This window comes from Ammodytes marinus (assembly GCF_949987685.1).
Source record: "Ammodytes marinus genome assembly, chromosome: 4".
Lineage (NCBI taxonomy): Eukaryota > Metazoa > Chordata > Actinopteri > Uranoscopiformes > Ammodytidae > Ammodytes > Ammodytes marinus.
The window spans coordinates 30262302-30329655 of NC_137233.1; the positions used below are offsets into that span (position 1 = coordinate 30262302).

Sequence of the window (67354 nt, forward strand, 5' to 3'; positions counted from 1 at the left end):
TAGATCAGAAGTTTCTGAAATACTCATACCAGCCCTCCTGGCACCCTCAACATTGCCATGTTCAAAGTCACTTAAAACCCCTTTCTTCCCCATTCTGGTGCTCGGTTTCAACCTCAATAAGTTGTCCCATGCAGGTTTACATGCCTAAATGCATAAAGTTGCTGCCATGTGATTGGCTGATTAGTTAGGCTATATGTGTTAAAAAATAAAATGAACCGCTGTACCTAATAAAGTGGCCGGTGAGTGTATGTATATATTTTTAAAATATATTTAGTTTATACTGTATATAAAATGGTGGCCAAAATTATTAGAACACTTGGCATTTCAGTTGTTTTTGTTGAATTGGCCATTTAAATACCTTTACAACTAATGAAATATCAACAAAGTCATCATTATGCTCCATAAAACATAGAATAGAGCCATGATAAAGAGATTTAGGTCATCTTCCTTACAAAAAACAAGTTAGGCTTGTTAACAAGCACTGTACACAAGTACACTTTAGACCATCATGATGTCACCAATTCACACCAGAACCGAAAGGGGAGAAGCGACAAGATCAACACCACAGTGACAATGGTGCAACAGTGTCTTTAAGAACTGTGTCGGGAACTGGTAGAAGAAGGACTAGTAGAATAGCAGCAAAGAAACCATTATTCAAAGAGTAAAATAGAGTGAAATGCCTGAATGTAGGGGAGAACACACAAAATGGACAAAGGAAGATTGTACATTTTGGCAACAGAGGAAAAAGTGTATGTTCGACGAAGGGAGGGGCATGGATATAAAAATGAGTGTGTCTTGCCAACAGTTAAACATGGAGGGGTAGTATTATGGTGTGGGGTGCCATCTCAGCCTCAGGAACAGGTGACTTAAGGCCAGGACATACCGGTCCGACTACCCGAAAATGGAGTCTGCCGTTTCAGGCAGCTCCAGTCTGCCTGTCGCGGCCAAAAAAGTGCCAAGAACACACCGAGCCGACTACTGACTTTCCGTACGCTATGCGCTTGCGTGGGACGTAATGTCTCCATAACAGCAGGCGGCGCTAATCTGTATTGTGGCCCAAACAAATACGGAAGCCGGAAATGATGGGACAGCTCTCTAGACCAGTGCTTCTCAAATGGTGGGGCGGTATAGACAAACTGCCAACTACTTTCACTAAAGGCCAGGACACACCGGCCCGATAACCGCCGTCGGAGAGTCTGGAAGGGGCGGGGATCTTTTGAGCCGATTTAACATGTTCAATCGGCTCAAAAGAAGCCCGATGACATCTACGACGACCGACGTCACAGCACACACCAAACAGATTAGTGTCCCCGCCCCTTCCAGACTCTCCGACGGCGGTTATCGGGCCGGTGTGTCCTGGCCTTTAGTGAAAATAGTTGGCAGTTTGTCTATAGTCCAAAACGTATGAGTGACTGGTCCCTCTTTGAGCCAGATAACAACACAATGTTTCTATTGATGAATGACCAAATCATTACGCATACTTGAACACAACCCCTGGTCTAATGACTCTTAATAAATATGCACACACAGACAGTGTTTCTCACAGGAATTTGGGAGACTGTGTCGTGGACCCTGGACCTTCTAGGGGGGTCTGGAATTTATTTAAAATGTTAAAGTAAAATTCATCAATCTGGTGCACTTTGAGGAGAAAACTAAGGCTAAATCAACTGTTTCCTATGTAAGCTATTTAGTACTATTTTCTGGAATAATGTATAGACACAGAATGACCAAAAAGCAGAAAGAAGTAATGTACATGTTTAAAAAATCCAGTCAGCTTCGGGAATTTTTTCCCTTCGTTTGTATTTTTTAATGGCCCAATATAGTCCCCTGATCTTCGTAGCCCGAACAATGTTATTTAAAAAATAACAAAAATGTACTGACGAATGAAAGGCCCCTGATATCTGTTTTTTTCCCCTAAATAACATTTTTCTGGGCCTTCAAAGATCAGGGGCCTATATTGAGCCAGTAAAAAAAATTAAATAAATACGTTTTTATTTTTTTGGGTGCAGCCCCCCTCTGTCTTGGGCCCCCCCTAACCTGTCCGCAGTCCGACGGCCCTGAACGTAACTGACCATCGTCAGATGCTCATAATTACCGAGTAGAAGTTGAATGTGTGATAATACAATTCAATGCAGCCTCTGAATGGGCGGCCCTCTGCTGTGTGTGTGATTGGGCCAGGCCCAGCCTAGAACCAATCACAATGAGTAATGGTCTGGGACAAAGTTGTATTTAACTTTCAGGTGAAGTTGACATTTATATGTCCATGGCACTCCAGAGAGGGAAGGGACCTCGGCCCTCGGCTGTATGACTAGGCCGGGCCGGGCCGGGTCACACAGCCGAGGGTCAATAAATAAAATAAATAAAAATAAATAATAATAATAATTTCCGAGTTCCCTGTACAACTGGAACGCACCGTCAGAAGCCGACCGAATGTTATGCGATTGGTTGGCTAATCCAGAGTGGCACTGAGCAGATCCAATAGTTTTAAACTTCAACAGACACCCGCCTCCAAGTGATTGAACGTTTGTTAATTACAGCAGTTCCAGACCTTCTGTACAAATGAAATGAAGTACGATGGTCTGGTAGCACCAGGCTATTCCTTTTTACTCGGAACTCGGAAATTTCCGACTTGGTAGTTCCCAGTTCCGACCCGTCTCTGTTCTGCATCTGCTCGGGAAAGTATGGACGCCTACAACCTTTCTCATCCAAATAACTAAACGTTAGGCTCTAGCAAGTTACCGTTGCCAGGTACCGGTAGATCCATAGACTACAATTTGTAGTGAAGTCGGAAATGTCAGAGTTCCCTGTACAACTGGAACGCACCGTCAGAAGCCGACCAAACGTTATGCGATTGGTTGGCTAATCCAGAGTGGCACTGGACAGATCCAATAGTTTTAAACTTCAACAGACACCCACCTCCAAGTGAGTGAACGTTTGCCAATTACAGCAGTTCCAGACCTTCTGTACAAATGAAATGAAGTACGATGGTCTGGTAGCACCAGGCTAGGTACTGCCTTGGACAGAAGAAATCTGTTGGAACATTGAAAATAATGGACTGGCCCCTTCAAAGTCCAGACCTCAACCCCATTGAGCAAATTTGGGGCGAGTTGGAAAATAAACTGCACAGATCTATTGTACATTCAAAGGAAAGCCTTTGCTTTGAGTTGTAGAAGGAATGTGATAAGTGTTGGAAGTTCTCAGGAAATATATTGACTTTATACCAGGGAGATGTGCTGCTGTAATTGCTGCAAAAGGTGGATAAAAACAGTAGGATTGACTTAATTTGATATGTGTTGTGCTCAGAACAACCATCTGCATAGTTCATGAACATTTTTTAAATTAAATTATGTTTTGGAGGCAAAAAAAAGTGGGTCAATCATTTTGGCCACCACTGAGATCGGCCACAATGCTAGCTATATATATATATATATATATATATATATATATATATATATATATATATATATATAGTGTACAGGCAGAGGAAGTAACTCGTCAGAGGAATTGCTTTCTGTTTACTGCAACACAGTATTAACATTACACCTTGATCATCAACACAGGCAGAAGGTCACTAACTGCGTAACTATTGACAGTGTTAGACATGACATCAACTGTCATTTATCATCAGTAACACTTGCAGTAAACATTATTATTATGCAGTGGATAACAGGGAACATTTAGAAGACTAACAACATAATACACGTTTAGTCCCAATACACCGTGTCTCAAGGCTGGGTAAAAAATCAATACACATTCCCCAAACGCCCTACAGTATTAATGGCAAATGACATTTTAAAAATAGAAATAATAAAACTGCTATGAATAATGTATTACACCTAAATGTGGTCTATTGGTTGTGTTTCATTTAAACAAAAATAAATACATGTTTTCTTTCTTAATATCATTACTACATTAAAATGTGTGTTCTATACTCTGTTTGACAGGGAGGAAAATTGATGATTGAATAAGTTAGAGAGCGGCACGCTATGACCTCAATGAGAGTGCGTCACAAGAAACCTGCAGGTCTGTTGTATAACTGTTAGTGGACTACATATAATGCCAAATTCTTATGCAAGAGATAGATGGTTCAGCTTGTAGCCTATAAAAATACTTATATAAAACAATATCTGTCATTTTAGTGATTTTAGAGTGTTACCAAGTTTTAAAAGCAAAGGTATTCATTATGCAGAATGACCCATTTACTGGTAGTGCACAGTATCACTATTATTGATGTAGGCTGTTAATATGCAAGTGTTGCTTTAGTGTTATAATTACCTTACTTGCATTAAAATGTAAATGCTCAAGTAAAGTACAAGTTCCTCAAAACAGTAGGCCTATTAATTTACAGTAGGCTCCTTAGAGGTCAATGCACTTTCCACCACTGCTGAGTGTCACATGTTTCCAGGCTTGAGTTGGCTCAGTCAGCGGATGGTATCATGTCCAGGATAAATGGTATTTTCCTTCTTTGTTGCTTGGAAAATATGTTGTAATTTTTTTTTTACAATGCATCACGGGAAAATGTAGAGGAATGTTTGTAAGGAAATGGAAAAAAATAAAAGAAAAACTTTTTTTTTGAGATCCATTACAAGAACATGTTCTATCATTAGATCCTCAGCAGCCTACGTGCATTTGAAACTGATAGCCACTGAGGGGAGATGACATTTAACAATCCAGAGCAGGTGATATATTTCGTATCACGAAGCCTGACGCACACAGTGACCCCATAGCCTCATTCCCCACAAGTTGAATAAGTCTGCAGTGAAGATTTCTCCACCCCTCACTTTTTAGTTCACCTATTCAAAATAAGAAAAAGGATTGTGAATAAAAACATCCCGCCCCAACTCCCAAAGGGGGAGCAACGTGACCTATATTTAATTCCTTATTTCCCTGACAACAACAGGCGGTCTATTGAGTGTTTTCTGAAAGAACACTGCGGTTTTAGGCACATTCGGGCTATTTTGACGACGCTCATGTTTGCACAAGCACTCCTGACCTACATTCACTCCGCCCCAGCCAATCCCCGGCGATATTCTGGCACATATAACATATAATCGGCGGAGAGAAAAGGAAACGTGATGGAGAGGAGGAGGTGCTGCGGGAGTCACGGTGAGCACCGCCCTGTCCGCATGTGCTCATGTGCTAGCTCTTCCAGGGAAAGGATCGTCAATTTTTAAAAGGACAGGCCACTTGTTAATGAAAAGTGCGTACGTTTCCGGTTTGAATGGGAAGGCTTTTGCATTTGCGCATGCGCTCTCATGCAGTTTTGTCCCGAGCAGAGAAGGCACGTGTACAGAGCTTTGACCGGCTTTGACACAGTCACCCTTTTATAACAGTTCCATGCAGTCACGTCACATTGCAGGATATTGTTTTGTTCGCTACTTTCTCTGTCTTGGAATGCCTTCATTTCAAGGATAAATCATTAATATAATTTTAAACACAATGTAGCTTATTAAAAAAAATAAAAAAAAGCACACAAAGTAGCAAACTAAACATATAGGCCAACTGCAATGTGAGGTGACCGTGTCAAAGGCTGCCCACGTGCCTTCCCTACTTGGAAAAGTGGATAAGACTTTACAATAAGACTGACACAATTGTAGTAGCCTAACTACTACATAGTTATGCAGTAACCACTATGTGCCAACATAGTAACTACTACATCGTTTTTTTAGAAATGACTACATTGTTTTTTTAATTATTATTTTAAAATATCTACTACCTATGTATGCAGTAACTACTAAATGCTAATATATAACTACATTTAAGTTAAAAAAAACTATGTAGCCTATAGTTACTAAACAAAAAACTTTAAAAACAATGTTGTAGCAACTATATTGACACATAGTTACTGCTTCCCTATGTAGTAACTACTACAATTTTGTGTACCTTATTGTAAAGTTTTGGCGAAAATTGTATTATTGAGTATGCACTTAGGTCTACATTTGATTAATGTAAACTGGCATATACAATATATTTTGAATAGTTTTCTTACTTTGACGTGGGCTATTTAAAATTATTTTCATGATATATATGGAATTTGTTACATAAGATCATGGTTCTGATCAGTGTATGGGCTATTGTAAAGCTTCATTTGTCTCCTATACATCTGACTTTATTCACCACAATTACTTGTGATTTTTTTTTTTTTTTTTTTTGGGCTATACAAAATAAAACTGATTTGATTTGATTTGATTTGATTTGATTACTCGCACGGAGGTCTGCGTTATAGCCGATTATATCCTATAGCCTACATATGGTGGTTAAAGAAAAAACAAAACAAAAATGGCTTGATAATAAAACATAGGCTATAAAACAAAACTACTGATGAGACTCCCATCATTCATTCACTTTTAACCATCATGAGAAACGATTTGATTAGCTGAAAAAAACAAGAACAACCACAGGCTGTAAATATGTCATTACCACGAACATTGTATAACATGATTCAGTGCTTGCGCATCCTGCCTTATACGTAGCTAAATTGGTATTGCTCTTCCCTCAGTGGCGTAATTATTAAATTGTTATATATTTTTTTCTGTCCGCGTCATAGATAGGCCAAGTAGGCTATGTAACCGTAACCGCATGACCTGGCCTAGCACAAATGTAAAGAGGAAACGGGACAGGAGTGAGACCTCCACATCGTCCACCCATCTCCGCCTCGTTTCCTCGTTTTCCTCTTATCGCACGGCCCCGGCGACTCATTAACATAAAATGTGTGTCAGTAGGGCAGCGTCGGCTCACATGCCTTGCGCACATGCTGCAGAGGTTTAACCAGCATTCCAATGTCGAATGAGACCAATGTGCCGCGTCCCACGCGGAACTCTCAGCCAATGAGAGAGCGAGAAAGGGTCAAAAGGAGTGGGGGCACGAGGAGTGGAGGCGGGTGAAATGTTTTCAGAGAGCGTGACAGAGAAAGAGAGAGAGGGAGGGTGGGGGCGAGAGACATCCCCGATAAATATCTACAAACAGGCGGTTGATGGGACACACAGAAAGAGAGCAGAAAAAAACCGGTCACATTTCTCAGGCACCTGAAAACGTGCTGGTTATTTTAGGACCCGTGTTGCTTATTGATGAGTGAGGGTTGTATAAACTACTTCCACTCTGGTCATCTTCTAACAGTGACTGTACATGGCAAGCAGCTAAATACTTGTGGACCTCTGTAATACTATTCAGTGATATCTTAGCACCGCTTGGCATCACACGGCGCGTAGACGGAGGCGATCTGAAGGCATTTACTCACCTTGGAACTTATTTTGGATCCCAAATAGATCTGCTCTACTTGTCCTTTTAAACGCGTTTCATTCAAATAATTTTTCTTTATTTGATCTTTTTTTCTCTCGATACCTGGGGTTCCCTTTGAACGCCAATGCCCTGTGCACACTGTTGGTCCGAGCTTTTGGATACACTCTTCATGCCTTGGCATTTACTGACTCTTTCACCGATATCAACCAAACTCCTCGGCATCAATCAGAGCCAATCAGTCCAGCATTAAACGTCCATCGGTACACAGTACGGAACGACAGAACATCGATCAACTAGGAACCATGGAGAATAGTGGCGGTAAGTGTCTTTATACTGTACTTTATGCATGTAGCTAGAACCCACTAGATGAATAATTGCTGTGCAGTGGATAACAAAAGCCGGCAGTAAGTCATTATGAGAGCAGATACCTCCACTCCACATCGGATATTATATTTAGATAGCAAATGCATTGGTTCATTCTAAGGATGATGTATTAAAGAAAGGATGACTAATGCCTTTCAGTTTTTGTCATGTCATTTACAGTGTTGTGGATTTCGAAGTAGACAGAACATTTATTTTTCTGTGCAAGTTCTCATTTATGCAGAGCTTATGATTTAAAAACATATATGTGCATATTGTTTCTGTGATTGATTGTCGCTGCCCCACACACACACACACACACACACACACACACACACACACACACACACACACACACACACACAGGAATGATGTCTATATCTTCAATATATCATAGATGTTTTTGGGTTTGACATGGAAGGCTGTCATTTAACTGTATGTCAGCTATGTAGAGCATTGGGCAAGTTGCCAGGTGCTGCTAGGTTTGCGGACAGCGGGGAGTGTTAAGAGAGAGAGAGAGGGAGTTGAGCACGAGATGGGAAGTCCTCCCTCACCAATCTCTGCGGTGGACTTCCGATTATTCTGCGTGTAAACAAAACTCACGTGAATCGCGACTCTAAACGCCCACTGACCTGCCACGTTTTCTTCCCAAATGATCATGTCTCATTGACTTGAACATTACTGCCTCTGTAGGTCACCTGTTATTGGTCGCTCCTCAGGGCGTGCTTTGTTTGAACTTCTAGGTCCCAAAATAACAATATGGACCATAACACATTGACTCATGTAAACTATGGGAAGTTGAAGAGTGCCATAGGTTATTTTGTCGCAGTGTGTGTTTGTCAATATAACTGGGCTATTTATAATAACTTTATATTACGTTTTTTTCCTCACTCACAACAAATGTGAGTCGGCCTAAAGCATCAGTTACATCCGATGAATGAGCGTCATGCAAAAAAAAGGACCAGACCAATTCTTACACCATTTCCCAGGACTCTGTTACGCACAGATTACGCATAGACCTGTATTTATTTATACACCAATCCAATTATCATCTTATAGGCTATATCCAACTACACACTTCACCTATTTAAAACCAAACAGTAGACGTCCATTAGGCTACAATGTCCTTCAACAGCAGGTCAGCAGTATGCCTATCATGTATTCTCATCTCCTCTGCGCCCAGTGCACCCTGGGTAGGAAAAAGTCGTGATAACGTTGAGGATCATGCGCATGATTTTTTAATACGCAGTCACCCCGCCTCGAGCACACTGCACGTGTATTACAGCCTCGTATCCACGTGCTGCGCTTGATTCACCCTTCCCTACCTCCCTACGCAGTACGCACCCCGCCCCTCCCTGCCTCTCCTCTCTCTACCTTGTTCTCAGCCCGCACGGGGATTCCTCTCTATTCGCGGATACCTTGGTCAGTGGGTCACACAGGTTTAGCGGCCCTTTCTCTTGCCCTGGCTGCTGTCACTGGTTTGACATGCTTATTACAATGGGTAACATTAAAAGAGGTAGTGTAGAAGTACAATGACCTATGTTTGGCTCCATTAAACTTGGATTTTGGGTGACATCGTCACTAAACAGTGTGCCCGTTCACACTGTTCAATCACACACCACCATGTTTTCCCCTGGTATCTTGAAGATTATGGTTTGAACAGTATTCAGAGACCTTGTGAACTAAAAACACCATAATGGTCTGAGCATTGTCATTAATGAATATAATGCCAGGTCATCCCAATACTGTGTTTTCATGCTAAGCCAACAATTGAACGGCCTTCTAAGAGACATACATACCAACATGAACAAACATTGAGCTCTGATGCGGTAAACACAAGTTCAAACTGGAACAACATCCCATGGACCCATCAGTCTCTTTATATGGGAATGAAAGGTCGTTGGGGGATCATGTGGCATAAAGTAACTTTGCCCTCATTTAACCATCTTCCTTGAAAGCGCTATATAAATAAACCCATGACCCAGGGCCAGCTGTTTCATGTGTAGCAGGGCTTAGTGGCCATGCACAGTTATACATGTTCACATGAAAGGGGGGCAGACTTGTTGGAGTCCCAGATATGATAGGAGCATGATGTGTATACAGTTTGCCTGCCATGCACGCATACCCAGGGGGGTGGGAAACACATGAGAGAGGAGGGGCTGGGGAGTGTTTTGTTAATTCTGTAGTTGTTATGGCTCTGTGTGTTTCCACAGGTCACGTGTTGTATAACCTGTGCATGTGTGTACAGCATAGATGATAGTCCCAGAGCTGGTTCTGGCTACAAGTCAAAACAGATTCCAGGAAAGGGCACACGGACAAAGAGTATGTTTTTCTTCGAAAACGGATGCACATTGTGAATGGAGGGCCTGGGTGTGGTGCTTATCTGGCAGTAGGGCGTGACCTTTGCCTCTGCAGGTGACAAACGTCAATAACACTTTATCTTTCTTAAATAAACACACAGGGTTACTACGCAGGCACATGTTTGATTTGTGTGTTGAGGGGACCCAAAGTCTGCCGGAAGCTGGAGTAGCTGGCACTCAGTGTTGACACGTGCGAGCAATGGAATTAAGGAGGCACTTAGAGCTTAACAGAAACCCGGCACGTGCTATCTCAAACAGAGAAAGCACGAGAGACAAGAGAGGGAGGCTCTTTCTCAGGTGATTCAAGGTCCTTGACGCGAGATGTGTGCAGAATGACAATCCAAGGGTATTGTCTGCACTTGAGATAACCCTGCCACTACATTTTCACCAGTCATGTACTTGAATTGACTGTGGCCCAGTTTTTTAAAATGAAAATCTCCATCTCTCTGATAGTGACGCACAAAGTGCATTAATGATCATCACGATATGAGCCAAGTGACGCAGTTTCTGAATGAAGAAGGTGCAGCATGCTATATCTGAATGTCTGGAACATTTTGGATGCTAAAGTATTTAGTCCACCGAAACAATCATCTAATAGCAAAATGAAAAGGAGGGCAAACCCAATTGAAGTTGAGGAGCATCGTAAGGGTACCACCGCAATGAGCAGAAATATAAAATAATCCTAAAATCTTAAATGTAGAATAACTAAGTTTTGGGGGCCCTCACTTTCCCATGATGAAACATCAGTGGTGAAGGCATAATAAAATGCTCAACTTAATTTACCTTGAGCAAATCATTTTTATTTGTCAAAAAAAAGTGGGCGGCAACAACGTGACTGTTACCCTCAGCACAGTTTCTGGTGATGCTGTGGAATGCAGGGACTTAAGGCACCTCGCCTCCCTCTCTGTCTGTAGTCACAGCATTAAAGCCCTCTCTCTCTCTCAAACGTGATCAGCCCTGGCGCTTGTTTTGTACTGCTGCTGTTGTCTACACGGGACTGCGCAAAGAGCCTTGTGAGCCGGGCGGGAACTGTGTCAAGAGTCCATGTGAGCTCTCGGTCAGGTGGCTGGCGGATAGATGGGTCTGCCAAAGAGTGGAAGGAGGGAGGGAGGATAAAGCAGAAGGGAGGGGGCGGTGAGAGGAGTAAAGTCTCTATGCAGCAGGCTGGCTCAGGCTGCACGTGAGGGGCAGTCTCTGTACTGCAGGCAAGAACACTCTACAAAACAAGGGGAAGGGAGGGGGCCAACGGGTGGTGGTGCGTTTAGGCATAATAGGGCATTTCCGACTTGACGTGACATCTCTAAACAAAGCCCTGTTCATCTATGGCAGTCACTGTGAAAACACAGCAACTCAATGTTATATTATAAAGAAGCAATTAATGGTGATTCTTTTTTTTCTTAATTATTTAGTTGATTTCTCTTGTTGTCCTAACACGACCAAGGTTTTGTGTGTGTGTTTGTTTAAGTCTGCCAAGGAAACTTACTGAAACAAAAAAGTAGGACATTGCTCAACACTTGCCCTCCCACACATGTTGTGCAAGCGCTGACCCAGATGAAGATCACGTAACTAAGTTGTTGTCCCTCTCTGTTCCTCCAGGTGGTGTTATCTTATACGCTGGCTCGTCCGGCAGTGCCAGCCCGAGTCCTGGCAGTCCTTCAAGTGGATACCAGAGCCAGTCACCCTCCTCACACTCTCAGCCCTCATCCCCAGAGGGTGTCTCCTTTCAGGAGACCTTTCAGGACATGGGCACACTGAAGCAGAAAGAGGAACGAGGGACAGGAACTCCTTCCCCGAGAATGGTCTTCCAGTTTCCTGAAGTAAATAATGCTCCCGTTGCCCAAATGACCACAGTATCGTCGGCAGCCTACAGCCATCCCACAATGGCCAAAAGACCTTGTGGTTTCACCGGCACCTTCACCAGTAAGCTTCCCTTTCTACCCTTCCTTCCATCTTCTCTTCTATATTTAACTGCCAGGACTCTGTTACCATATTTCTCTCTCTGATGATTTGTTTGTTCCTCTTTCACAGAAACTGGAGGTATGGTGCTTCTGTGTAAGGTGTGTGGGGACATCGCATCTGGTTTCCATTATGGTGTGCACGCCTGTGAAGGATGCAAGGTAAGACCCAACAAAGATAGATCCTATCTAATGTCCCTTTTTTTTAATATTGCTTTGTTGAGTACAAAGACAGACATATTGTCACAAACGACACTCTTTAAAGTCTCTATTCCTTCCTTGTGCCTTATCCAGGGTTTCTTCAGACGCAGCATTCAGCAGAATATCCACTACAAGATGTGTGTGAAGAATGAGAAGTGTCTCATCATGCGCATGAACAGGAATCGCTGCCAGCACTGCCGCTTCAAGAAGTGTCTCTCCGTGGGCATGTCCAGAGATGGTGAGAAACAGTGTTAATGTCATTAAGGCAGATATGTAGACATAGGGCAACTAAAACCAGAAATACATTTCCTCAGTGGAGGGTATGTCATTGGTCCAACATCTGATTTATGGAAACAGGAGCTCAGGAGTCTCTGTAGTCAATAGTCATCAGTCACAGAGAAACTGTGACAAATGCACTTTATTTTGGGAAACTGAGGCACAAAGTTGCTGATCACCCATAGGTTCCTACAATTATTTACTGACATTTACAGTCTATCGTTTGAGGCATTATGTTATTATTATGTCCTGATTGTCATTATAAAACCTACCGTCTCTTGACTCAAAATTTAAATATCGTTGGAACCATTAATCTGCTCTACTGCATTATTTCACCGCAGGAGTCTGATCTCCCGGGATGTGGCTTAACTAGGTGATCATAAATCATGGTTTTTCTGGAGCAAACATTTTTAGCTGACCCAAAAAAAAGCCAAAACGCAGGAGTGAAACATCGCCTGCTAATGTATCTGATCACAGCAGGGAACACTTTCTTATTAAAAACCTTATTTTGCCTGTTTTCCTTTTTCAAATATGCATTTTCCTTTCAAATGTAATTCCCCACAAAGCCCTACTTATTATTCCCACGTCGTGTCTTGGACTTGACAGCATAATAGCAAATGGCAAATGAATTTTTTGAACGCCCCCATTTTTTTTCACCTTCACCTCTCCCCCCTACCTGTCGTGCATTTTTGAGCTTCTCACATGTCAACCACCCTGGAACTTTTCTAACAATATCATGTTCAATGCTGTCGGCCCAATGACCTACTTCCACGGGAAAAAAAGAGAGAGCGAGTGCTCCACTTGAAGACAGAAAGGGAATAGGAGAATGGGGGAGGTGGTGTAGCATACAGCGTGCTATAAATAGGACTGTCAGTGGAGGTAGGGGGATTGTAAAGGCCGTGGAAGAGGATAAGGCAGTGGGATGAGATGAAGGCTTAGGTGTCTGAATTGTGGTTGAATGGACAGAGAATAGTCAGAGGCAGAATAGTGGTGTAGGGATCAGAGATCACGTCTTGAGCACTATTGGTACTAGAATGTGAAGTATATGTTTTCTCTCTTTGTTGTTTGAATGTGAAAATTAAGTTTTAGTTTTTTTGCTGCATCACTTCCACAAAATAGCTAGCAGCAATGTCAATGCTTTGTGTCAGTCAATGCTAACAGAGGACTCTCTCTCTTCTGTTTTTTTCTCAGCTGTGCGTTTTGGGCGTATTCCTAAACGGGAGAAGCAGAGGCTATTGGACGAGATGCAGAGCTACATGAACAGTCTCAACGAATCAGCTTCCATGGAAATGGAGGTGTCACCTCCCCACGATGGGGCCTGCAGTCCACAGAACCAGGCCAACGAAGGAGCGGGCTCCCTATCGCAGTCTTACTGCAGCAGCAACTTCATGAACGCTGACCAGAAACCACCCAAGATGGCCACCGGCAACAGAAACGTCGGCTCTTCCTCTTTCCAGAACAATTCCATGCAGGAACCCTCGTTGTCGCACTCAGCCACCCAGACACAGTACATGGTCCAGGGGGAGCAGACCAACATGACCTACCACGTTCCAACAGGCTGCCCTGTCTCCGCCAACAAGAACGAAAACTCCATTAACGCTAACGTGGACAACGCCAAGTACAACTTCTCCTCCAATCAGAACCGGTGTCCGGTTAGCGGTCAAACAGCTCAGTCCTATTCAGCCAATCAGAACGCTTACACAGCCAGAGACTCCCAGAACCAGAGCCCCTGTCCCTGGAAGCTAAATGGAGGAGCCAAAGTGCTGGTAAGAGTTTTTAAATTATAATTGTGAAAGTGATTATCGACCTTTGTAATCTATGTAATGATGTTATCTACTGATGTCAATAAAAAGTCTCTAACGCTTCCTTCCCCTCTCTGTCTCCCCCTCAGGCATGTCCACTCAATTCCTGTCCCGTGGCCCCGGCCAGTCGCTCCAGTCAGGAGGTGTGGGAGTCTTTCTCCCAGTGCTTCACACCTGCTGTCAAAGAAGTAGTGGAGTTCGCAAAAAGCATCCCAGGCTTCCAGTCCCTCAGCCAGCACGATCAAGTCATGCTGCTCAAATCTGGCACTTTCCAGGTACGTTCAGTAACATCTATTTGGCTTTGACTGTGGGAGATTTCCTTTAGACTTGTTCATTGGAGCCTTTTTTCTGATGCTGACTGACCTGGTGTGGTTCTTTTTCTTCAGGTGCTGATGGTGAGGTTCTGCTCACTGTTTGATCCCAAGGAGAGGACGGTCACTTTCCTCAACGGACAGACATACTCTCTGGCGTCCCTGAGGGCTCTAGGCATGGGCTGCTTACTGGACAACATGTTTGATTTCAGCGAGAAGCTTGGATCTCTGGGTCTGGAGCCCGACGAGATGGCCCTCTTCATGGCTGTCGTGCTGGTTTCTGGAGGTAAGACCGATTAATAATCATCATCATCATTATAATAATTATCATACATGCACGTGAGCACATCATTTGTACGTATGCAGCTTTTGTCTAAACCCCAATTTTCTCCTCTATTTCCTCAGATCGCTCCGGCATAGTAGAGGTGGGAGCCGTGGAGCAGCTGCAGGAGAACCTAATAAAGGCTCTGCGCTCTCTCATCAGCAGCCGCCGGCCAGACGACACCACCCTCTTCCCCAAGCTGCTGCTGCGTCTGCCAGACCTGCGCACCCTCAACAACCAGCACTCCGACAAGCTCCTAGCCTTCCGCATAGATCCTTGAGTGACTTTTTCACCCGGAAAAGAGCTCAAGCTGATTGAGGTATCGGCTTCGGGGAGCCTCCCTGCTCCCCAACACGCGAGCCCAGGCCTGCCACATACAGTACAGTACACTGGCCTACTATGCATGAAGGACAGCTGTTGTGGGAGCCGTGCCAAGTCCGACGCTGTGTGTGTGAGAGAGAACCTGGCAAAGGTAGCAGCGAAACGATGCAGGCACAGCAGGAGGTCGGGACTCCTGAACTCAAAAACTGATTCCTCCTCCAGTTGTTTCCAGGATTGCTAAAAAAAAAAAAAAAAAAAAAACATAGTCTGCTGTCTTCCTTGGGTTGTTGGAGTCAACATCAGACCACTAAGTCATCACCTCAAAGACAGTTTTTTCTTCTGAAGACCAAAAAGAAAAAGAAAAAAAAGAGCCTGATGTTCCTCAACAGACATTGTCCTCCTATCCCGGCTCACAGAGCTGAGGGGAAACACACACTCCTGCCCAGAGGAGAAAAAAAAGGATCAAGTACAAACATTTTCTGATTCTTTTACAGTACATTCATGCTACAATGTGTTAAGGGCACTTTCCACAAACTGAGAAGACCTCTTACATCACTAGATACCATAGCAATAGAAATGTCTGACACACAGGGGGGGGGGGGGGTATGGTGTGGGGGTACGGGTAGGATTGTGTTCGCCCTGTTGTATTGACATAAGCTATTTTCACAACATGTCATGGAGTGGGGAAATCTTTATGAAAATCACCCATTTGTGATTGAGAAAATGTATAACATTTTTAAGAAATGAGAATAAGTTTGCATTGTATTTGTATGCGGTAATCAGGGAGAAATGATCGGTCATTTTAGACTGTGTCTGATGGGTTGTATGTTGAAGTGTTTTGCTTGTAAATTTTGTACATAACTTTTATTCCTGGTTCTTGTTTAGTCTTCAGATTATGTACATGAAGTTAGTACTGAATTATTGTATGATGTCACAAATGATTGCAAAGAGCAAGCAGCATTTGAACCATGTGCTCTTGAGTATAAACTTTTTATTTGAAGATATATAATTGAAAATAATGTATTGTACACTGACTGCATCATCTTGTGAATATTTTGTAAATGTTTTGTGCTCACACCATAGAGTACCATTATTAAATAATGTTATAAAGCATCTTGCTTCCTTCTCATCTTTTCACCCATGCTCTTCCTTAATGCGATGCCTTCACCGAGCCATGCCAAGGAGCCGTAGCCTAGCAACAGAAGCAATCAGTGAATCATGGTCTGAGAGTCACAAGGTTGTTTTTTCAATACACTACCAATAAACACCACTTGAGTGTATGATAACAGGTAAATGTGATTTCAAGGAGCACCTCAATAGATACAAGGTGATGTTCTGCGCCAACAGCATGTCAATACATTCCACTAAGCAAAGACAATAAGCCATTAAGAGGGAGGGAGCTATCAACTGAGATGAATTCTGTTCAGGGATATAGGCAAATAGAACACTGAAAAACCAATTACACTGCAGGGTCAATTTGAGACATGAGTGTATACAAATGCTCTGGATGGAAAAACGTACAATACAATGTTTGTTAACAGCTAAAAACACAGCAACTCTGGCCTCCAAAAATCTCCAGACCGTCTGAACATTTTTCTGTAATGTGTAGCTAGGCTACCTGAAATGACTTTGATTCATGTTGAAATTAACATGATCTCTTATCTCTCTCTCTCTCTCTCTCTCTCTCTCTCTCTCTCTCTCTCTCTCTCTCACACACACACACACACACACACACACACACACTATATCATTATATATATAGGCCTTTATATTTATACCGTATACTTCAATCATTCAGGAGAAACAATGACTCCTCATATGAAAATCGGTAAACACATATCCACCATTATATTTGTTTTACTTCAGCAACTGGATAACATTAAAATAAATAACTAAAAACTTGCCTCCACATTGGACAGTAAAACTGCCTTTGACCAATAGCGTGGATCTCCCTTGGTGCAGAGGAATACAATAAATAGCATCAGCAAAATGCTACGCTCTGCCCTCCTTTCATACAAACCCAACCTAACTCATATTCTCAATGCTGCATCAGGAACTCACTGAAAGTCTTCCAAAGCAAGTCTCACTACAGTACAGCCTCTGCAGCGAGCTGTGGCACCACTAGTGTTCCAGTTATTTCTATGACTCCTGTTAAGGTCTTCACATGCCACCTGCTGGACAGGACGATAACAGCAAGAACACATTTTTTTTCGGCCATGGTTTATGATTAGACGTCACGTAACTGAAACCCTTACTGAAACTAAGTGTACATTCTGTCACAACATAATGATAATGACATTATATTTATTATTATTATTATTATTATTACATTACAGTGACATATATACATGTAATGAGAGCACTATGCAGGCCTATGCATCATTACTCAACAACAGAGTCAGTACTTCTGTGTTGCATCCCACAAGACTAGACCTGCACCTATACACCTGATGTCCAAAGAGCATTCTTGAATAGAAACAACAGTTGAGAAGACAATCCCAACACCAGGTCTTTGGGACATAGCTTGTCTGGAGCATATGTGTTGACCCAAAATATCCATAAAAGCCATGAGACCCACTGCATGTTGTTGAACAAAAAAACCCTCTGGTGCAAAGGTCTGCTCACATCCTTGGGCAACACAGCAAAAGGCAAAGGTATTTCAGTAACAGCATCACTACCTAGCCTACTGTAGATTTGGCAGAGGTCCCTTTTTGAGCAATACCCTTAAGGGCCATTCCGCCAAATGGGTGACATTTCTGTCCACAAGCCTTCAAAGGTATACATTTGCATGAACATGTATTATAACATACATTAGTGTATTAAGCAATGTCTCTTCCACATTGACCTGATTGTGAATTTAAAATATGTATTTTTATAACACTGATAAAAACTACAGTTTACACTGAAAAATAGCATTTTTAACCTTTCCCCACTCTCTAACACAACACTTTAGTATGAAATATAATGAAAAGAATCCTTCAGAAATCTTAATATTTTTGCGCTGTGTGTGATACTATGTTCAATATATGCTTCAATGCAAATGTTATCATCATAAATCCATAACATTTTAGTTAAAATACACATGTTAGTCATGTCCCCAGGTTTACACTGAATCCTGTTACCCTAACAACACATTTAACGCTATAAAATCCTTGCAACATTACTAAAAGCCCTTGCTAAACTGGAATATGAGCACTGTAGCTCTTCTGATAGGTCATGGGAAGACCAAAAGTAGGTTCCCCTCTTTTATTTTCAGTATAATGGATGATACTGTAACAATAGTTGATGGGGTACATCTTAACGTTCAGTCCTGTTACCTAAATTATTTATTTAATTGTATTTGTTTATTTCTAAAATAATACTTTTTAATAAATCACCAGAATATGCTGAGTGTACTCATGCTACTAGAATGGACCCTATTAATCTATATTTGCATGAAATACCAATGCTATGTTAAAAAACTCAGTCCTGTTACTTTCAGTCGTGTTACTTTAATACATTTATATATATTATAAACCTAATTAAAAATTCAATACAATTTCCTGAGATTGACCAATATATGTTTTGAATGGTAAATGTATGTGTTATGAGATTCAGCTTTGAAAAAATAAGAGTCGCAACATGCAAATGTCACCCATTTGGTGGAATGGCCTTTAAGCAATATGTTCAGGTCTGCTGGTGTCATCTAGTGGCTTCAGTAGGGAAGCATGAATAGAGGTTTATTTAGAATAGACAACAGAAAATAGTTGGACATTTACAGAGGTATCTGCATTACTATACAGGTGAAACTCGAAAAATTTGAATATCGTGCAAAAGTTCATTTATTTCAGTAATTCAACCTAAATGGTGAAACTAATATATTATATAGACTCATTATATTCAAAGTGAGATATTTCAAGTCTTTATTTGTTATAATTGTGATTATTATGGCTTACAGCTTATGAAAACCCCAAATTCAAAATCTCAGAAAATTAGAATATTACATAAAATCTATAAAAAAAGGATTTTAAATACAGAAATGTCGGCCCTCTAGAAAGTATAATCATGCATATGTACTAAGTACTTGGTTTGGGCCCCTTTTGCACAAATTATTGCCTTAATGCGGTGTGGCATGGATGCTATCAGTCTGTGGCACTGCTGAGGTGTTATGGAAGCCCAGGTTGCTTTGATAGTGGCCTTCAGCTCGTCTGTATTGTTGGGTCTGGTGTGTATCATCTTCCTCTTGACAATAGTCCATAGTTTCTCTATTGGGTTCAGTTCAGGAGAGTTGTTCCAAAAACAATATCGTAATATTGGATCCTGACATAAACAGGCTAACCTGTGAAAATATCTAAAGCCTATATCATTTAACATGACGATATAGTAATACAAAATAAAAAAAATACAAGTTCCAGACACAATATTATAAAAGTACCATATTACCAGCATTCATAATTCTTAATTTTGTTGTATATTTCATACAATGACAATATTTAATTGTATCTTAGCTTATCTATAATAGGTTAATGTACAGCAATAGGGTATATAAAAACCCATGGTGAGAGACCAAAAATACATTATATCAAATAGTTTCAATTGATTTCATCCTCCCTCATTGTTAACGTATGGCCTGGAGTACATCCTGTATGACTTAACACAGACGTATGTGTCAAAGTTGGAAAACCAAATTGATGTGATGCTCAATCCTAGAGATGTTTTACAGTGACCGATTACCGCCTGACTGAATGAATGAATTGTGTCCTTTTCTATGTGATCTACATTGAGACAAAATTCATTATAAAATATCCCATTTCATAAGGACCATTTATCATGGTTTCTAATTGTGTTCTCTGGTAAAGCAGAGGACTTTAAAAATAAACACTAGTAGAAATGGGTCAAAGGTGGGCGCTTGCTGGTAAATCTCATCATTACTATTTGTAAAGGTGCTCCAGAATGTTCTTAACTTAAATCTCATTACCTGGTTTGCAGATTACTTAACCAGTCTCTTACACAAAAGCATGATGTCATTCACTAGATTACTAAAAATACCTCACTGTCTACAATGGCATTGTTTACTTGTTTCATTTTCACACATTAAAATAATTTTTTTTTTTTTTTGGATGACGGTGGATGTTAAGTGGATGTAATACGTTTTCTTTTTTCCGCAATATGTTTTTTGAGCATTGGAAGTTACTCAAAATAATACACAAACAAGTGAAGGTACAATGCTCACATTTTCTCCTCAGCCTTGGGTAACACGCAAAGGGGAAAAAAGCACATTGTGAAAACGACGAAGTAATATAATTTGATAATCAGACATAATAAGTTGTCATGATAATTATTGTGTATATAAATAATATAATATGAAGTGTAGGGGGTTGTTGGTCTTGTTTAATGATATATTCATAAATAGTAGCGTATTCATTTTATGCCGATGATCGAATATCCCTTATATTTCCCCTGAAGTGGCGCTTTTAGGAATCTTGCTGTGTTTGTTATTTACGAATCTGTGAATATGTTTGTATTGAATGTTATGTATGTCTGTCTCCTTTATGGCTGCAGCATGGGTTTTAGCCCAAGACATATTATCTCTTATGTGTTTGCCCTCCCCTTAATTGGAGTAAATAGCTAGGTAATGCACATGTAATTCACACACATAAGTACTTTGAGTCATTCTGGAGAACACTGGGATGAGACGGTTTGTGCAAGCGGAGAGAGACACATGAATGACACCCCTGTTTAGTAGCAGCAGTGGTACATTCTGGCTTCATCTCAGTGTTTTGGGACGACCTAGTAATCCAAGAACCATCTCATCAGGACGAGGATAGGGGTGGCTTGGGATCAGGGTTAGAGAGAGATTAAGCAGCATGGAGGCCTATAAAGCTCCAGTGTAATCCGCACACTGGAGACTAACACAGAGCAACAACAACTCTTCTACCAGCAACATTTTATGTCCGCTGTATTTTGGACCACACAGACAAGAGGACAGGAGCTGATTTATTTCTTTCTATTTTTGGATTGAAATAGACAATTATTTAAAAAGGCCACCTACAATATTGTACCTGTAACATCAGAATAGTCTTCTTCATCATCAGCAACACAGAGGTGCAACAAAAGGGGGACATCATGAAAAAGGGAAAGGTATGTTTTTAACTTCTATAAATGATTTAGTAGGCTACTGTACTCTGTACTGCTTTGTAACACATTGTGATTTATAAAGACCCGTGATATTTCAATGTCATTCATAAAGTTTGTGTGTGTGTGTGTGTGTGTGTGTGTGTGTGTGTGTGCGCGTGTATGGGTGTGTTTTACTATAATAGATAGATTACTCATAGATACTAGGAGGAAATTATGAAGTCATGGCTTTGAGTTAGGATTGTAGAGACAGAACTTTTCTTTTTCAGATCTCTTTTAATGACAAAAGGCTCGGAAAAATAAATAATGATGATAATGACAATAATGACACTTTTGTGATTTCATAATGTGTATACAAGAGATCATCTAATGATCATTGGTGCCTCTGGGCTACAACCACAGTGTATTCACCATGAAAACATGGAGGCACATCCTAATCCTTTGAACTAATTGAACACGAAGGCTGTTTTTCTATACAAGACTCCCATGTCAAATAGTCGGCAACCAGCTTTACCAACAACAAAAGAAAGAGCAGCCATTACTCTTAATGTGTACAGAGTAAACGCATTTTTTTTTAACTGTACAGAGACAGTTATGATTTGTATGCATCTGATTCACAATTGTGACCACCCCTACTAACTGGCATTCCATCTAAGCAGGTCACTGACGACAATGAGCCCCCCACTTATCACGAGGCAACTGCAGGTAAAAACTTATCTTTTTGTGCTTGGACATTTTCCATCACTTATAAATGAACAAAAACTAGCTATTATGTCCTCAAGCTCTATAAATACACTCACTATATAAAGTGTATGGTTGTTTATAGTCAAAGTATCAGGTGAAAATAGACATATGTCTTCTTATATTATAAGTAATAATCTCATGATCATTATTTATAATATTCTTGTCCTTATCTTTATTCAAGTTTGACAGTTGTTATTTAGAACCACATATATTTGTTGAAAAGTATACATCATGTCAGTACAAATCTTATGGAGATGGCCATGAGCGCGGTCACTATAAGGAGTTTGGGGGAAACGTGTCTGTGGCAGAAGTCAGCAGAATGTTTTTTTTGTCACACACATAAATGCTTACCTAAAATAAATAAATTGCCATGCAGCATATCAGTCAGCAAATCAGCAGTGAAAATATCCTACATGTAGTGTACACTTGAACAGATATTTATTTTTTCGGTAAGCATTTACATATGTGGCAAAAAAATTACTTTTCTACTATCCCCCTCTGCAACTGTTCAATGTTGATTTCTGCTACAGTGATGTCTCCCCCCAAACTCCTTAAAATGACTGACTGGCCATCTCCATAAGGTAACAGACTAACTATGCATAAGTACCTCATACAACCCCACCTCAAAAATACTGAACTATCCCTTTAAAGACACACTATCCCTGCGTTGCAAATCACATACTTTTTCTTTTTAATACACTACACTACAGAAGAGCTTTAGGGCCAACAGAGAGAAAATAAAATCAGATAAGGAAGATTTTTTTCATTATGTCGAGAAATGTCAAGAATAAAGACGAATACTCCAAAATGCTATTGGAGTTAGTGGGGCATTTATGTATTTTCAGCATACTACAATTGACGTGCATGTATTGGGACATCCTAAATATTTTTCTGGCATACTAAATAGTAGGGAAGTATGGGTATTGGAATGCAGAGTATGTGTGATTGCTCCTCACATGTCTCCTCCTTTGCCTCTTTTTTCAGGCTATGGGGAGATGGAGGCCCAGTTCGCCTTTGATGACAAGACTATCAGGAGGACCTTCATACGGAAGGTGAACACGCGCTATGTGAAACATGTGACCCCGGCAAACAAAAACCAAAACATTGCAGTGAGACTTGTATTCCTCTGACACCATGCATGTCTTCCTCTGTAGGTCTACGCCATTCTCCTGACGCAGCTGCTTGTGACGGTGGCGATTGTTGGCCTCTTCTCGTTTTGGTAACTAGCCTACATTTTGTTTTTCATTGATATCGCTCGACTATTTACACTTTGATTAAAACGATGAATGAGTTGTGAATTTTTTTCTTCCTCTACAGCGAACCCGTGAGGTTTTACATCCAGACTCATCATGGCTTGTATATGGCTTCTTAGTAAGTGTCATCACGGCTCACATTTTTCTGTCACTTTGTTTGAAGCAAAAACGTAATCACTTTTTTCTTTCCTCTCACAGTCTCACATTCTTTGCCACCTACATTGCACTGTCCTGCTGTGGAGAGCTGAGGTGACCTATTCTTTTTTGTTTTGTTGTTGCAATATATCAACAACACATTACAACACATACACAATTCTGTGTAAATACGAATTTGTGAATTTAAGTTGAAATGTTGTTTTTATCACCTTAACAGGAGGCAGTTCCCTTGGAATATCATTTTGTTGGTTCTTTTTGTGAGTATTCCCCGCCATGAAAACAGCACATTCTATTAGAATAGGCTCTGTACACTCAGCTAACTGTTTTACTATTTATTTAATGTCCCCCTCAGACCTTGAGCTTGGCCTTTATGATGGGATTTATGTCAAGGTAAATGCATATACATTTAGATGCCGGCATGTGTTCATGTTGGTGCGTGAGAGAAATAGATTTCAATCAGGCCTTTTCACAAAGACCCCTCCATGAATGTTCTTCTGAATTCTCTTCCTCCAGCTTTTACAACACCAAATCCGTATTTCTGTGTCTGGCCATCACGTCCGTCGTCTGTCTTTCAGTCACCCTCTTCAGCTTCCAGAGCAAGGTGAGCAAGAAGCAGATTGAACTAACACTCCGAACCATAGCCTTTTGGTCATGAATGAAGTACACCTATCATGTCTTTAATCTCTCTCTCTCTCTCTCTCTCTCTCTTGTTGCAGATTGATGTCACATCCTGTCAAGGTGTCCTGTTTTCTTTGTGCATGGTCATGCTCCTGTGTGCCATCACCATGTCCATCGTGGTCCCTTTCGGATACGTGAGTTAATCACCCTTTCACCCGCCATAGCACCATCCGTTCAGCCTGTCCACACCCTTTTTATAGAAGAAGTCTAAAATAGCTGTGAATAATCCCAAGTAAAACACCAGACAAAGGTCATCGCCTCAGACATTGTGGGGCGTGAGAAGGGATTAGCCTTCGCAGATAATCTCGCTCTTGACTTCACTGTCTTTATTAGCATCCCACTATCCTTCTTAACAGCTCTGTTGTGTCATGCTATTTACAGGTTCCCTGGTTACATGCCATTTATGCTGTTGTAGGAGCCATCCTCTTTACTCTGGTGAGAATCACATACATCTTAAAAAAAAAACTTAAATACTGTCCAAGTTTTTTTCTTTAACTCATTTTGTTGTCTTGTTTTTTTTATTTTATTTCTGCTGTACAGTTCCTGGCATTTGACACTCAGTTGCTGCTAGGAAACAAGCGCTACACCATCAGTCCAGAGGAATATATTTTCGCCACCCTCAGCCTCTACCTGGACATCATCTACCTGTTCAGCTTCCTGCTACAGATCATGGGCGGGGGCCGCGGCGACTAGAAGGCATACTCTAAAAGCTGCACCTAAACTCAGCAAGCCACTTGGATTTATGAACAAGATGACATGAGGGCTAAACATATTCCCCTTCCATTTTGTTTGTGCAATCATCCAACCCCATTTGAGCAAAGTGAGAGCAATCTGCTTTTTCACTATACTTTTTGTTATGTAATCTTGTCTCTACAGTCCTGCTGGTGGTTTGGTCACTATGTCCTGACCATAGATAGTCTATATAAAAGCTCCTGACATATCCTACACTTGCCTAATACCTCACTGTAACTCTTCATTGTACTCTGGTTCAGTTGTATTTATCTGTTGAAGCTGTTGGGATCTCAGTAGGCCAGTAGATCAGAGTTGAGTTTTGCTCAGTTCCGTGTGGCTGCATTACTATGGTGTATCCGCCATTGAGGCAAGAAGGGAAAGATTGACTGCACTTTGTTCTGCAGGGAATGTTTCACAAACAGTGTACAGGAGACACAGTTTGTGTTTTATACTTGCTTTTTAATGCACATTAGCATAGATGACAAGTACGTTATTTATTTATTTGAGTGTAACGATATGTTCATGCTAACAGCTCAGATTGAGCATGGGTGATGAAATACTGTTTGGGCAAAGGGAAAATGTGCGCTTGTGTGGCAGCATATAGGCCACATACTTTACCAACGTACATGAGTTATATTAGAGATCATTGCAGTTTCTATTGTAACTTTAATGTGGCCTTTGGGATGTGATAGAAACCTATTATTTGAATTAGAAAATGTTTTGAGTGTAGAGTAAACAAAATACATGGCATGTTATTATTATATATTATTTTTCTAAAGACAATAAGCTGTGTGTATTTGATTCTGACATTTAAATAAAACTGACACATGAAATGTTCTGGCGTGTGTGTATAAGTTTATAAATGGTGATTATCATGATAGAGTATTGGCATTTAGTAATTTCTTTGTTGCAGTTTTCTATCCATCTATAATGTGCAGTATTCTTCTAATAGTAGTGTGCGTCTATCAGATCTGTTACTATGGTTTGGAGCCTGTTTGAAATGATAGTGGTGTACACCTTCTAATCTAAATTCAGAATTGACTTTGGTCTATAATTTTGTCTGTATTCTTTATTCTTTAGTGCTTTGGGCATTACCGTAATTATTACTTCCTTCCATGGGGGAGGAGTTTTTTCTTTAGTCATTAAAGGCATTGAGTTATAGTGGAGACAGTTCTTTTTCAAGCTGTTTCTTCCACTCATGGAAATCTGTCACTTTGTGTTGAGTTTGCGTTCATTACGCACTTTACCTATGAGCTCAGAACACAGTCGCTTGGTGAGAAACACAAGAGCAACATTGGCTTATACCATAAGAATTCAAACTCATCTGTTTCTTTTCCATCAGGTGGTGAAGACGGAAACGAAAGAGGAGAATAGAGAGGCGGGCCACTCTATGTTACAATCTGTTATAACATTGTTGATATGTTAAATTAAAACTAAAACTTAAGATCTCAGAGGGTTAATGTGAACAAGTGGATTCATAAAATGGACGGTTGATGATAAGGTGTTCGGTTAGCAATAACAGGAGATCAATGCTATCACTAGTTCAAAACACAGTTCACCCGATCATTGAAACAAGGCTTTTATTTTTAAAAAAAGAGAAAGAGAAATTGACATATTCAAATTCAAAGAGAAAAAAAAACAAGAAAGAAGGAAAATCTCAATCAATAAAAAAAAGGTACAGACAATTTAGGAACTCTGGCACAGGAAGACAAAAGTAGCCAAGTTGCTTCTGCAAAATAACCAAATATCAAAACCTCTTTCCTCTAACAAAACTGTACAAAATGAGTTCTTGTATAAATAAGAAAACTGTTCACAAGCAAGGGGTGAGATGAGCCCATTGGATTTTCAGAATGTCTGGGATTTGCACAAACTTGGTTCATACAGTGTGGAGCAGCGAGGCATGTTTTTAATATTTCACGTTCAGAAAAGAGTTGTTATCATGTAAAATATTTTTTTTTAATTTCCTATTAGCAAAATAATAATAGTTATACTATAATAGTAAATTGCTTTCTGTATATTAGTATCAAGAGGTTATTATTGACAATCAAAAAAAAAATTAAGGATACTCTATAAACCAAATTAGAATAAAATAGCACACTTTAAAAAATCCAGACTAGGACACATCTTACCCCCTGTTTGAAAAATCCTGTTTTAGCAGCAAAACATTTTGAAGCTATGAAATAAGCCGTCAAATCTACATAAGGATGGACCAAAAGAGCATTTTTTCAAATTGGTGTGGACTAAAAAAATAAGTGCATGGAGATTTTTTTTTTTTCTTAAATTTTCAAATATTGTGCAAATGATTTTAGTATTCCTAAAATTAAAAATGTGACTTCAGTTTTCTATAATTTCCACGATGCCAATTCACTGTATGAGCAAAAAACAAAACAAAATAAAATAAATAAACACTGCATTGTAACAAGTGGTCATTTCATAGTTCCAAAATCCTGTTTTTTTGTATTAAAAGTGATGGCTAATACATGGAGTATCATTTCTCTGAACATAAAAACAATATCCATGACATTTTCCTTCATGGTGTGCACTGAATCTGAAAACCTGCTAGTCACTGTGATATCTGGACTGGTTATTCATCATAAAAAAAACACACAAGAAAACAAACAAACTGATGTGAAGAGGAAGGGGGAAAAAAATACTATTTACAAAATTAGCAATCATATCTGAAAACCCCTCACACCCATAACAGCACTGTATTCCTCTTGAGTGTCTACAAAGGCCAATAAAGTTCACAATGAGCCTGTTTACTCAAATGCTGCATTACGTGTACTCAGAAAACTCAGTTCAATCCAAACGTTATCAAAACCAGATCATGTCTTGAGTTGAAATATATCAATGCATGACAGATACATATATAGTGCCCAAAAAGGTTTTTAGGGCTACTCATTTCCGTGGCATATTGTGTGCATATTAACACCTTTATCAGAATCTTATATCTTTCTGAATCAATCAGAATCAGGAAAAAAAAGAAGGCCTTTCATCCAACTACACGTAACAGATGACAGGTTAGAGCTAAACAGATGGGGAATGGGTGGCTACAACATCTTTGGTTGCGCGCGGGGAGGGTGGGGGGAGTCACCTTGTGGAAAAAAAGATGCGAAGACGAGAACAAAAAACAGATTTATCTAAAACTGCAAGCCTGGAGAAAAGACTGTATCGGGCCGTCCACTCAACCAACATGACCACTAACTCGATGGCATTCAATGCAGCCTGTTGCCATTTTGTCACGGTGTATAACTGAAGTGTCAATCCTATGAGAGATCAGGCAGTTTATCCAGAGTGAGAAAACATTAAGGCTTAGCTAAAAAAAAAAAAAAAGTTTTTGCAGTATTTTGGATCACTCACAAATTCGTTCAGATTTGCCGTCTGACTAAAGGCTGTAAGAGTCGTCTTTAATGGCACTTCCACGGTCTAATGAGCAGTCCTTTGTAAAACCATGATTTCTATTATCTACATAATAGTCTACAGGCTTTGATGTCAGTATAAATGAGAGTTTTACACATTTGGATGTACTGTACGGATGTGGTGACGACTGGATATGCTGCTGAACGAAAGACACAGAAACACAGCTAGGCTTTTTTACGTATACGAAAGTCGACGTAACACCGACGCAGAATCAGTTTGACTATTCCGCTCTGGAAGGGTCTCTATAAAACAAACGGACTGGACACAATGTGAGGGACAGACGACACAAGGTAAGCAATGGGAAAACTGTGTGAAAACAGCAAGAGAGAGAGAAAAAAACACCTCGATGTGCACACGAAAACAGCATCAATCCCAACGCAGAGAGGGGGGAAAAAAACTAACGTCTACTCTCTATAAAAAGCTAAAAATCTACTGCTAAAAATGTCATCTACTTCAAAGATAAATTCATCAAAAATAAGGCAAATTAGCTCAAAGGTTTTCAAGTGACAGACACAAGGGAAAACAACAACAACAGCAACAACAACAGAGAACATTTAACTTTCTACAAACTAAAAAAATCACAGACAGAAGAATGAAACTCAGGTGACAACAGCAGCATCGAAAAAGAAGAAGAAAAAAGACCTGCAGCTCCCTTTTCTTTCAAACAAATTATTCTCAGGGATTGCGTAGGCCAACACGTTTCTTTTGTTTTTTTATTTCCCTCATTGCTTTTGCTAAACTATGTCTTAATTTAGTGACTGCATTGCTCTTTGTACACATAATCGTTCAGTAATCTAAACCTGCTCGCAGACGTGAAGCATGTTTGCTTCTTCCCTGTGACGGTGGACGAATTGAATGATACCTGAAGGTTTGCCACAACCAAAACCGCTTAAAACCACTTCTCATGAGGTGAAACATAACGAAAACAAAGGGGTGACTTTTAGAATGAACAAGTGTCACTTTGACTTTTAATGGTGCATAAGGGACTTTATTCAACACTGGAATTGTAAAAGTCCTCTAATCCTCAAAACTACTACAGTATAACTTTATTGAGCCATATCGTTACGGGTTAACGATGCACTGAAGTCAATTTCATCACCTCGTTGTGGACATATTAGTAAATAACTTCTTCCTATATAAATGTATGTTTCAAATTCAACTTAAAACTAAAGAAAAAGATAAACATATACTCTAAATAAAAATATACTTACTTGATTGTCTTTTGTTCACTTATGGGAAAGTTTAAAGAGAGGAATTGAATTTGACTAAACTATTAGCAAGGATCTAAACACCTGCGGTTGAACGGAACTCTCTGCAGCAGATACATGAGAGAAGTAGCTTTAAACGGTTTGCTTCGCACGGTTACAACTGTTACAATGAGTCGACACGTCGCAACAACTAAAGTCTATCGGTACAACTTGTTGCCCCCTCCCCCCCCACCCCCATGCTGCTCAGATAGAATGTCAAACAACAGACATCAGGAAAATAAAAATAAAAAGTTTGCATATTTTTACAAAAAAATAAAAGACACATTGTGTTTCAACTCTTCCTTGAATCACCCTGAAACGTCCAGAATGCTTTTCTTTTTTTAAAATAAGATTTTTTTTATATATCACGTGCACAAAAATAATCCTCTGTCTTTTCCTCCTCCCTTAGAATTTTTTTAAACTTTTTTCTTTTTTTACTTGTTATGTTCCTCTTTTATTTTTATTTTTTTTACAGTTATCAAAATAGATCAACGCTTCTGTGAAGAAGATTTCCCACCTTTGGTGGATCAACTCTTGAGGATGTGAGCAGGAAAGTCCAATGATATGAGTGTTGTCCTTTTTTTCTTAAAAAAACAAACAAAACACAGACATATACACACACTCACGCACACACACACACACACACGCACACACACACACCTACACACACACACACACGTTCCTTTTGATATCCATGTTCAAGTCCGGGCGCTTGGTGAAGTTGTGGAGCAGAGTTCTCTTCCAGCTGAATCCTGTTTAGTTGGATTCATTCGTTGAGCCCTCGGCTGCACCCTGCTGGGAGCTGGAGAACACACACACGACTCGATATTGATATTGATAGACCGGACCTACTTTATTGATCATTGTTTGAGATGCATTTAGACCACAGTGGTCATTTTGCTTCCTACAAATTGCACAGTAAGCATTTTTTCAACACTCATCATCCACTAAAATGATCCAATCTTAAAGGTGTAGTGAGCGATGTTTGCTTACTGAACCTTTAAGATGTTTAAATAACCTGTTTTGGGGGGGATTTTCTCCAGATAGCACTGTAACATTTGGTACATGAATAAATGCATGTTCTCAATACATCATTCTTAAGCTTCCTAGCATGACCAATTGATTGCTTGAAATATGCTCCCTGAGTGGCAGTTGAATCTGCTACCAACTCTCTTACAATAAAGCAGGAATGGCCGGCTTCACTCCTTACTGAGTAATGTGATAGCTTGGGAAATGTGGTGGTTGGCTTTCTGGCCGGGGGTTAGATGGGGACATTAATACCACTCTCACAGGCATGTCCATTAAATATGAAGCTGGAGCAAGCAGCTGGTTAGCTTAGCTTCACATAAAGAGTGGAAACAAGGGGGGGAACAGCTTTGGCTCTGTGCCTGGTGGCAACCTAAGTTACAGCAAGATTTCAGGATGTCACTGCAAAAAGAGAAAATATTCCTTTCAAACCTAAAGTGTAGCACTTTTTAAACAATTGCGCCTTGATGTGCTATCAGGTATTTACACCTGTGTTTGCAGGTTTTGATGCAGCAGTATCTTTAATTAATATATCTCAACATATCATTTTAATCATAAAATTATTTCTAATCTTGTCCCGCTATAATGATTTTCCAGCACAATAGCATGACATTTCACTTTATATACTATCTATGCATTTAACTCAGAACAGGACTGCACACATGAACATACTGGAACCCTTTATCGGGTCAGCCACAAGATGTATCATCCATCTTGGTTTTTGAATTGTAACATTTAATCGTAACATCCCAATCCGACCTGATTCGTCTCTTGATTTGTAGAAGTAAAAACACGTCTAAAGGGATTTGTTTTACGTATCGTCAATAACATAATCAGTGTTATTTTAATGATACATCATTGTACCTATTTTTCTTGTTATTCATGCAGGATTGTGACATTTCACTTTTGACACTTCAACAACATCCACCTACAGTTGTGTAATGTGCAGGACAGAGCAGAGAAACCGAGGCTGGCCTACCTTATAGTTTCACTTGGTGTGTTGGTACGAGTAGTTTGTGTGTTCTGTTGGAGTCTCCATGCCAACCTGTTGCTGCTGACCACCATTCTCCTATAAAAAAAATGAAGAGGATGTTTTTTCTTCAAAATAACAGGGTACTTTTTAATTGGTGACAGTTTGTGACAATGACACTGGATTTATTAAAAAGGTACTAAGAGCATGGCAGGCCGCTGTGCCTTTGAGTGGAAGAACCAAAGAACAAGAACAGCCAGATTTTACAAGTGAAATATATGTTAACTTAAAGCCAGTGCATACTGCAGTATGTATTTACTACTATTTAACACTTACCCTGTGCATTCATTTAAAGAGTGGCTGAGGCTCCACACTCCCCTCACCTTACTCCTACCCTTAATTGATCTCTTCTATCCAATCACAGCCTTCCAGCCTCTTCTCATTCATAAAACCACACCCTTTATTTCTCTTTCACTGTCTTGTTCATTATGCAGGGCTCCTGCCACTATCAGTGAGCTCCACCTTGCAATGACACAGACTCAAAACCCCCGTGGGCTCAGACTCCCTCCTGTAGAGCGCTCAGCCAGCGTCTGCCAAAGCACTGCAGCACACACACAGTGGAGTCGGTGCCAAAGGCCTCAATAAAACCATTCTGACTCTCATTCATGACAAGCTGAACAATCTCTTCTAGTTTTAACAATGAAATAGCTCATATTTTAAACCCATAATGCAGGGTTGGGAACTTGAGACAGCACACTGCACTTTTTGGAAGAAGAGAGTTACATGGGTCATATACACGGATGAAAACTACAATGATTAACATGTTGCAGTAGGCATCAATGTATTTAACCCTTCACTGATGCAGTGAAAAGCGAAGAAGCAGGAGGATGCGTGGTTTACAACACAATACTAACAAATGCTTCTATGTAAAATACAGCCAGAGAGAGGAGGACTGTGCAGATAAACACACCACCACACATTCTATTGGGGCAGATGTGATCATTGAGAGGGACTATTTTTTTGTGTGACTCTATAATTTCATTAAATGTTGCATAGTGTGCCTTTAAAGAGCTGATAACTGGAAAAACCTCAGTGGAGTATCAATGATGTTTTGAAACCTTGAAATACAGTATGATGAAGTTCTGCATGTGAGGTGCACTAGTGGAGCGAGGTGGGGCGCAGCAGGCCATCAGTTTACCAACAACAAAAGGCGGAAAAATACAAACACTGGAAAGAACCTGAGTATGTCCTGTCGAGTATCTGCGAAGATAAATAGCATGCTCGTCCTGTGCTTCAGTTTCATTTTCCCATGCATCAATTCTGTTCTTACACCACGTCACTTTCTAGAAAAAAATCCACTTTGTTTTTCTACCATACCTCATATAATACCACACATCAGTTGACAGTTTGAATATCCCCTCCCCTACCTGTAAGACCTAGCCTACTGAAAGCAGTTTTTTTTAAGCACACAATCATTTTACAGTAAACATTGCCCTTTGAAAGTTTTAACTATAAGTCATCCACTTCATGTACATATTAAATGTAAGCAGGTGAGGTTGAGGCTAGCTTCATACCTCTCCTGGGACATTGGAGGGAGGCACTGGGGTGTACTGGGGGATGTAGGTCCCCTGCATAGTTGAGTTGGCCGGAATATACTGTAGGGAAGAGGAACACACAAATTGTGTTTAGTAGTAGACATTAATAATTGATTGCCCTTGTGAATTTCATCACAGTCAGCTATAAGGACAGTTTTTCTGCCTTGTGTATGCGTTTGTATGTGTATGCGTTTGTGTGTGTGTGTGTGTGTGTGTATGCGTTTGTGTGTGTGTGTGTGTGTGTGTGTGTGTGTGTGTGTGTGTGTGTGTGTGTGTGTGTGTGTGTGTGTGTGTGTGTGTGTGTGTGTGTGTGTGTGTGTGTGTGTGTGTGTGTGTGTGTGTGTGTGTGGTTGTGTGTGTGTGTGTGTTTATTTGGTCCTGACCGTGCCCGTGCTGCCCATGGACAGGTGACTCAGCTGCTGGGCGAGAGGTCCCATCATGGAGGTGGGCTGGATGGACATGGCGTGATCCATTGTTGGGGTAAGAACTGTACCCTGTGAATGCAGAGAAACACACTCAAATATAAGTCCCAGCATCTGAATCAGTGTCAAGTAAAACAATAAATAATAATAATAACTGGTACTAGAGTAAAATGGTAATTTTACAGTAGGGGAAGGTGGGGTGATTTGTGCAACTTTTTACTCAAAGTGATTTTAAAGTGAGGCCTTGACAGTTATGTCTCCAACTCAAATATGTACATATATTTCAGGATGTTGTGCATCCCTGGCAATAAAAACTTTGGATCTGGAATAAACTGTTTAAGAAATATAGCTTTCGGAAAAAAAGTTGTCTTGTCGCACAAATCACCCCACGTAGTGGGGTGATTTGTGCGTCATTGTGTCACAATGACAAAGTCACCATCATCATCTTTCTGGCCATCTGAACTCTCATCAGTGGTGTCGTTAAGTGGAATTGAGATGTCACTCTCTTCTGAGCTACTGTAGACAATCACTTTCTTTTGGTGACCAGCGTATACAGCCATGCCACTGGCACAACTCTCAGAAATGTACTTTGCACTAGTTGCTCCGTGCTTGTGGAACCAACTGCCACCTGACAAATGTGATTCCCCCTACATTTCTGCCTTTAAATCAAGGCTCAAAACCCATATGTACACCCTGGTGTTTCCTCCCCATTAACCTCTGCACTACTTACTTACCTCTGCACTACTATCTGTGTTTATGTGGATGTATGGGCTTTACGTCTTTTATTTTGGTTATTGTTATTTTACCTTCATTGTTTACCTACTGAATGCACTATGTACAGCACTTTGGACAGTGCAAACTGTCATAAATGTGCTTTTATAAATACATTTTACTTACTTACTTACTTATAACTCACCCAGGCCCTTGCGCACAAATCACCCCATCCCCAGAATTTTGGATAATAGGCATGATGCAGCAATTTAGGGTTGACATTGTGCTAATTATATAGACTCAAAGTGTAGCATACCAAAGCACTAAAACATGTGTCAAATGTTTTCAAACGTGTCTATAATTGTTCAGACACAATAATCAAAAAACCTTGATCATGGAAATTTTACTTTGAAAGGCAAAACACAGTTTTTTGAGCTTAAATGTGCTTATATCTTATTCCTTGTGTCTCCCTTCTTTACAGGATGAGTCAAATGGATGGCTCTTCTTAAATATGTGGTCACATTTCCAATTTCTTCCACGGTTTTCTAGAAACAATGGGTTTTGCAACTTCCAAAATGCACAAATCACCCCACCTTCCCCTATAAACTAAAAAAAAATAATTCTGGAAAAAATATTATCGATAACATACAAAACGATGGCCAGAGTATTCAACTGGAAGTGTCCCATTGTTTGTTTCAGGCCTTAAGGCCGTTCCACACACAGTCAATAGCCATTTATGAAAATGTGGTGTTGATTTGCCAAATATAATGCATTTCCTTATTTGTTCGGGCTATAACTTCTCAAGACACTCCACATACTCCGACGTAGAAAGCAAATCCAAAGATGGATTTCAATCCCTGAAATGCTTGGTTGCATTTATACTTTTATACCTTTAAAAAAAAATTGTTCTCCAACCAACTCAAGAAGCAGCCAAATGTACATGAAACAGGGTATATGAAGAGGACTAGTGAAGGAGCAATACTCACAGCTGGCTGCATGAGGTATGACTGATGGTGCATCCAGGACGGGCTGTGTACCTGTAAAGATCAGTAGAAAACAAACTCATGTGTAATGTTCCTCTCTTGCTTTCAGAAAGGTCATGAAAAGAAAAGATATCCCTGAGAGTCCTGCTTAACATACATAGTGAGCAAACAATGAGGGTTTCAGCACAGAAAAAACCACAGAAAGTGACATCTTGACATTGAAAAATCAGTAAAGGATTTAAATTGGATTTATAAATACCCTGTAATGTCCCACCTGGTAGGATGAGACAGGAGAATGCATGTAGGGTGACAGGGAAGTCTGGGCGATCATTCGGTTTGGAGCCAGACTGTAGGGCGAGGAGTAGAAGCTGGCAAACAGACAGAGAGAGCAAAGTGAGGAGAGAGGACAAGGAGACAGCCACACCACGTCAACAATGTGCAGTATGTCTCCAGCTCCGGTAACACCATGTATGTGTTCCCTTCAATGCCCAGCAGAGGGCAGCACTCTACTAGAGTTGGAGAAAGAGAGAGTTCTTTTTCCTGGAGGGTTGGGACTGTTTTCAGTCAGTCCGTGCATACCACTCACCCATTTTGTAAGGCTGTGGGGTCATAGGCAAGCGTCATTCCTCCCTGGGAAAACAATACGCAGGATTCAGAACCAGTGAGGTCATGCAAACACCGGTGCAGTCTGTACTAAAACAGTCAGCTATTAGCACACAGGGAGAACCGTCCAATTCCAAACTTTTTCAACACGTTTTTTGCTCTGATTTCCCAAAAGAGATGTCATATAAAAACACAGGAAGTAGCACTTTAAGCACTTTAAGAATCACGAGTTAAGTTAGAGCGGCCGATCTCACCGTGTCACCGTCTCTGGCCCAGGGCCTTCCGTTCTGGAGGTACTTCCCCTGGTTCTGCCTCTTCTTCTGACCTCCGTCGGCAAACTTACATAATAAGGGCTCTGTGGGCACTGTTAGAAGACACAGATCAAAAGGCAAGATTGAATTCAGTGATCCCAAACGGGGGAACAAAAAACACTGAGCACTGGCACCAATCGCAACAATATCAGGTTGCTATACGATACAAAACAAACATTCCACGCACCAGGCACTCCCGGTGGAGTCTTGATGAATTTGCCATTGAAATGCTGAATGATGGCCTCGCATTTCTCCGTCGACTCCATTCTGAAATATAGTCAAAGTCATTATGCTTTTTTTTTTTTTTTAATTATTAGGTATTCACAGTATACACTGAACTCAAATCATTATCACACACCACCATGGATGGGCTCATTGGCCCTCATTTATCAATCTTGCGTAGACCAGAAAAATGGGTGTACGTACATCTCCACGCAAATCTCGGCATTTATCAATATGGACGTGAGCGTAGGGTACGCTCAAATCCCACGCCAGCTCTCAGCTCGTGTACGCAAATTTGAAAACAGCTTAGACTCGCAGTGCAGGCTGTGCCGGGTAGCCGATGACTTTGTTGGACAATTATTAGAAGATAATACAAATGCAGTGCAAATAAGACCGAAATAAAGATATTAATCACTTAAAAATGAGCAGCTTATGGTGTGCAACTGAGTAGGAGAGCTGATTCAATAGTGCGCACACGTAAGGGCAGTTGTCTCCGTTTTGGAGCAGCTGGGGGGACACTGAGGCACGGGGGCTGCATTCATTCAAAATGTTAGCCTAAGTATTAAATATGTAGTAGGCCTACACTGCTCTTTATGATACAAAAAAATACACGGCACAACAATCAGCTTAACATTTTATTTATTTGACGCACTTTGTAGATGTTAGTTCCTCTTTTAATGTGTCATTAATGCTAAAGCGAGCGATTTATTTCCACCTTAACCGGCACGTTTTTCCGATCTGCTGGTGGAGCAGCTCAGCAGGACAGTGGGCGCTCTCACAGCTGATCGCTGCCGGGTCGGCTTGTGCAGCTGACGGCCGGGCTGACCACTCGTGCCAAGCGCATGCTGTCATACAGTAAAACGCTAAATGTGTTATTTTTAGTTTTTAAAACCCTTTTGAGTAGTGCTATCTAAAAGGGCCAATACATTCTAATCATTCAAATCTCTGCAGACGTGTATTTATTTTATGGGGACCATTATCGGACAGTTGGTGCGTCTTTTTCTCCTCCACCACTTATATTATGCCCGCAGCCCCGCACCCCCAGTTGGTTGCATTTCAGAACAGCAACACGCTTTTTTTAGTGGCGATTTTGAGTCAACACCAACGCTGTTGACCGCAGCAGTTATTTCCTTCCTAACTGCTGCCTTCTGTCGTTATTTGATGCTGCTTGTAATGCTCCGAAATGAAACTTTTTTCTACTTTCGCTGTTATTCTGTCAATTTCTACTTCAGGGAAGTGCCGTATTGCGCATATCCATGTCGCAAAACCTTTGGGCGAGGCCTCTAAACTGAGAAAATATAGGGGCGTGGTACGATTGTTTTCAGCCGCTGCATTTATCAATAATTGCGTGGCGTACGCCGAGATTGGCGAGATAAGACTGTTTGATAAATCCCACGCGATACCTGGCGTAGGGAGGTATTTGCGCCAGAATCTGCACCAGTTTCCACGCAAGTTTGATAAATGAGGGCCATTATGTCTAGGTGTTAAGAGTCTGACCTGGCAAATCCCACGCCGCGGCTGGTTCCGTTAGCATCTCTCAGGATGCGCGTGGATATGACCTGGCCAAAGGACTTGAGCATGCTCTCCAGCTCCTGCTCATCCATAGATACTGGAAGGTTGGAGATGTAGAGGTTGGTGGGGTCCTGCTCTTGTTGCTGTAATGTCAGTGGACATAAAAAATAAAAAATAAAGTTTTTACATACAGATCTTTATGGGAGCATAATGAAGAGATCGTTCTGTTGGTTTAGCTGTTAGTTGTGTTGAAGCTGAATGTGCAGACATCTGAAAGCATTGGTTTATTGACACCTCTTCAGTTTAACTACTGAAGAATATATGAACCCATAGTTAATTCAACTTAGAATAGAAAAAAAAAGGAAAGGCAACAGCAAACATCCTCACTAATGCATTTGCAAGTGGAAAAGTTCTTGTCACTTTCAAAATCGCCAGATTTGCCACGCGGCAGTGATTCCCATGGCAGCAGCAGTGTGACCACTTTCCATCAACACCTGCCTTAACTCTTGGCACATCAATGCTTCATCATATTCGTGCACCACCTCAAGCATCAATTTGCAATAGAATCTAATACGGACTTAACATTTTGAAGCAATAAGTGCCTGAGCAATCAACTGAGACTGTGAATAATCTGTCTCATCCATGCATGTGTCAGTGCCTCAACTAAGGCTTTCAGTTTTTTCTAACAAATCCCCATGCGCACACGAATATACTGACACGTGCAAAATTAGAATTTTTCTGCAAAGATAAGGAATGTTGTCTATTGGATAGATCTTGATAGCTGCGAGTTAATTAAAGAAGAGGGATTATTCAGAGACTTGTTTTTTTTTTTTTTTACTCTAGCTTGAAAGTGAAAGCTGGTGTGACTATGCAGGAGCAGTTATGAAGCCAGGCATGAAGGGAAAGAGTACAGGAGCAACAGGAGCCTGGCAACCAGGAGGAAAGAGGCTGGGCTAAAAAGAGGGGAAGGGAAAACAGAGAGAGAGAGAGAGAGAGAGAGAGAGAGAGAGAGAGGGAAGCAAGGAGAGAGGGTGGGCGAAACGAGTAGCTCTAAAAGGCTGACATTTTGCACAGAAGGAGGGAACTGACAAGATAGGAAGTTATGGGAGTACTGAGTAGTTTGGGTAATGAGAGAGGAGGATGACATAAAAAGGCGCAATGAAGGGAAAGAATAAAAAACGAGTGTGATTAACCGGCTTATTTCTCTTTCACAAGGATGTCTTTTATCCTTCATCATTTTCCATTTTGTCCCCCTCTTCCCAACACTTACTGCAGCGAACGAATAATAAACGTTTCTCAATTGTGCATGAACGTATAGCAGTCAGATGTGCGTCAACAATTCAAGGGATAAGCATTTGAACTGGTCTGAACCGGGAGAGAGGGAGAGCAGACAGTGTCCAGATGTTAGTCTAGGTTGGCCCAGGGAGTTCAGCCAAAAATCTGACGTGGGGCACAGTGAGCTTGTTGATCTAAAAAAGATGAAGATTGAGGGTATTATTGGTATGAAATCCTGCCAACAGCTATTTGGACTGAGGATTTAATGCCTATGAGTAGCGTCTGCTGTCCACCTGGCCAAGAGGAAACCTATTTATGTGTGATTGGCGTCATTCTGGGCGCGGCTATTCGACCATTATGTAACACAGGGGCACACTGCAGACGAGACTTATGGACTTGGAGACTAGATGACAAAGGAACAAAGGGGGATAAAAAAAAAACATTTACCTATATTCACTCTATTTTTAGATATGAAAATGCTGTTGGACCCAGCCCAGGACACTTTGTGAATGGGATTTGCTGAGACGCCACAGTGTTTTTATTTTAATTTTTTTGTGCCAGGCCCTAGGTGAGCTGTGTCTTTTGAGGCGTGTCTCTGTGTGTTTTCCGGATTTGCCTGCTTGTCTGTCCCCACTCAGAGCTGACGTCTGAGTTTGAGCGGGGAGGTGCTGGGAAGTGAGACAGGGATCTATTTTTAACTCTGCCATGGTTCCCCAGCCCTATACGCACACACGGCCTTCCGGGCCTGCAGCCTGGGGGCCCAGGTGGCCTTCTCAGGGACTATAGAGTATACCCTAAGGGCAGTGAGTGCAAGGTGTGGCTCATTGTGTTTGTGAACAACATTCTGCAGCTGTCATGACGAAAGGTGCAAACAGGTGAAACTACACAACAAGAGTGGGATATTCAGCTGGTTTTAGACTGTCCTGCTGGGCTTCTGACCTGACCTAACCCAGTGACACTGACACAGCGACTGTGTATATTTAGGATTTCATAGTGGTCATCAACACCTCTGACTGAGTGCATGTTGTCTGGGGGAGTCAAGTCTTGGTGTCCGGTTTCACATGCCGGATATCGAGATACAAAGGATTGTGTGGCACTCCTACAGAGGAGGCGCAGTGACTGCGGGTTTAGTTGCAATGGGTTCGGGTCAGCTGGCAGCGTGGACCTGTTACAGTTTTTTTTGTCAGGGCTGGGGCTGAGGGGAGACCCTGGTGTTGCATTGCACTGGGTCTGTTTGGGTGCAGGGACGAGGGGGAAGGGGGGCAGGAGGGTGGAGTGTATTAAGTGCTGGTGTCAGCCCAAGGCCTGGGCCCAGACCATGGACAATGCGAGCTCATTGTGCCTGTCCCATTGACAGTAGGCGTAGTGGCACCCTCCCCTAGGTTCCCCTCAATGGGGAGCCTGAGAGCCAGAGGGATCAGCTTAATGGGCCGACAAGAGTTGCTTTGACTGCACACACTTGGACAAAGAGCTCAGAGTAAGCGCTACAACAGGCGCAGGTTAGCAACGTACACAAGCCCAGAGAGACATGAGGGTGTGAGGGGACGGAGGAGAGAAGGTGGTGAGGAGGAGAGATAGAGAGACACCAGGAGGATAAAAAGGGAAGGTGTAGCACTGGATTAACAAAGCAAACAAAGTGGTAATAATGAAAACTGATTGAAAAATGGGTCCATCTCCCAGTTGTAACACATAGTATTCAGAAAACTCAATCCTTCTCACAACTGTCCATTTTTGGCACCCTTTGAAGTATAAAACAAACACACGGCGCCCTATAAACCGGAGTTTATCTTGAACCCATGCCAACAGGACACTTGCTGCCAATCAAGCCACCGCATGTCATGGTTTACCTTTTACATGGCAGAGAGGGCGAGTGTGTGGTTGTGGAGAAAAAAGGGACTACTGACTCTTGGCAGTTAAGCAGTAACCCTTTGTAGAACAGTACATTTTGATGGAGGGCCACAAGACTGGGGGTAAAGAAGAAAGCGGCGGTGGCTAACGAAGCTGAACAAGAGTAAGGCTAATTCTTACTTTGGCCATCTGAGCCTGGACCCCACTGGACTTCAGAGCTGTGACAGCTTTCTGTGCTGCTGCTGGACTGTCAAAGTCCACAAAGCCATATCCTGTAAAAACAGACAAACACATGTTAAAAATAGCAGTGATGCTTTTTTCGTTTTTGAAGGTTATGCGCTTTCTTGAAGAGAGTTAGATCAATGCAACAGTCATGTCTATCTGTTGACATCTGGAGCTAAAACCAGTTAGCTTAGCTTGGCTTTTTGGACTGGAAGCAGGGGGAGACGGCTGGCATGACTCTGTCCAAAGATTTTTGTATCGATCAAACAAAAGTGATATTACACGTTTATTAAGGAATGTTTTTTTTAGATAGAGCTAGGCCAGTTGTCTTCAAGATATAAGGCTAAGCTAACTATGCCCTGGCTGTAGCTTCATATTGAAAAATCACAATGTCAACTTGATAATAGAGAATCTCACCTTTGCATTTGTTTGTGGTTTTATCCAAGATGGCCTTGGTCGACACAATCTTGCCATACCTTCGGGGACAGACAAGAACACAGGAACCAGGATCAGTGACAGATGAGGTAACTATTGGGCAACCACAGGAATCACATGACATGCATACCAATCCTCCTGTCACTCTTCCTCAGGCTGCACGACTACAGGTGGAAGCATGCATACTACGTGCTCCTTTGTGCAAACAATTGTGGCAATCAAGTGTCACAGAAGAACTTTTTCGTCTGCCTCCACCCTTCCGTCTTTGTCTAGTGGTGGAGGCTGTCGTACAGTAACTATGTTCACTGGCTTCGTTGTCGGCTGACAGGAGACAGCACCCCAGGGCCAAAAACTATTTGTTCCAGGCCTGTCTTTATCACACACACACACACATATATATGCTCACACACACACACACACACACACACACACACACACACACACACACACACACCCACACCTCCTAAATACAGCTCTGCTCTCGAGTATTTTTGCTTCAAAGGAAGTTTTTAAGGTGTTGTCACTGACTGGTAAATGTCCTGACTGGATCCATTTCACCAATGACACAATAGGTCATGTGCCCAGAGGAAAATACATTTTGAAAAAGAGACACCAGACTGAGACAGAGGTTTATTTCTCCTGTCTCTCATTTTTTTCTCCGGAGCAATAAGATGCACTAAATCTCAATTTCAGTCTCCTTTAAGTTTCAGAAGAGATCTCATCAAACTCTCAAATCATTCTCAGAGTGTCTCAACTGTTGTGTCTCTTTGTGATCTCAGGCAGAGACATCAAAGAGCTCTCTCTATGAACTCAATCTACTCTCAGTTTCTTCATCTCATACTGAAGCTCAGACGGAGCAAATGAAGAGCTCTCCACAAGCACTCATTGAATTCTCAGACTTATGACAAAGTTTTAGTTGAATTTAATGGTTGTTTGCCTCTGGCGAAGTGGGTAGTGCGTTAGACCCATAACTGAGAGATCAGTGGTTCAAACCCCATGTCGAAGTGACCTGGAACAAGACACTGAACCCTGAATATAAATGAGTGTGTGAATGTATAATAATAATAATGTTTAAATTAGACCAGGTAAATGATGAATAAGAAAAATAAATGATAAATGGTCATTGATAAAGATTAGGATTAACCTTTATAAATAAAGGCAACAAATTATAATTTGATTTCTTGTTGACTTTCTTTTCCAAAGGAGAAACAAAGGAGCCATTTAAAACACTGAATTGAGAAGAGCAATTCTAGTAACTCTGTCTCACCTATTTCTCCTAAGTGAATTTTAGGAGAAACATATAAGAAACATTTCAGACCAAAAATATACTAAAATGAGTCTGAGATGAGAATCTCAAATGTGTCTCCCGAGCTGTAGAAGATGAAGCTTTGAGCAGAACATTTTTCCTCTGGGTGCAAGCTACCTATATATATGAAAGCTAACAAAGTGCCCCCTGACCAGTCATTTCAGTCCACCGTTGTCAACAGAAAAACAGGACAAAGGTCAGTCAGTGGAAGAGGAGAATCGATGAATGCACTGATACAGTATCATAAAACATTCATGGCATGGAAATCACCCGAGGAGCAGTAAATGAGAAGTGTTATGTAAGATGTAGTATAGGAGACTAATGGGATGCCGTGTTATAAAAAGATGGTCCATCAGCGCCACAGTATAATAGACCTGCCCTTGTCTGGTGAATATGGCCAGCAGTGAGGGAGGTTGGTGTTCCTCTGTTTGGGCGACATGGCGTCTGGGCGGAATGTACACTGTAACCTGATGCTTCACCCCTCCAGTTCGCCTTCCTTCCCACCACGTCCCCTCTCCCTCTCCCTCTCCCTCTCTCTCTCTCTCTGTTTTTCCACCCTCACATTGTAGCCAACCGCAGGGTCCTACACTCCCACCTACTTTCCGCCGACGCTTTGGCCAGATGACTCAGACCTGATCGGACTTAAAAACAGCCACGACAGAGACTTGTGTCCAGAAAGACACCAGAGGCCCAAAGTATTTATGTTTATTTAATCTCACTACTCCTAGACATGCAGGTGTCACTGGTCTTAATAATTGTGAATTATGACGTGGAGAGACATTAACGTCCTCACTGCAGAAATGAATTATTCATCTTCCATTGCCAAGTAGCCAGTTGACCTTTGCATAGGGTGATGTTTACAGTTTCCCGCTGTCATCTCACAGCTGCAAAGTAGCCATTAGCCATGAATACTAAGCACAGGCTTGATATTATTAAACCCATTCAAGTCCAACTGAATATTTTACATTTCCTTAAGCCATTTATATGTGCTTCTTCTACACCACATGTGGAGACATTTTGAAAAAACAATTAGGCATATTGATTGTCGAAATACAAGATCAACACTGTTAAAAAAAACTAAAACTGTAGAATGAATCTTATCAAAATATCTGAACTAGATGAAGTGAAACTGACTTGCACAACTCTCCTGGTTTCACTTGCTAGCAATGCATTTTCAAGAACAGGATCTCTTTTCACTGACCTAAGAACTTACTATTTCGGAAGACATCACTATTTTTGGGAGACAACACACACAAACACACACATGCAGAACTATAGTCTGAGGCAATTTAAAAGTGCATTTCTTCCTTTTAAAAGACAGTCTCCCAAAATTCAACACTTTCGGCCCACAATCATACATTAAATATCATTTCTCTAGATAACTTTGCTAGGTGTGAGGTTGGTATATCCAAAATTATTCACTAGAAATAACTATAAACTTTTATTTTTAAATTGGGACAAGTGAAAAGAGAATTATTTTTGCACTGAGCATGCTATTAGATTTAAGTGCAGAGAAAACAAATGTACCCAAATAATATGCTTTCCAGAAAATACCTTGTACGTTTGCACACAAGCCTGGAATAGTTTTACTAGCATTGTTTGACACACTACAGCACTGTACTGTACAGCTGTCTGTCTGGATCCGGATGGATGACTTTGCGACGTCTTGTGGAATGACGCGATGATGGCTGTGATACTCCAGATTTCAAGATAAAAACCTCCAGCATGAATGTGTCATACTGTATGGAATGTAAAGCCCACTGAGGTAAATGTCTATTTGTGATGGTGGGCTATACAAAAACTGATTTGATTTGATTTGTGTCCATTAAAGGCGGGACAAAGAAAAACAAAAACCTGTGTTCCAACGATAATTCCAGGAGAGTTCAGCGACTGAGTGACCCTCCTCTTACCTCTCTCCCTCGCCGCAGACTTAAAAGACAGCTCTGACCCATATACGGCTGTCTGACATTCTTTCCCAGCGAGCCATGCAACTCTTTTTCCCACTCGTTTAAGTTTCCCCTTGGAGTGGTAGCCCTCCCACCCACCCACCCACCCCCAAAAGCCCCCGTCCTCTCTCCACACTTCTCCACCACCCCAAAATGACTTCTCTGTCGATCCCCATGCTTTTAATCTCAAGTCCCTGTGTTTCACATACCCACCACAGATTTCAAATTTCTCTTTGATTCTTCTTCCGCGTTCACAATGTGTGTGTGTGTGTGTGTGTGTGTGTGTGTGTGTGTGTGTGTGTGTGTGTGTGTGTGTGTAGTGCATCTGAACTCAAATATGAACGTGATCATTACCAGCCTTGCGAATTTTGTTCAGTGGATTTGATGTTTTCCGAGGCTTCACTATGCGAGGGTAAGACATGTTCAAAATGGAGCTTGAAACACAAATGTTATTGAGGGAGGGGCCGGGGTGTTATTATAATCAAGTCGGGTTTTATTAGTTATGGCCGGTGCGTGTTTAGGGAGGCGTTCCTGTTACTGCAAATGACCCGTGGAAATGACGAATCACTTCTGTGACATACAGCATAGCCCTGACCTGCAGCGACCAAAACCAGTTTGGGAGCTTTATTACAAGGTTTTATCTGTGTGTGTGTGTGTGTGTGTGTGTGTGTGTGTGTGTGTGTGTGTGTGTGTGTGTGTGTGTGTGTGTGTGTGTGTGTGTGTGTGTGTGTGTGTGTGTGTGTGTGTGTGTGTGTGTGTGTTCGTCTGTGTGTGTGTGTTCATCTGTGTGTTCGTCTGTGTGTGCGTGGGTGTTTGTAAGGCCAGGACATTCTGTAGTAGAGGCCAGGCTGTTTGACTAGGGGTGTGTAAGTCTTAGGTTCATGGCTGAATTCAGCTCCACAAGGAGGCCAAGGTTAGCTCAGGACATGAGGAGGCAACATGCTGTGTGTATACCCTTCTCTGGCCCCTACTACTCTCCTTCTTTACCCCCGTCCTTTTCCCCAGCTCTCTGCATTCATTCCCTTCTTTTCCTCTATTTCCCCTCCGAGACCACCATTTTGCTGACAAGCTCTTGTGATCCAGTGACTGTCGATATTTAATCAAAATGACTTTTGTTGTGGTAAACACGAACCACTTTTCCTTCCTGCCTGCCTGAACAGCTGACTTTTTTTTCTGAAGATCAAAGTATGGCCCGCTTAAACTATTTGTTTTCATGTGTCCAGCAGATGAAGGGCAACAAAGCTAAAGACTGCACAGATGTTGTTAACCAATCCACTCAGAAGTACGTTTTTCTACACGACTCTTTGTCCAATGACACGTCAGAAATGAGTATCTAAAAAGATCCAGTTAAGGGGCACTGGAATGCACCATCAGCTAGTCCTACTGATTAAATATTAAGGCCTGATAACATGAGACAATACTGAAATACATACCTAGAGATGGTTCAGTGTACTACAAACACTTGCTTAACCTGCTACATCTTTACAGCTCTCATTTGAACATTTTTTCTTCAGTATTATTTTACCATTGGAGCTTCCACATTACTGAAATGTTCGCTTTAAATCGATCAAACAAAAAGATCACAGAGCAGGTCTATCTTCATGACATGCCATCATTCCATGAATAGTTTGATATGTTGGTTTTTATGTGCCACCACTCTCATGGATAAGTAAGTAAGTAAGAAGTGACTTCTTGTTTTTCTGTGTGGTGGTTGTGTTTGCTAAGAATTAGTTTTACAGCACGTCATTTAATTTTAAATTATGAAGTTCAGAAAGGGTATTTTGAGCTTTGGACAGAGCCACGCTTACTGCTTCCCTCTGGTTGCAGTCTTTATGCTAATATTGATTATCTACTGGATCCAGCTTCATAACACACCCACCCACACCCACACACCCACACCCACACCCACACCCACACACACACACACACACACACACACACACACACACACACACACACACACACACACACACACACACACACACACACACACACACACACACACCCTCTTAACTAACTCTCGACAAGAAATATGCATATCATATGCTGATGATGACGTGGAATTCTTGAGGCTCAATCGGCATATATAACAGGTCTACCGTAATGTTAACTTTCCTATTTCCCCCTGATGCGCCTGCTTTGAAAAAAATATATATATTGATTTACACTGTCAGTCCTCCTAATGAATGAATCACTGGTGAAAGTCACTTACGGCTGGCAGAGCTTGACCAGGTCTTGGTCTGTGGTCCCCGGATGGAGGCCACGGATGTACAGGTTAGTTTTACTCAGCTGTTCCCCTCCCCCGCCACTGCAGTTGCTGCTACTGTTGATGTTGGGACTGGGGGGCGCCATTTGATGGCCGGAGGACACATAGGCCTGCTGCAATAACAAAAGAAAGAAAAACGTCAGAATTAGTTCACTGTCCTGGAACACACAACCACAAACCACTGCCTAGAATACTTCTGACTTTACTTACTAATTCTCAAACGGTAGCAAAAAAGAAAAAAACACTGGACCAAGTATACAGTGATGTCAGATCCAATTGAAAGCCTGAAAAACCTCCAAGGTGTGGCGTGTTTTTCGAGACGTTGAGGTATAGAGAACAGTCCTTCATGAGACAGATGATAATGTGGGAGCTACGAAAAATGATATCACACACAGCCCTCACGTCAACACTCACCAATACTGCTTTCTGAGGGGAATGTGGGGCCTCTTGGTCTACTCCATATAGGGAAAAGGGGCCTCTTATGCTTTCTCCATGTTGGGTAACTTATTGTATTACTTTTGAAAGCGCACAAAAAAAAGTGCGTATCAAATCGAAAACGCTGAAGAGCTAGAACTAATATTTAGTCAGTCTGATGATGCGGAATGAAATAATCAGAGTATAGATTCGAACAATCTTCATGCTCTTTCTTCAATTTGTACTTCTAGCAGTAACAGAGATGGCATTTCTAAATGAATCGCTTCCATCTGTTGAAGCTTGCATTTCTATTGGTGCTAAACTTTCAGCAGCCCTCTCATGGTTCAACAACATCCATGGTCCATCTGATATTTCCCTCTTTAAGAACAGTGTCTAAGGTTAACAGTTAACAACAGCAGCACCATGCAAACACAGGGTTCACTTCAGTCCACGTCACATACAAAGTTCACCGACCAAAACAAAAAGTGAAATGTGGGGGGGAATTCAAAGAGATGAGTAACAGCAGCACACCAGGAGTCAATTGACCCATCTGTAAGGGATCTGATGTCTAACTTAAAACCACCACTGAACCTCCTTCACATTTCTTTCATTGGGGCTGTTCTGTTCAATCAGTCTATGAGGACTAAGTACCAGTGAATAGTTGTAAACTATGGCAGTCGACTAGTACATGACTCACCGCGAGGAAGATGAAATGCCGCTGCGCAACAACCAGTGCATCATCTCATTTCACTATCTATGATCGAGTTTTCCTTTGAGAAATCAAACAAAAGATTGTGTAACCACGCAGAGGAATATCTCTAATTGGGTTTAATGTGGTATCATCATCACTTTGGCTGTCAAGAAGGAGGGCGGAAAAATAGAGCTGTCTCCTTCTCTCTCCAGGAATAGATCTATACTGGCTGTTTTCAAGTAAGACTCAGGCAATTATTAGCAACGCTTGAATGCCGACAAAGGGCCCAGCTCCAGAACTATCAAATGTTGTGTGTCTGTTTGCTGTGTGAGAAACAGGACTTAAATGACGTTAACCTAACAGCCAACTGTGTTCATTCGATGAAGCGCACGAGGGAATGAGAGAAGAAAAACAACCGAATTCTGCCTTGGCACAGTGCAGTGAGTGGGGCCGCAGTGTCTCATTCCAGAGACCAATTGGACAGAGGTGACAAGAGGACAATGGGTTAATTTGAAGGGAGAGGAGAGGGTCACTGATCAGACTGCTGGCTTGTGTTTAGGGAAAAGCCCAGCAGGAAGCTACAGGTCACACCATGGACCACCGGCAACATCAACCCACCCCGCTAATTAGACACCATTCATGAGGCACCCAGCCCCTCTAAAAGGCCACTCCCCTCTGACCTCTACTGTGTCAGTCAGCAGCATTGCCGCTATATAGGCTCATTTCCCTAAAAACAAAACCTATCCTCTCTCCCCCCCCCCCCACACTGCTGAAGAAAACCCAAAGATTCAAAAGTTTACATGTTTGTTCTTGTTATAGGCGAAATGGAGACAAAAACCTGCTCTGAGTGAAACAAAGAATAGAGTGTGTTCTTTCCTTTTATCTAGCCTCCTTCCAGGGATATTTACTCAGTTCGCAAAATAAAAAGGCCGTAAAGAGCAGGATGTACAAACGGACTCTGACAACAGATTCAAGGCAGCTACACACAGTAACATTTGGTGAAATAATTTACATTTTCAAAGTTGCTTTTGTAATGTCAAGAAACTATAATAGAATTCTTCATTATTGAACTCAACACTATTGTCAACCTGAATCATGTTATAAATGTGTTTCTCCAACTTTTCTATTGGCTATATAAATTTGGTATTATTTATCTTTATCTAAATCAAACAGGGAGGAAGTGTGGCCTTAACTATAAAGCTTTATTGGGATGACCCAAAATATGTGTACTCAACCTTCACAAACGTTTCAACAACTGTCTATAGTTAGGTTTTGAAAGATAGTATTTGTCCAAAGATATAATTGAATTGTGCTGCATCATCACACATTCAACATTTGTGTGATCAATAAAGCAACATCCATTTAATAATAATAAAAAAAGGTTGTTTGTTCCTTTCTGTGAGATGAGAAAATACTCAGGGCCAGTGCACCTACACATACAGCATGTGCCTGCCTGTTGAGAGTTATCTCTCTTGTCACACTGCATTTCACAATGTGTTGTTGGAAGCAGCTTGTGAATGAACGAATAGGACAGAGGAGACCTGTAATCTCATTCACACACGCTTCACTATACAATGCCAAGTCCCAATCAAGCTCTAGACCATACCATGAGAAAAATCCCCGCAACAGCACCCCTCAAATCACCAATCTGCAACCACAGATTTCTTCACACACATACACACACACACACAGTCAATGCACTCAGCTGTAAGCACAACTTAGCCAAGCACAAACTAACTGTCTGTTACAGTATAAAAGCTCACATACAGTAGCTTTACTCACATAACGTATATATTATGTGCACTTCCCCGGAGCAAAAAAAATTATACATTTTTTAGCAATCACTTCCCAGTGCTATATGTAACGTATGTACACTGTCAGCTGTCCCAAAATATTAAATGTTTTGTAAACCACATGACAATGTGTTGTTAACTTTATGTAAAAGCAATGGACCCAAATGTGATATGTGTTTTAAAATGCTTACTAAATATATTTAAAGTACAAAAAGCAGGTAATGTTCTTTTGCTGCACTACTGGTTGCTGATTCCCGAACAAGCTATTTCACCATTATTATTTCATTGAAGACCTACAATCCAACACCACCTCCATCTTTTGAGATTATTTCATCGGAAGTTACTGAAAGAGCAACAAGAATTTAGAAACAATAAAATGATTGTTTTCCAAGGAAATGTCTTAACATAGTCCAACGTCCAAAGATTTAAAGAAACAGTGAACGTTTTGTAGCTTCATACATGACGAGAACGATTGAAAAATTGGTTCGATGATAGACTCCTCATCTCACCACTTTATCCAATCTTTTGGTCCTGTCAACAGAGGAGCATATCATTTTCTCAAACATACCGTCCCCTGAGCATCATATGAAAGACATGAATTCTCTTAAAACATGCTCCAGAATATTTTCAAGCCAACATCCAAGTTAATTATTTCACAACTACAGTGTATAGTCTGTTTGGCCAGTCTGAGTCACAGTGAAATCAGTTACTTTTGGTTCATTTTCTATTTTGTCTAGGTTTCGGTTTCACACGGCAACAATTTAGTGGGCCAATTTTCACTGAGGGAGCATGTGTGAAGGAGCAGGGCCAGAAATACACATGTAGAAATATTTGTAATTGTTCAGAGTGACATTTGGCTTTGGAAAAATTTGAACGCAGAAAATGGCACATGGCACTTTTATGCAAGGGAATCTGAATACTCTGAAACATCGCTGACAATGTTTACTTTGACCCGACTTTAAACTTCAAACATGGCGACGACTAATTCAGTTCACATACAGTATGAAGACTGTCAATGTTGCATTTCCTCTCTGCTGAACCGCTCCAAACCGCTTTCACAACAAAGGGGCTTTAAAAATATCACTGGCTATTTTTAGGATCAAAACTAAAAGATAAAAATCAAGAACATTTCTATAAATAAAACCACCTCTTCCAATTTGATGTTATCTAACAATAATACTCTCGAGAACTGTCGGGAAATGTCTTTTTCAAATATTGCAAGGTTATGCTGAATGACTTTCATCTCTCAATACATCAAACATGTACAATAATATTGAATGCGTTGACATTAAAATGTGGAGTTTCTTTAGTCAGATGTGTCACTTTAAACCCTCGCCACTGTCCATTTCTCTGGATACTCCACCTCCGTTTTTTTTATCTCAGCGCCTCTTTGTGTGGGGCTTCTCCAGTCGACCCCAGTTTGACCCAAAGAATTCCATGGATTTCCTGGCTGTTGGGGGGTCTGCGCTGCCTTCCCATGTCCTGCCATGCGTGCTCCCCACTGGAGACTCGTTGGGAAAGGAGAGAGCTACTATGGCTGTTGACATGCTAATGCAGAGATTTATAGTTGGCTGAATGAGGACGCAGCTTCCAGCTTGTATAGTGTTACACTGCTGAGCTGCTGCCTTCAAACAGCTCCAACCTCTGCACCACTTGTACGACACTTTAAATATCTCACTCACTCATTCATTCACTTCTGAAGCATCAACAAACATCTTGGATATTTGTCACCAAATAGTTTGCAATGTTGACAAAAAAATGACATGAACAAAAACATACTAAATTATGAATGGCATTCTGCACATTGACAAAATCACTGTCTTTATCAAATTAAAAGAATGCTAAACAGGGATCTATGAGAACATGTAAAATTGATCTTTTAATATAAGCCAAGGGTTAGGTGAGGACTTTGTGTGTAGTAAAGCAGCAAACTGCAGTATGGCAGGCAGCAGCCAGGAAATCCTCTGTGTCTGCTCCTGATCTTATCACACAGGAGCATTTGAATGAGGAGCTCTGCATTCCAACCAGGTGACAGACAGGGACACCAAACTCAGGTCCAGACTCGTTTCTGAATCCTCCTTCCTTTTCTGTCTCCAACCCTCCCCGTCCCTTTGTCTTTTCATAGCCACCTTCTAATCTTCGAGATGCCTGTCTTATTGATGCTGTTGATCACAACTCCATGCAGAGAGAGCAATATGCACAAGCCGGGTCAGGTGGCCTAGAGCTGGGGAGCTTGGAATCAGATACCTACAAAACACTGGCCCTCAGCTCAGCTAGAGATCTTACAAAAAATGCGAGGCACACCGAGTGTCTGGCATCACTGCAGTAACTTGGCATCAGATTTCCGACAGCTGTGCTTTCTCCAAGGACTCTGTCTCTCTACCTGTTCACCTTGGCTGCTTGGCGGGGGAAGCAGTGAGTGTGCTGGGGATCAATCCAAAACATCTGACACATTAAACAAAGAGACAGATAAACATATACCTGGCGCAGGGCCAGAGGGACAAAGGTGACTGTGCAAGAAGAGTTCAGTGAGGATAGACAAACCGGAACAGTAGCCCAGTAGACAGCCATTGCTTGTGTATGTGCTGCAGTGGAGCGTGTCTGTCCGTTGCCTTTCACACACACACACCAATTTGGCATATAAAAAGAATAACCAAAGCAAGATCAACATGTCATTATTTCAGACTGACCAATACTAGATTTTTGAGGATGATACCAATGTGGATATTTTGGAGTCTATCTAAGATATATTCTATTGAGCATATATACTGTACATAGAAAAGATAAACTATTTTGATACAACCACCTTAGACATATCATTGGCTTTTCTGTACAACCATTTTTGTTTAGTTGTCCACCAACATATACTGTAAACCATTTGATCTAACTCTGTGAGTGTCAGTTTATTTTCTAAAGATTTAAGAGTGCTGGTGTATTGCCTCGTTCCAGTGAGTAGAGAGGGTCGGGTCGGAGCGGCTCAGAGCGGGACAGCTCGCTTTTAAGAATCTCTGTGGTGTTTCCACCGCCGACCCTACCCTTACTGGTAGGGCGGGGTTTAGGCTGGACTGCGACAGCCGCCGCCAGAATATGGGTCAAACTATCGGGCTGTGGAACAAGCCAGCCGTCTCTCGTTTTTGCTTGGCCAAACCGACCGCTTCTTTATTTATTCCCCGTGTTGTGAGCGTATTACGCCGGTAAAGGCACAGAGACGGCTCGGTGCAAACCGACAGAGACAGTGAGCGAACAGCGCTGGCTGCGGCAGCTACGTGACATTGTAACAGTGGTAGGCTACACAGTGTAGGATATCCCACTGATTCATTTAATGACGAGGATAAACACTACACAATAAACTGTGCTGCGCTCACATTTTTTGGGTGGCTGGTACCCCAACGGAGGAGTACCGAAAATAGGAGCGGCTTAGAGCGGTTAGGTGCGCTTATATCCATACCCTACCCAACTTTTTGCAAATGGAAAGCCAAAATAACTGGACCGAACCGCTCCGACCCACTCGGTGGAAACGAGGCATATGACTGTTCCTAGCAGGCTTTAAATCGGACTTTAATAAGAGAAAGTTAATGTTTCCTATCTTAATGTGCAGTCAGTGATACTGTGCTTTGGTCCAACAGGGGGAACACAAACCTTAAAACATTCCATTGCATTAAAAGTTTTGTGTAGCTCAAGTGTTACACATTCTCTTTCACATCCAACAGAAACTGCCGTTTGGTCCTGGCCAGGTCGTGTGGAGTGGGTTTGCTATTTGTGTTACTGGGCTAAATAAATAAATAAATATTGACTAATGTTTTTCAGAGCTTGTGTGCTGAAACTAACTGTCTGCTGCCAATAAGTGAGAATTGTGAGACAACCATACATTAGCTTAAGGGCTACAAAGCTTTGGAAAGTTGCGAACAGGACGCTGCGAGGTAAATTCACATACATGCTTTGATTGGGTCGTAAATAAATATTAATTGATAAAGCTTTAAATATTCAAAGTGAAACTTGTAGCTGATCTAAATACCTATGTATGGATGTATACACATTTTATTCCAAATTAACTTGGTGTCAGCTTCCTCATTTTGGTTGTTGTTGGAGAAGTCATGGAATTCCAGGTTTTTATCTTGTAGGGCTTCTGGTGGTTTCAACATGCTTCCATAGTGAATGCAAAGCCCTTTATCAATAGAAAATAACACTCATTATTTGAATCTCTGGTAAATGCATGTGTTAGGTTGAACGCTAATGAGGTGTAATGAATGACATTCGTGTCAGTATGGCAGGATAACACACTTGCACAGACTTGACTCGTGTTCGACAGACTGTATTTGCAATGATCAATCACACGGAAAATTTAGTGTGCCCAACTTGCCTGGTCAAAGTTACACTTTAGCTGCGGGGTAAAAACAGATACGATCGGGAACTGTTTGAAGAAATCCCCTTGTTGGTACAATTCAAGAACACTTGACATCAAGCATTTCAAAAAGCACTGATGGCTTTTTGAGATTAAACAATGGCTGACTAGAATTAACACATGCAATATCCTTTGACAAAATCTCATTTAAAATAACTATAGGCACACAAGGAGTTTTAGAAATCAAATAAAGCAGCATCGTGTTCAATTGATTGATTGATTTTCCTGATGTAAATGGTATCATACATACAGCGGGGATTTCATGATGACGCAAGCCAATGACTTCTCATTTTTGCGACTTCTAATACCCAACAACCCCATGTACATTTGTCTGTCTGCAACAATGTTTAATTAATGGCTCAATAAACCCTAGTAACTGATTGGACAGTTTACCTGTTACTTGTTAAATGATGATTTGATTCACCAAAGCAGTCAAAGCTTAACACAAACACAAATCTTGTACCCCCACAAAACCAGCTTAACATTCGGTAACCCATCAAGTTGTTCATTTGAGGCTTACTTTTACATTTTAGTCAACTCTTGTCTATGTTACAAAGACAATCTTTGTATGTCAGTGTGTGAGCATTTCAGCAGACATGTTTTGTTTGGGAAGCATTGTTTAAATTCCCTAAATTCCCCTGATGCCATAAACAGAGGGTTGTCAGAGAGCAATGTGCCAAAAACCTAAGAAAAAAGGATTATTTAAAAAAAACAGTATTGGTACATATGAGGCAAGGAATTGAGAAACACTGGTGACATCTGAGAGCTTGTGGAGGTGAAAGTTAAACGGAGAGACCTTACTTGTGCTATTTTGCCATGTCGGGAAGGGAAACTTTAGTGAGACCCTTTGCAAACGTGCAGCATATAATGATCCTTTTTCTCCAGCATTTATATTCTGTTCTTTTCGCGTCTAGTTGTGTTTTGCTCCATACAGAATCAAAAACAGTTTTATTGCGAGGTATAGGTTCACACATGCAATGCATTTGTTATGGTTACACTGTGCATACAATAATCATAGCATTAACATAAACCTAGATAATATAGTAAAAGGCATCTTAAGAATAAAATAGAATATTTAAAATAAAATAATCTAAGAGATAAATATGAGCAATTGTCAATATTTGAACGAGGGGCTGTACAATTGTGCAGAGTGAACAAGGTCAAAAGTGTGCAATGAAATCCACAGAAACGTAGACGGATCCATGTTAAAATAACAAAATTGTGGACGTTAGTAACGAATAGAGTCTATGGGAGAGAGGATAGAAATAGTGTATGTAGTGACACATCTAGATTGTTTAAAGCAGAGCAGTGAGTTGACAGCATTTGTTGAAAAGGCCTCTCGCAGAAAGATCAGAACAAGAAATCTGACTGACAAGCACAAAGACGAGCCATATTCCACCAGGTTCCAGGGCGAGAGTCGCACGATACCTTTGCAAAGCGACACTGTTCTATTTTAACCTTTTACACGGAAACCTCACAAATTTGATTGGAGAACATTAATTATATTTATTTTAAGGGGGGAAATGAGGTGCTGAGTCAGGGGAGGAGCAGATGGCTTTAAGCACAACATAAACCAAACAACCTTTTTTAGTCGCCGGGGCTCGGTAATCACGTTGCGCACACAGAGCGCTTTTCTCACGGCCCGGTGTTGTGTTTATTTTGCAACCCGTTTTATTTTGTGTAGGCTACTCGTGCAGCAGCCCAGGTATGGCAGAATGTGAGCTAGAGATAAAAAGATTGGGGAGGAGGTGGAGGTGGGAGGAGGAAATCACAACACAGGAACTTGACCTCTCTGTGAACTTTAAAGGTCTACTTCACCGGTTGGAATATGAAGGTGTATTGAACTCGGAGATCCTATTTAGTATAAATGTGCAAAAAAAAATAAAAAATCGGATCATCTTAGCCTGAGAAAAGGCAGAAAGAGTGTTTTATGGTCTCACTGTGTAACCCTACAGTTTCCTTCTTGTGACATCACAGTAAGGGTAAGGATTAACAGGACAGCTGGGCCAAGGGAAGACTAAGGGAAGACTGAGGGAAGAAAAACCTCATTCATTATATTATAATAGTTATTTTATGATAGAACGCTGGTTCCGTATGGGTGAAGTATTCCTTTAAATCCAACATAAAATAGACATAAAATGCACATTTCAGAGTGGCCTTTTATTGTGGACAGTCTAAGGCACACCTGTGCACTAATCATGATGTCAGATCAGCATCTTGATGTGGCACACCTGTGAGGTGGGATGGATTATCTCAGCGAAGCAGAAGTGCTCACTATCACACATTTAGACAGATTTGTGAACAATGTTTGAGAAAAATGGTACAATTGTGTATCTGGAATGAATTTTAGATCTTTAAGTCCATCTCATGAAAAATGGGAGAAAAAACAAAAGTGTTGCGTTTATATTTTTGTTGAGTGTACATTAGCCAGAGAAGAAGACTTCGTTTTTCACATTGTTGTTTATTTACCTTTTCATTACCATGCTTAGTTTAGAGCTCATGTTCATAATGTCTTTGGTCAAGTCGAGGAACAGATTGAAGTGACAGGCTGCAATTGACCATGGTATTCATCATGCACTATAATCTGCCGATTATTCTCACAATTATTCGATACATCGTTTCGTCCGTGAATTATTGACAACTTGTCAAACAACACACATCACAACCTCCCACAGATCATTTAATATACACTTAGGAAGTGAACCAATGTCAATGCAATTATAATCATTGCTAAACGTGGATTAGAAAAAGACTGTTTCGTGAAAACACTGTTCTATTTTAAAGGGTTGCCCAGAAAAAAAGCCACTTCCTTCATAATATATTTCCCGTTTATTATAGATATGGAAGAAAAATTACAGGGACGAAAATAAAACTGCAAGCGCTGACTTGATCCTGACTGCCAATACACTGCACACTTCCATTTAAAAAGTGACACTAAAATATATTTTTTATCATTACCCCTGTGAGCTAAAAATGGAAATCGTCTCCTCACTTCTGCATGTGTAGCCTATATACGTTCAGTGCAAAATAAAATAAAATTGAAGAAACTTGTGTGGGTCATTCAAATAAATTGGAAGGTTTTAGTAGAGCTAACGAGTCAAACACAATGCTGTTTCCCTCACAGGCACTAGTAGGCTATTGACATCAGAGCCCTGTTTCAGGTAGCTGGTTTTGAGGCAACCCAGAGTTTGTTCCATAGATAGTAAATAATATGGATGTAGCATCCGGGCTGACCTCAGTTATTCACACGGCATCCAATAATCCTGGTTTGTGCGCGTCGCCATTTTGTGAGGGGGAGGGAGATAGCTGACGTATACCTCCGATGCAAAGTGAGGGACAACGGGCGGAGAGCTGTCACTCAAGAGATCGCGCCAATACATTTTAACCTCCAAAAGAATAAAAACTAGCGTGGGCCAAAAAAATTCACCCCCCTCAGTGTTATCATGGAGATATGACCTAAACATACAGACTAAAATGGTTTCGTGGCCCAGGCTGTAAATAGGTTTAATAATGCTGTGAAAACGGCATGTTTAACATTGGAGTCAACGAGAGATGGCTGTCTTCTGCTCCCAGCCCCCAGTGGCACTTCCTGGTTACTACAGTTGTGGTCACTTCCTTATTGGATGCTGGTAAAAATCGCTGAGGTTGGGGCTTGGTTTGTTCGCTCTGAGTTAGTGGAAACTCTCGGTTTTCCGTTTCAAGAAGCAGGTTCAGCGCAACCGAGAGTCAGTTACTGCGGCAACATACGCCGTGGGTCTAACCTGCTGGATAGGTGATTTGACCTAGGCCTACTCTGAGTTTGTTTTCACTTTACGCTGCAGCTCCGACTGAAGAAAGAGTGTCACTGCCACAACGCGACCCTGTACAGTGTAAAGGCTGTTACATACTCCGCGAGAAGAAAGAACAAAGTTCTCGGTGACAGAGCTGCGAGATGTTCTTTCTGGTCTGACATTACATACTTCACAAGAACTCAACTGCCGAACTACTCACCGCGGAGCATTGTTACCATGGTAATTGACTCAGTAGCGCCAGTTGATTTCACTTCGCTTTCCTCATTGACTTCAGACTGACCAATCACACAATAGTTCTCGGACAAGCTGCGAGAAGAAAGTTCGGCCCGGGTGATGTGCCGAGAACAAGCTGCGAGAACAGCTAAACAAGAGCTGAGAGAAGAAAATTACGTCATTTTCTTTTCTCAGCTCTGTCACCGAGAACTTTGTTCTTTCTTCTCGCGGAGTATGTAACAGCCTTAAAGCAAAATCACTCCATAAAAATCTCCATCGGGATGTTTTTATCATTTCCTGATGATTTTACGTTTGATCGATCATTTATCTGATCAGTATAGTTCTCAGCCCTCGTGCCGTTCATATGCAGCCACCTTACACATCGTGAACATGCTCTACATTCAGATGAATAAACCTATTGTATTGTGTGTATCTCATTATTCATTTTTGTATTAACAGGAGTTTTTTAACGTCTGTGCCACTGAACATAGGCTATTTATGTCAGGTTGAAATGCAATTCTGCGGCTGCACGCAATCGTTAGGCTACTGTTCACTTGCGTGATTACAGTCACAGTCGAGCCTCGTTAAATAGCCTAATATGATATAGAAATTATATAATAATTTAAACTGTGATCACTAGAGGACAAGGGATCTGGTAATAAATCAATCAGGATCTACAATGGAAACTGTCACCTTATGTGTCAGACGTTAATGTCTTTCACTCCCCATTTAAAAGAAGCGAAAGTCTGTTTACTGCACAGGAGGATATTATAGCTTGCCTACATAATACATTGAGTATAAAACACTGTCAGCAATGCTTTGCAGCGGCACAGCATTGCTAATTTGCATTAATAATTTTGCTGCTGCTGATATGCGTAACTGAATTCTTGAAATATATTGCTTCTCAATAAGAAGCAATGATGCTCTTGACCAACGCTGATCCACTGTTCTGAAACCGAAAACCCAGATTTGCTCATCATCAAAACTCAGAGTATGTAAAACCAGCTACCTGAAACAGGCCCCTGATCTGAGAGGATGAGCAGCCAGGCGGTGCCCAAAGAAGATCGCAGAAAGACAATATGTCAATGTGCATTTTTAAAATGCCATCTATACTATAGAGTTCAGGGGCACAATGCAACAGAGACTGGCAACAAGGCATGAAGATGGCAGGAGCCACAAGCATCCAGTGTAGCTTAGAACAGAATATCCACATGGACCATGAAAGAGCAATTAGCAAGACTTTTAAGATATTATGGCTCATAGACAAGGAACATGATATTGCATGACAAAATGGAAATAGGCCTACACTATCCAGGAAAGGGTTCAAAAGTATTTTTTTTTTATTCAGTAGTGGCATGTCTTCAGTGACCCGAATAAATTAAATTAAAATTTGGTAATTTATATCTTCCATTTGTATTCCAAATGTCGCACTGCTGCACGTCACACCTTGAGTGGTGCACTTCGTATAAGAGTAGCCTATTCTTCCCTCACACAGCCTATTGGTTACATAGGTTAATGTGTCAACATTGAGTGTAACCGCGAGAGCGCGATTCATAATTCTGGGAATGTGGAAATAATGGTCTGGTGGGATTTTTTGAGGGGTGGGGCATATTCCGCTTTCAGATGGGAAACGAGAGGAAAAAAACTTTGCAAACTTGCGCCGCGACGGAGACAATGAAGACCTGATTTATCATTAGATATGAGTGTCCGCGGGGGAGAGAGGCAGAATTCATTTGGTAACGTGTTCCCTCAGCCTGCCTCCCACCCTACCCCCACTTCCATTAACACATCCTGGCACCGTACGCGCTATCCCGCGGCACGGCACACTTACCCATAAAAGTTGCTCTCCACCATTGACTTTTTTCAAATGAGTGAACAGAGCCATATCGACATCCTCACTGTAGTACAGAAGCACAAAACAGCTACACAATAAAACGCCAGGCGTCTGCAACATGACAGGACCGAGTGCGAGCGAATCCCACACCTACGGCGCACGGCTGCTCCATTGGCTGTGTTTTCACTCCGCGGAATCTTAAGTTTAAATTCAGTACGTTTCGCTTTTCAAGGACACTGCAGCTCACTGTCACAAGCCCCTCTCTTACCGCCAGAGACACGGGCGTGTTGCCCTGGAGGGCGAACAAGCCGAGAATAATGGAAAATGCCGAAAGCGTTTACCTTTTTGCTGTTTCTGCTGTTATAGCTGTTGTATGGGTTGATTCCTGCCCTTGGCGGTACGGAGAGCAGCATTTTTCTCGGCGCTATGTCCGGAGCGGCGAGCTCAACCCAGGCTGCCAGCTGACGTCAGCAGCTGGGGAAGTGAGTGCCTGGAGTCCCGCTGTTTGACTGCAAGTGGTGCTGCTGCTGCACCAGGACAGCCCCCCCCCCCCCCTCTCCATTGCTGGCCCCTGGGCTACTTCGGGGGTCCGAGGGGGGCCCACACACAGCAGAGGGGATTAGCTCAACTTCATTCACCGCCCACTGTTCGTTCTCTCACCAGGGGAGGATGTGGAAGAATAGAAACTTCTCCAAACTGTGACTGAAGACAAAACGTTGTAAAATCAAGTTATGGTGGGCCATGTTTCTGTCTTAGGGGGGTCCTTAATCCACTCCTTGAACTAACTCATTAGAGATATTCTTTATTCTTGGCGGTGTCTCTTTTGACAACAGTTTTAAGAAATCCTAATCTGTTGTATTTGCATTTAAACTTCACAACAAAAAAACTAACTATATCCAGTATTTTAGATTAGGATATATGATATAATATCCTATAATACACGTAATGACAACCATTAAGATTGTGCCTCTTCTAATAGGATTAGAAAGTTATAAAGTTATTTGTAGCCATTCTACAATGGGCTTTTGACATAAGAACAGGAGTAAGTGGACATGTTTTTATTTATATTAAAAAACAGCTGACCTTCAGGACAATCTTATAAAATAATAATAATTCAAAGAGTAGAATTATCCTTAAAGGTGAAGTAAGCGATTTATTTATGTTAATATAAGTGTTAAATCGCTCTTTATTCATACAGTGATCACTTACTTAGTGTGCGCGTTTCATAAAGCCGATCTCTTAGTCACCCGCTCTGCATGTAGCCTAATCGGCAAATAAACTTTTTGGGATCCCGAAACTGATATCCAATCACAAGAGAGAACGCTACAAACTGGCACCCGTCTCACTGCCGGTGCACGCGCAGAGCGACTGATGGGTGAATGTTTATAAACTGTGCCTACAATGGTGGAGCAGGTACAAATCCTTCCCAATGTCTGTTTTGATGGTTTTTATCATGTTTTATCACACTTATGAATCTGAGATGATGCTAACTCGCTGTTTGAAGACCGCAGTGCATTAATGTGGTGACGTGGGGACGAAGGAGGGGACTGCTAACAGGAAGTTAGCTAAACTGACCATTCCAATGACCGAACCTTTAATCCTAAAGGTTAAGGCCAATTGAATCCTTGCACATCTAAAGTGCTAAGAATGCTGATGATATAATTTAGACCCATAACCTATTATGATATTCATATATCATTATACTTGCATAACAGCTCCGCCACTTTTTAACCCAACTAGTGTGTGTACCCTCTTTGGTTTTTCTGCCGCCCGCTACTCGGTTTGTATTGATCGCTAGGCGCTCTTTAAACCTTGTTGGAGGAATATGCTACAAACAACACCATCCACAACAAGTCCTAGGATTTCTGCCGTATCTGCTTTGTCAATGTTCTGTAGTTTTTTTAAACACCTCATTGATGAAAAAAAAAACACAACAATGACAAAAGATTAGATCAGGTCTTTTCAACATTCCAAATGTGTTCATAATGGCATGTACATCATATTTGGCATTTATTATCTTTATTTAGTAAAAAAAATAAAAAATAAAAAGACCAGGGATTTAGTGGCCGGCTTCTAGGATGACCCACAATTTATGTTTTCAATATTTTTGATGTACATTTTTATGGAATCCTTATGTTATTGTCCGAGTTTTCTTTCACCAAGGCCACTTTTCTTTCAGTATCAGTACCTTTAAAATGAAAGTATTGCAGGCAGCAAAAACACTTCAAAGATATTGTGCAATTTTGGTCATGCATGGAGAAAGATATGGTCCACTTCTTATTTGCGTCAATGTCTGTCATTTCAGCCTCTAATTTTTATTTTGAACTGTTAAGAAACTTTTCATTTTCATTATTAATATAAATGAAGACATTTAGATGAAATAAAATACATTAAGGATGCACATGCATTATGTAAATACACTTCTAAAAAAAATATTGCATTGGGCTTTTAAGAATAATAAGATTTGGGTCCAACTTTTCAATGTTGTATGGTCTTATATAAAGCAAAGGAGTGGACAACTCTATCTTGTTTTGTTCTGCCCCTTGATCCGACGTAAACTGACGGTGATACTTATGCTTTCCTCCAAATAAAATACATCATTTCTGCTATTGCCATGATGACTGAAGGGATTAATTATGCAGCACAAGCAGTCTCATGTGAGGCATATTGAGTCAGGCAAAGTGCAAACTCTTGAGGGCGTAGGGTAGAGGGAACTATCCGCTATAGGGACATAGGTGCATTCCAAGGATACAGCATTCCAAATGGTGAATAAAATATACATCCAATGTGCTCCAGTGATTTGGACTGGACAGAGTGTAATGCAGCAGGTTCAGGGAACTAACGGGCCGGCGACCTGCAGTTTCCTCCTGAAGGTCACCGACAAAGGCTGTTAACCAGTAGACACACACAGGGTACTAAACCTAAACATTTGCCATCGGAGTGTGAATGTGCGTTGTCCTGATGTTACCTCTCACATCTTTTTCCAATGGCCGCCGAGGCAGCGACCGTGGCCCTATATACTCCTGCTATACTGAAATGCTTTTTCACTTACTCCTGTTCCCAGCAATTGGCCGAGAGATGTATCTAGAAACAGATGGCTGCTGAAACCCGAAGCCTTACATGCAGCGGCATTCAAAATAATTAGTACTAGTTATACTGCAAAGCAAAGGGTATTAAATACACTGCATGTCTTACACCTTTTAAATTTAAAACCACTTGTTGTGTCATGGTAGCCTGAATTATCCAACTTGTTTATGCATCATCCATCTCTAAATGTTATTTAAAGGAAGGGAGCTGACCTTGGCAATCCTCAAGAATTCAAGTTTGCCGGTGCGGTTTGCCTGTGGCTAAAAAACTGATGGAAGCAAGCATTTTATAATGTACAATACGAATGAACCTACTTCAAGAAAGCATCAAAATGTGAAATGGTTCTGAACCATATTTGTCTATATTTTTCCTCCGGATAAATGCAAAAAACAATAATCTTGCACATTCTCCAAGGTACGTTCATTAACTTCTTTAAAAGTCTTAAACCAGTCTCACAATGGGCAGATATTTCTCTTTTCCCCACAGTCTGCCCACTTTTCTCACTGTAATTACTGCGTATACCCATACACATGGAACGTCAAATGACAAAATCCAGCAACGTGAACTGCATTTCTGTGAATAAGCGCGGTAAGCGTTTTTGTGTTGGCCCCTGTGTCTTTCAGTCTGGGCAGGCGGCCTGTGGGCTGGTCCTAGGTCTGCATTTAGGAACACACCAGTGACATTGTTGCACTCAGCAGAACCTCAGTCTGGCACAAGCAGCCACTTTGACGACATGAACATTGTTTGGACGTCAACAAGCTTGTTGCTAAGGAACCCAGCCCCCTCCACCCCAAGTGTTCTGGCCTTATTACTTCTAGGGTAGCTAAGCAGTGTGTGTGTATGTGTGTGCGTGTATGTGTGTGTGTGTGTGCGTGCGTGTTTGTGTGCGTGTGTGTGTGCGTGTGTGTGTGTGTGTGTGAGTGCGTGTGCTTGTCTTTAAGTTTGTGTGTGGGAATTAGAAAGCATTAGTAAGTCACTGGATTGGTAGGCTTTTGGGAAAGAAAAAATGGCGCACAGTCATTTTTTATTCCTTTCCTTTATTACGACCTCGACGTGGGAGAGAATCCTATCATTCAAGTGTTTGGGAACACAGGTCAGAGGTCATTCCATTAAAACTGAGGCTTCATATGGTCCAGGTTTGTGTTACAAAATGCTTCCTCAAATTTCTACCGTCATCTAAAATAACATCCAACACTTAATCTAATACAAAAATTAATCTTAACTTTGTAACTTCGACTTGCGAGAACTACTTCTTCTTTATACAATCAAATTTAGGTCCACAGCACATTTTGAGGAAATACCGCCCTTCCACCCCTTGCCTGTGTTAACAACCCCACCCCACCCCCTAGACTCCCGCATACACACCCACACACACACACACTCACACACACACACACACACACACACACACACACACACACACACACACACACACACACACACACACAGACAACACAGGATCAATGCTGTGGGGGAGCACCTCTGTCATCAAAGCGGACTGTTGTTTGGGAGGAAGGGCAGCCTGTGTGTTTGGAGGAAAGTGGATATGAATGGTGGTGGAAGGGTTCATTGAGTTCATGTGTGAGTGAGGGGGCTCTGCCATTGAGACTGTCAGTGTGGGGTTCAAGGTCAGAATGGCTGACAGAGGGGGGAGGACAGCAAAAGGCTGGCTGAACATGGCGGAGGAAGCAAGAGGGAAATGTTCAGTTTTATAAGTTAACATTTGAAAGTTGTGTGGGGAAGAGCAATCACACACTAGTCAAGGGTGGGGCCTCTCCTGCTTCCCTTCGGACGATAACACAAAGTAATATGTATGAATATGCAATGAGAAAATTATGTATTATGTGTAATTGTCCGGAAGAATAATAATAAAAAAAAAAAAAAAATAAATAAAAAAAAAGAGAACCCCACTCTTTCTAAGCGGCCCCTTACTTCATCTATATTTAAATCTGCTTTACTTCTGAGAACTGCAAATCTGTGCAAACGTTCAGCTCACTGTAACGTATTTATCTCTGTTTATCCGTGATAGTTACTATAACATTAGCCATACACCGTTCATCCGGCAGCATAATGTTTTACAGTCATTTGCATTTTCTCGACCGGTTAATGTCAGAAACTAGGATGTGAGTTTCAAAATAAACTTTTTTTCATTAATTTATACACTCCACATTAAAACGTACAATCCACCGTACTGAATACCCCATATAAACTAGGGAAATCAGGGTCTTTTTTATTCAGTTACTCATAGTAATGGAGAAACAGTAAAATGATGTGTGTTCAACATCACAGACAAACACATGTGTGTGTGTGTGTGTGTGTGTGTGTGCTTTCTTCACGTGACAGAGGTTACTCTACTCTTCCGCTGAGCTGAGCAGACCACACACACACACACACACACACACACACACACACACACACACACTCCCTCACACACCAGACAATCAGTCAGGCATTCCCTGTGGTTGGAATGTGTTTTTGAGGGAGAGTGTGAAAGAGGAAGTTTTGGTTGAGGAAGGCTGGAGGGGAATTGTTCACAACAAAAAAAGAATAAATGTTGTTAGTCAATGTACATATAGAGGAATTAAATACATATGTGTGTGTGTGGTGGAAATGTCATCATAATCCAGTGGTAACGTAGCACACAAGAGAATGTGCTTCTGTGTTTCAGGCTGAGGTGTGACAGTATGTACATACACACTCGGCAACAGTTTTCTTTTCATTTCCATGCATTTAGCCAGGTAGGCACATTTGTGCATGCTAGATCGATGTCCATTTTCTTTCAACTCTCAACTTATGATGGAAGTACTGCTGCAAACTAAACCAAAGCCAGTTGGTGGAGTTATGGGGGGTGGGGGGGGTCTGATTGCTGACCGCCAAAACCTTCACACTGTTTTAATCTATCCTTAATATACTGGGGCTGAATGCCTACCTTTATCCAATTCTTTTGAACAGTTCAATGTTCAACATAAATGAATAATAATTCAAAGTAAAACCATTACAATTTCATTTTATGTGTCAAAAAGTTGTTAAACAAATGCTTTTTTATGCAAGGTAAACGTAACACTGTAATAACCAACACTTTTTTTTCCATTTAATTTCAAGTTCAAATGAATATCGATCCTTATTTCTGATGATTATTTGAAAGATGTTAATGCATAAAGGTTTAGTGAGGGAAATGTGTCTTTATTAAGTGTGATAAGGTATATAAACTAGTTTGTGTAAGTTTTTTTTCTTTTCAGTTTGAATGTTTTGTCAATATCATCATTATCTTTAGCGTTCTACTTGTCAGTATGTTCCTTCAAATGATAGAGGTTACTAAACATATTATCTAACATGTATAATCTCAACATTCCATCATGTGATTTACAGGTTATGGCAGAAAGAAACAATGTATTTGTTGATAAAAAAGTTTAAAAAAAATATATATAATTATCTTAAAAATTTGACTTTAAGTTCCTTAGTTGTAAATCAGTTTTCAGGGATTTCTGGAGTTTCTGGTCTATTTACGCTGTGGTCCAGCTGGAAGTAATCTGAGCGTCAGATTTGAGTGTAAAGAGGCAGAAAGAAAAAGCCCGGTGATGGAGAGGGAGGGAAAGAAAGAAGGGGATGAGGGCAGGGGGAAGGGGGGAGGGAGAGAGAGAGAGAGAGGGAGGGAGCTAAGCGGATGGGGGAAGGGCTGTTTGTGCATGCCTCGAATTCCTTATGTGTTATCAGCATTGCCCGCGCCATAATTGTTCCTTTCGAGGAGGAGAAAGAAAAAAAATGCTGTACAGTACAGCATTGTAAAGCTTCCTCTCTCTTAGAAGACCTGAAGGGGAGGGGGAAAGGGGGGGGGGGGGGGTGCAGATCAAGATCTTTCAACCCTCATACCACCATTTTTGACTCTGCTATTCAAACATTGTTGAAGATTAAAATCTAAGAACATGTCTGGCTCCCCACACCCCTTTTCTAATTCATTAAAAATTGTAAACTAAACCCAGTTAAA

At 41.2% G+C, this 67354-nt stretch overlaps 3 protein-coding genes across 4 annotated transcripts; 2 read left to right on the forward strand and 1 right to left on the reverse strand.

Annotated features, from left to right (window-relative positions):
* Positions 1-6956: 6956 nt before the first annotated feature.
* LOC307249576 (nuclear receptor subfamily 1 group D member 1-like) lies at positions 6957-16257 on the forward strand. The gene is made up of 8 exons (XM_080026371.1): positions 6957-7557; positions 11556-11879; positions 11988-12076; positions 12209-12353; positions 13583-14157; positions 14283-14468; positions 14580-14790; positions 14910-16257. Exons 1-8 carry the CDS (start codon positions 7542-7544, stop codon positions 15104-15106), a joined length of 1743 nt encoding a protein of 580 aa, XP_079882497.1. The 5' UTR covers positions 6957-7541; the 3' UTR covers positions 15107-16257.
* A 4995-nt stretch (positions 16258-21252) lies between these two features.
* faim2b (Fas apoptotic inhibitory molecule 2b) lies at positions 21253-24785 on the forward strand (the record flags this gene model as incomplete). Its single annotated transcript, XM_080026633.1, has 12 exons — positions 21253-21267; positions 21921-21966; positions 22990-23057; positions 23160-23224; positions 23323-23376; positions 23457-23507; positions 23632-23671; positions 23767-23804; positions 23928-24015; positions 24131-24226; positions 24474-24527; positions 24633-24785. 12 exons carry the CDS (start codon positions 21253-21255, stop codon positions 24783-24785), a joined length of 768 nt encoding a protein of 255 aa, XP_079882759.1.
* A 4911-nt stretch (positions 24786-29696) lies between these two features.
* LOC307249828 (RNA-binding motif, single-stranded-interacting protein 2-like) lies at positions 29697-60740 on the reverse strand. Of its 2 annotated transcripts, none has more exons than XM_080026694.1 (14): positions 60624-60740; positions 47091-47257; positions 41609-41667; positions 41150-41241; positions 37832-37989; positions 36300-36379; positions 36056-36165; positions 35785-35828; positions 35473-35566; positions 35202-35252; positions 33466-33576; positions 33062-33142; positions 31497-31586; positions 29697-30293 (listed from the first exon to the last, which is right to left on the reverse strand). In XM_080026694.1, exons 1-13 carry the CDS (start codon positions 60693-60695, stop codon positions 31506-31508), a joined length of 1200 nt encoding a protein of 399 aa, XP_079882820.1. In that variant the 5' UTR covers positions 60696-60740; the 3' UTR covers positions 29697-30293; positions 31497-31505. The 2 variants fall into 2 exon arrangements, with proteins under 2 accessions (XP_079882820.1, XP_079882819.1); XM_080026693.1 differs by having other exon boundaries at positions 35458-35566.
* Between the last annotated feature and the right edge of the window lie 6614 nt (positions 60741-67354).

Excerpts from the sequence above, each read along its gene's own strand:
- LOC307249576 (XM_080026371.1), top strand. Across the intron at positions 11,880-11,987 it reads TTTCACCGGCACCTTCACCA|AAACTGGAGGTATGGTGCTT; the intron begins GTAAGCTTCCCT and ends CCTCTTTCACAG. Across the intron at positions 12,077-12,208 it reads ACGCCTGTGAAGGATGCAAG|GGTTTCTTCAGACGCAGCAT; the intron begins GTAAGACCCAAC and ends TGCCTTATCCAG.
- LOC307249828 (XM_080026693.1), bottom strand. The coding sequence starts at position 60,695 with ATGCTGCTCTCCGTACCGCCAAGGGCAGGAATCAACCCATACAACAGC. Across the intron at positions 47,258-60,623 it reads ACAGCAGAAACAGCAAAAAG|CAGGCCTATGTGTCCTCCGG; the intron begins GTAAACGCTTTC and ends TTGTTATTGCAG. Across the intron at positions 33,577-35,201 it reads CATACCTCATGCAGCCAGCT|GGTACAGTTCTTACCCCAAC; the intron begins GTGAGTATTGCT and ends CTGCATTCACAG.